The sequence below is a fragment of the Henckelia pumila genome, chromosome 4, assembly GCF_033568475.1.
Source record: "Henckelia pumila isolate YLH828 chromosome 4, ASM3356847v2, whole genome shotgun sequence".
NCBI classification, from domain to species: domain Eukaryota; kingdom Viridiplantae; phylum Streptophyta; class Magnoliopsida; order Lamiales; family Gesneriaceae; genus Henckelia; species Henckelia pumila.
The window spans coordinates 31,793,785-31,865,873 of NC_133123.1; the positions used below are offsets into that span (position 1 = coordinate 31,793,785).

Consider the following 72,089-nt stretch of genomic DNA (forward strand, 5'->3'; position numbering starts at 1 on the left):
ACATTTATATAAGTACAACTCTTCGTATCTGTCCGATATATATTTTTGTGAGGTTCTGCGATATCACAGAATATAAGAAAATAAAATTACGCATTGACTGATAGCAATAGTTTTTAGCTTAGCAATAGACTTTTGATCAAACCAATTATATTGAATTTTATTGCTTTTAAAAATGTTTACCAATTTTTTTTTTAACTTTGTGATCATAAATATGTTATCCACTTTCAATTTAATTCGAAAAATCATGAACAAAATCTACACAGGAGGCATAGCATATGCCAATCATCCACTTGAAACAAATGTAGCATTATTGGCCATGTATTCTTTTGTGGAGCAGACGATGGTTGATGCTAGATTATATTTGAAGGTACAAGCATATTTAGTGGCTCTAAGAAATTCAATCATTTATTTATTATTCTGTATTTCATATTCAAATATTTCAAATTAATTAGAGGAATGAATAAACTGAAAATTAAAATAATAATCGAACATTTCAGTTATAAAATAACACGGTTTTTATGGAATTTTATATAATGTCACAACCTTATAATAGTATTTTGACTATTTTGTAGAGTATAATATAAATAAAATCAACCATGGATATCATATTTGGACTGTAGCAATAAATTTATTGAGATATTAAATATTAAAATTTTGAATTAAAGATTATACACACAAAACTACAAAAGTATTGAAGAAACTGACATGTATTACATGCAGGGGATCCAGGAATATTATCAAGGGAGAGCAGACGAAGAACCAAAGATCACAAATATATATATATATATATATATATATATATATATATATATATATATATATTTACATACACACAACAAAATTTAAATATAGTACTCCAATAATGTAAATAATATTGTTAGATTTCAAATTTAACTTACAATATACACCAACAACTTGACATTTTTTGAAAATTATTAACAACTTCAATCGAAAAACTACAAAATATATATTTTTTAGTATAAGTAATTTATAATATTCGTATTAATTTTCACAGCAAAATTTTTTTTTCTTCTTTGCGGTTGATATGACTGTTAAAATCAAATTCAAACTCACAAGCTTATAAGCTAACAATTCCTGCTTCAATAAATTTTTTTCAGGTTTAAAAAAACTTAAACTCATTTGTGTTTAGGTTTAAAAACTTAGCGTTTAGGTTTCAATTTTTTTAAAAATTATGAGCCACAAATTTTCAGATCACTTTGCACATATTAAATAACGAAAAATATCTAAGATTTTTGCCCCTATCTTGTATTTTCGTATTTGGTTTATAATCTATACTCATAAATTATAAATTTATTTTACATGTAAGAGTATTAAAAAAGAAAATCAAGAGAGGGCAGCTGCCCTCTCTTGCCCCTTAATAGAGCCTCCCCTGATTACATGGATTTCAAACTAAAAAAAAGGTTATTTGTACAACGAAAGTTGCATACACGGTTATCTATTTTTGAATACAAAACCACCACAAATACACTTTTAAAAAGAGTTTTTTTTTAAAGATAGTGCATTAGAGATAGTTATGTAATTTCAAAATATATTATATAATCATGTGTATAACATTTAATTTATATATATATAAATTGCATACATCTTTCCAACTATTAAAAAAAATTCCCGTGTGATTTAGTTTACAACATCACTTTCCGTGTTTAATTTTACGTAACTACTATTTGGACAACATCCGTTAAGTGGTTGTGCTTTGAAAGTATTTTAAAATTCCTAAATAGACTAATAACTATTTTGCATGATTATTTTTGTAGTCTTCAACTATGTACTTTTGTTTTGTTTTTTTTTTTTTAATTTTGGTCTTTTATGTTATCAAATTTCAATATTGATTTTATATATTTCGATTTTTGAAAACTTTAGCAATTTTTTTTATTAAAAATGTTGACATAACAATATTATACACATGCGACCCCATATGTGTGACACCTTAAATAAAGGGGATAAAATTGCACCCAAAACTTGGTAATAAATTTATGATAAATTTTTGTGCCAATCATGGGAAATTGATTTTGGTGGAAATTAAGGTATCCCTATTGTTCCACGATGATGAGAAGCGTGGTGTTAAATAAGTAATGGGAATATGGGATGGTTGAATTTTTTTTTATTTTTTTATTTTTTATTTTTTATTTTTTTAGTACAATGGGATGGTTGAATTGAACAGACAAAATCATGTGAATTCTAAGTTGCGTCACTTTTTAGCGTATCCCATATATAATTTCATGTGCGGAGCGACTCGCGTCTTATCCAATCAGGTCCAAACATGTTGAAAAATAAATAATGATTTTTTTTTCAGGTAGAAAAATTAATGATGATTGAGAATATACATTTGGGTGGATTTTTATTTTTTTTTCTAGCATGTTAGACTAACTTGAATGTGATTTCACATTAATTGTATGTATTCTTATATTTTTTTATTACATAATGAATGTTCTTATCATTCGATTATATAGCAATTTTGAAGTACCTTCTCATTTTAGAAGTGTGATATATAGCCACATTTAAAAAAAATTAATCCGTTTGACTGTTAAGAAATAAAAGAAATAATTAATATGTTATGAGGTAAACTTGAAAAGACGATTTCTCAAAACGGACATACAAATCCTACTAATGTTTTTTGGTGTTCGAGCTTGTCTGCAATTTTCTATATATAGATTTATTTGACGTGTATAATTTGTATACTACTGCGTATATTTATGATTTATTCGATGCACATCCAAAATAAAGAATATATATATTGAGGGTTTTTTTCATCATAAAAACACAAATATATGACATGCATGAATCGAGAAACGGATATAATTTAAGGGGAATGAAATAAAAATAATCACGCCTAATATCATTGAAAGTGTAGCAAAAGATATATATATGTATATAATTTATAATGTTATGGGAACAAGATCATTGGATGCACATTGGGTTTGAGTTGGGCAGTGGAGTCAGCAGACAAATTTAAAAGCTGGTTAATATTTTGAGCTGCTGCACACTCCAAATATGGCTCTTATTATTGGTTAATTGGGGGACTGTTCATATAGACTTGTAAATAGAAAGCACCACTTTTAATTTAAAATACTTCCTTTGCTGTAAATATTTTTGTTTTCTAATTTTATTTAATTCACATTCAATAATGAAAGTGACGACATTTAAAAGCCAACTCTTCAAAACAAGTAGTACTTTAATTTGTGGCAATCACTTGTATTGCACTCTCGGTGCTCTCTCGCCTTATGTTGGTAGTTAACTTTGAGAATCGGTGTGGTTTAAAATATTGAAGTTGTATTATTATTACTAATTATAATATTTGAATAAATTGGTAAGTGTCAGATGATATGTCAAAAAGTTAATTAGAAGAAGATGATGATGATTTGAATTGTAAATATTATCTAATACATGTGGGGGTTTTTTTTTGGAAGCCAAACAATATATGTGAATTAAAGAAAGATCTTCGTGAAAAAGAAATCTTAATTGTAAATTGATTGCAATGCAATTTGCTTAAAGTATATAGTGGACGACCGTGACAAGAGTAATTAAATATGAGAAGCTGTCTGATCAACCAAATTAAACAGTACTTAGAGAATGTTTGTAATCACTAAAAAAAGTGAGTGTTAGCTTTTGGCTTAAAAAAATTATTTTTGTGTATTTCTTAAACCTAGATTATGTGTTAGCTTATGCTTAACTTAATTGAAATACAAAAGCTAGTCATGTGATGATTATGATTCTCCAAAAGTGATTCTAATATGAAGGTCATTGTTAAAATCATTCTAATAACTTATTTATCAAACACTACCAAACTTTGATTTTTAGATTTTCACATTTGTTTCCAAACACTATCAAATTTTAATTTTTCTTAACTTTTTTATAATTTATAAAATTAATCACTTCTACAAAAGCACAATCTATTGCAAACACTCCCTTAGTAATTTTGTGCGAAATAATTCTTTTAACAAAATATTATAGGCGAAATCCAAGATAAAGTACGCCGCCTAAATCTAATCACAAAAATTGAGTCATCGAGAGTTTATGGTATATGGTGCATTGAGCTAAGTGCTTTTACCTTTAATCTATTTACTTTTGGTCTTTTTAACTTAATTATGTAAGCCACAAACCCTAAAAAAAATCCTTCCTTTTTGCGTTAATTCTGCAAATCAAGTGCATTATTGACAACTAGAACCATAAATTAACGTGAAATCGGCATCATTTTAACTCGGTATGCACGTTTGCTTTCTTGTAATTTGGAACCATTTTAGCTTTATTTAGGTAGTTCTTGACCTAGGTATTGTGAATGATTCTTGCCAAACTTTGCCTAATTTGTGTTTGTTAAGGAAAGATAAACACACGGGTTGGATTCCCAAAAAAAAATTTGAGATGGATTGAAAAGAATATTAACTAAAAACAAGTTGGTCGGAGACTCAGAAAGGGTAATATTGAAAATAAAATGGCTCGTTAACTTCTACGTTAACTCATTCTCTCATTCTCGTGCACAATTGTACAATGATCTCATATAGAAACTAATTTATTTAGTACAAATTGCATCGAATATCGAAATTACATCATATTGCAACACGAGTGAAATTTGTCCGTTAACTCATTCTCTCATTCTCGTGCACAATTGTACAATGATCTCATATAGAAACTAATTTATTTAGTACAAATTGCATCGAATATCGAAATTACATCATATTGCAACACGAGTGAAATTTGTCCGTACAACCGACGGGACTTGAGCATGGACTCGAGACATGCTTGTCTCGAGCTAAGAAATTAGCTAGTAAATCTACCTAAATAAATTAAGAAATCTACCTGCAATCAACGAAAATCGAACCTGAGATCTCGTGGTTTCAGAGCCTCAGTCTTGACCACTAGGCCAAGACCTCATTGGCATACCCCATCATCACTCTATTAAAGGAGTTCATGCTAAATCATGCATGATAATTAACATTTTTTAAAATATTTGTTTTAAGTAGATATTATTAGATGGAGTCTACACATAAAATATATACGCATACACGTAGCGCATTTATAGCCTCATAGGTGGTTTAGGTACGAGGAATTGTGGTTGAAATTAGAAACGGTGGGTTTCCTTTTTCACATTGTCAAAAGTTGTCCTTTTCCATCCATTTGATCGAGTTGAGCACTTTTTTTTTCCCATTTAAACTAAAACATTATAAGTGGAATTAATTAATATAACATTATTTTCCTTTTTATATATCTACAATATGGTGAGCTTACTTTGTTCTTAATAATGTCTCACTTTTTAAATATACTTTACATTGGGTTCCAATTAAACCTCAGTTTTATGGGATTTGGAAAAGAGTTTCAAACATTTTCTTTATTACCTACCAAATTAATGGGTTGTGATTTGCCATTTCTCTATATATCTACATTTGGGAATTTATAATTTGAACGAATGGTCGGGTGCATATATTGAATGAATTTGTACAAACTTTTCAGAATTCGTTTGGATAGGAGATCTATCTCATATAATTGACCCGTTTATCCATCTTTAAAATTTTTTGTGTTAAAAAAATAGTGTATGGTTTTTAGATTTTTTTAATCAAGTTGATATTGTTTTTTTTTTTTTTGGGTTTTATGTCTTTGCTTTTAAGGTAATGAGTTTTGTGGCAAGTATAAATGTATAGGAAGCAGTTCCTAATCGATTCGTTCGAATTTCTATTGTGTTTTAAAATTTAATTTTTTTTTTTTTTTGCGTTTTACTTTTGATTTAAAAAAATTAGTTAAATTGCGATTAGACGATGTTATTTTGTGGAAAACCAAATTGATTAAGCTACCACTTTGTGTCTCTATCTTTTATGGTCCTGAACGTACATTGTGCATATTTCGTGTTTGTATAATTGATTTTTAATTTTTTTTTCAAGTATAGGGAAGCATAAAGTTATACATAAGAATAAATATTATTTATGATATTTTTTTGCATCATATGATTAATTTATAGAAAAACTAATAATGATTAGGTAAAACAAAATTTATGAAATGGAGCTCTTGCGAAAGAGTGGACCTAACCATTTTTATGCGCAATAATTTGGAAATCTAATTTCAACTCTTCCCCACAAGATATGTACAAAGAAAATCACATCCTCCCACTCTCCAACGATCAGATATATAAACATGAGTTGGTTGTTGAAGCCCATAAGGGGTATAGGCAAGTTGGTAAGGCATGAAGTGACGTGAGAAGATATTTTTCAGTGTTGCGGGTTCGATTCTCGTGTGGAGCATATTTTCTGCTGAAATATTGTGGGGTATGCTCTGAGGGTTGGACCATGTTGCTCTCTCCTTCAGGTCTCTGCCGCTTGTGCACATCCCTCGATTTAACCTTCGCATGAGCCAATGGGCATCTGACTTATCCCTCGATTTAACCTCCGCATGAGCCAATGAGTCTCTGATTCATGTGGAATGAGATCCCCTCAGGGTCAACCTGTTTTTTTTTATGAGTTGGTTGTTGACTTCGAATAATTATTTTTTTTTATTTTTCTCCAGAAATCATTATATCTACGGAATTTTCCAAAACACTATTTACATGCTAAAAACATGCCGTGGCATATTCTTTGGGGAATTCCAAATATGTGAAATAATTAGAACAATATATAATCTTTCAAATAATAAAATTTTAAATTATTCTCTAACTTTATTATACATAAAGTTTTACATATTTGTAGGTCTCCTAAATAAATAAAAATTCTTTAATAACCCTAGGAGGTTGCCAATATGCTTTAAGGGGAAAAAAATTAGTGCTTGTATAATATGTATGTACATATCATAGTGGTAACGTTATTTAACAATATTTGCAGCATGTTAGTGGCCTTAAACTTTTAGACCACCTAGAAAATTTATAAAAAAATAGAAAAAAAAACGAAGAAAAGAAAGTGATATATTTAAGTCCAATGGACTTAAATAAATTATACGAAACAAGTATATTATGATCAAGGCCGTAGCCAAAAGTTTTTCAACAAGTGGGCAATTTTTTTCTCAACAAAGTATTGACAATTCATATATCTAAAAAAGATTGTTTTATGATTGCTTTAAAATGGAAAATGGTGAGAAAAATTATCATATCAAGATGCTAAGGCACCGTTCTGTTCACAGTATTACTAATATATGTATAACGCATCTCATCTCATCTCACGTTCTTCTCATCATATTATTTATCTATATATTAACTATTTATTTTACATCAATCAAATTATTAATTATTTATCTCACATCAATCAAATCATTGAATTCAAATTACTATATTACCCCTTATAAATAATATAATTTTTATTTTATTTATTGTTAAAAGGACAAAATAGTCATTTAATATTTTTATATAAAATTTATTCAATCAAATCAAATAAACCATAATCTATCAATCAAATCCGATACAATTTTAACTATCATTTTTTATTTATTTTTTATTACATTATACTACTTATCTATATATTACTTATATCATACCTCAAATCAGCAATGTGTAAATTTTAAACTAAACAAAGACCCTCATATTGCAAGCGCTTAACACAAAATTCATGTAGACCTATTATTGAGCATTTTTCAATCATTCAACACATAACAAATGTTCACACTAAAATTAAATTCCCTTCAAACCAGCGAAAACCATGCACGTACAAGACAGGAAACCATGCACATACAAGAGTACAAGACAAAGAAAGCTATAAAATCAAATATCACTTTCAAGTCCAATTTGAAATTTCAAAAAACTATATTATTAAAAGTATGCACGAAAATTAAATGCAGGGGAGAAGGTGAAAAATAACTAAAAAATTAGCAACATGTTTGTTGTTAAATTAGAATTTGATAGTTCTTGATTCAAAAAAAAAAAAGAAAAAGAAAAGAATTTGATAGTTCTAATTATTTGAATATATTTTTATTTGGGTTAGACTAACTAAATATTTTGGCCAAAAAATCCTGCCGGACATTTTCCCATACTTCTCAAATAATAGCAAATGTCGATAGCTAATAGACCGATCTAGCACCTTACATCAAGGTTACAACATTCAAATTTAAGACAAGATATCAGATTTAAGAATTAATTGTACGAAAATTTTTCTCAAACTCGAAAAATAAAATAAAATAGTAAATGACCTAGAATCCATGTCCAAACTGTTCAGTTTGAAGTGGCCTGCTCTAAGATTTCATTAAGTCTACTTGTTGAAAATGAGCCCATCTTACTTTTCTGGGAAGACACCAAGACATTCTTTACTTTATTATTATTTTTTTTAAAAAAAACTTAGTTGAGTGGAAAAACTATATATATATATGGATGTTTAAGATAATGTGATACTTGTAAACTATTTCAAGTACTTTTATATGTTTCTGATAAAAATTTTCAGTCTCTAAACTGTAATGCCCCGGAATTCACTTTTATCGAGATCAAAACATTAGAGAAGGTCTTTTCCAAATTTTTATAAAAAAACTATATAACTTCTTCCAATTATACAAAATTCGTCGCTTGATCCAAACCCGTTTGGGTAGAAAAATTCCAATTACCTCGATTAACGTGTATTTTGAAAGAGTGATGCCCTGTTAGCCAACTTGTGGCTAAAAGCCTTTATGATTCTATTTGCAAACAATTTTTGTTTAATATAATTTACATTTTATATTGACATTTACTTTATCTTTTATCATATTGTTATGTTGTGACGTGTTATACGATGTTTAGATAAAGACCTTGAATATACTAAAGTGCATGCAAGATGTGATAGTGGATATGGATGACTATCATGAAACACATCTTGTAATCACTGTATATTTTAAACCAGTTCCTAGTCAATTGAGCCGTCCGGAATAAGGATAAGGATCGCTCAAGATTGAGACTAGCATTTGCGATGCCGAGTACCACGTTTCATTGGTATGGAACATAGAGATGTTCGAAGCATGCAAATGGATATTAATTGGATGAATAATCGAACTACCGTATTCGGACTTTCCAAGTGGTTTTCACTAATTGAGTGGAAATGTCCGTGGTTTTGGTTGTACACATTAGTCCTTACTACTTGAAACATCATGGAGACTTTATATGCTAGTAATGTACTTTGACTCATTTACCGACTCTATGAGGGTCATCAGGTATCGAGATTAGGTACAGTTACAACACATATAGTAGTCAATGCTTTATTGTCAAGGATTCACCACACGCTTGCGAGTGTGGATATCTTATGCGATCTGAGAAGATATTAGTGTGACAAATCTCTGGCCAGAGTACATGATGTGCTTTAGGTTACTTGGTTTCCTAGTTGCACATGCGATGTCACTATTTGATCTTCAAGAAGTATTGCATAGTTATCGAATCTTGAACGACTCTCGATATACCAATGATTTTTGATTCGATCGGGATATATGGATGAAGGGACCGTATTGTACGCTAACCAAAACCCACTGGTTCTTGCATGCACTATCAGTGATACCTAGGGAATCATGGGGCGATGTTGCTAGGCGCTCTTACCATGATTCGATGGGCAAGTCGGAAATTGTTGTTCCGAGTCACAAAGGAGTTGTGGGCCCACGGCTAGCTGTATCCCTGAACCATTGAGGGTTACACAAGTAATAGATTTCTAATCCCCATTGAGATAATTAAATTTAATGAGTTAAATTTAGCGAATGAGAAGCAGGACTTCTTATTAATGAGTAGAGGGAGTGAAATTTCCTAAAATGACATAGAGATGACATTTTTGAAAACCACTGAATTCGGATTCAGAAAATTTATCTTGACTTTAAAATGTACAGAAAATGTTTTTGTACATATTGGTAAAATTGGTTTGTCAAATTAAGTCACGATGAATTTTATATTAATTTCTAAACATGCGGACTTTGCTTGTCAGGCTTGAACTTATGACTAATGGGCTCTAAGCTGTTAGCAGCCCATGTTATAAATAAGTTATTGCAGTACAAAAATTAGGATGAACAACTCATAATTTTCGAAACCTAGAGAGCTCTCTCCCTAGGGTTTTCGGCCGCCCCCTTCCTTCTCTGTGTTCGAAAATTCCAGTCTGCAATTTTCAAAATTGCAGTCTGGTTTAACAGATCAAATCTGTTAATTCTCATCGTAGAAATTTCTGATAGACTTTCTAGTGCAGTCTATCAGAGGGTTTAGATTTCTGTTCGTGGACCTGATTCAGGATTTGATCGAGTCATCAGTTCCTGGGATATACAAGAAGAGCAGAGTAATCTGTTGGAGTCCATAACCTCAAGTTGAGACTTGAGAGGTAAAATTTAATTGTTATTTTATTTTACTTATTTGTTTTAATCGTAAGGATTTGATACCCACGATCTGAAATCGTTCAAGATCAGAAAATAAAAATTTTAAACTTTCGCTGCCTTGGGTCTCATATCTACGGATCCGAGAACGTGTTTCAACAGTGGTATCAGAGCCAGGTTGCTCTCGGATCTAACGATTAAAATTTATCGATTGTACAAATCCTCGATTTTTCAGAAAACAAAACGAAGAATTTTTTTATTTTTTTTTGGGGCTACACGCTGCCCTGCGCGCAGCTAGGCCGTCGAGGCTGGGCCCCCGATAGTCGGGAGCTGCCCGGGATCGTCCCGAGCAGCCCAGAAAAATTTAAATTTTATTTTTTTTGAAATTTTGAATTTCGGTCCGCTACTAATTGTTGGGCCCAGTTTTTGGCCCGATCGAAAATTGTTTCGATTGGTCCACGAGGCAATGGGTCAAAATTGTTTGAACCCAAAATTTTAAGAAAATTAATTGTTGGATAAATTTTGAATTTTTGGAAATTTATAAATTTAATCCATTAAATTAAATTTATTAAAATTAATAATTTTGGTACAATTGATTATAAAATATGATTTTATGGATATACTAGATAAAATATGATTTTATATATAAAATGGGATTTTATGTATAAAATATGATTTTATCTATTTATATTTATTGCCATTTTGAATTGCATGTTATCCAATCATTTAATTGAATTAAATAATTGGATAAAAGGATGATCGATTGCCATGACCAATTTTTTTAGGTGTATGCTAGGTGGTTTACATTTGGTTTTTATTATTGTTGTTGGGTTTTATTAATGGGCTTGTATTATGACCCAATTTGATTTGTCATTTGTAATAAAAGTGGGCCTGGTTTATGGCCCGTTCCTACCCTTAAATATGTATCCCCTACTTGTCATTGAAATTTGTTGTAAATTTATTAGACTTAGTGGGAGATAAAGATTTGAAGACAATGGTGGGCCCAGCAGACATAAAGACTGAAGAAATGTAAATTGGAAGCTCAATGTAATAGGATTGCATTGCATACTTGCATATCACCTAGGATTGGACTTAGACTCGTGATTGGCAACCACGAGTCGATTAGATCTAGGCATCGATCATCCTTTATTTAATATTTGATATTATTGTTGTATGCATGTTTAGACTAAATTGCATGAATACTGCAAACATACAAATTTTTTTAATGATGAGACAAATTTTAAAATTAAAATCCCTCATTTTAAATATGATTTAAAATTAATATCAAGTTTAATAAAAGGAAAATTAAATATAGTTTATATTTTCTTACCTTCCATCAACTATCAATGCATGATAGATACTACCCGCGAACGTGGTCCATCTCATATTATTGGGAAGGCCCGTTCGCTGAAAAACTGTGCATTGAGTAGACAATTGTTGTAAGTTGGGTGGAACTCCCATGGGATCACCTCATATTATTGGGGTTCACATGGCGACTGTCCATCACAACTTAATATTGATGGGTCAAATTGACATATCACTTTAAACGGCGTCATATTATTGAGCCCTTTATTGGATATGAGGTAAAAACATGAAGGTTGCTCTAGCAGCAATTGAACTCTACCTTTTTAAAATTATAATTGGCTGATTTTATTCGGAACTATAATTTGTAAATTGGGATCCATGTTCCTACTAAAAAAATGGTTTTCTCGTTTTTATTAGAGAGTGGTGAAATCATAAAAATAGTGGGAGAGTAATTCATAAAATTATACTCGCCTTATTTTATATCTAAGTAAATTAATTAGACAATCACTGATTATTGTATGTTTTTTTTCAGTATATCGTTATAATGAATTCGTGTAATCCACTGTTGACTATTCTCGAACAAGACAAACTGACTGGTGCAAACTATACGGAATGGTTCCGCAAGTTGAAGATTGTCCTATGCTCGAAAAAAATTTTCTACGTGTTAGAAAAGTCTCCTCCGAAGGAAGCCCCGGCTGATGTGAGTCCGGAAGAATTGGCCAAACTTGATAAATGGTGGGACCATGATATAAAGGCCAAATGCTACATGTAGACTTCGATGTCTGATGAACTTCAGAGGCGAATTGAGTATGCAGTGAATGCTACTGACATTCACAAGACCCTCAAGGAACTTTTTGGAACTCAGTCGAGATCTGAGCGGTACGCCACTGTCAAAGAGCTAATGACATGCCGCATGCGAGATGGGACTTCGGTCCGTGAGCATGGGGTACACATGATTTGACTCATTGAAAAATTGGTGACCCTAGAGTTGACATTGGAGAACGAACTGTGTAACACCCGGAAAATTTTAATACGTAAATTCGCATGCATAATTAAGGAAAATAATTATTTAAAATTTATATTTGGGTTAAATGACATTTATGTGTTATTATGTGATTTATATGCATAATTTAATTTATTTAAGCATTTAACCCGCAATATTAGGATTTTTAGATTTTTGAGAATTTTATAGAGTTGATCGCGTTGACGGGACCGTGGACGGACGAGATACCAAAATTCTTAGCCAAAAATATTTTATGATTTTTATGGGCCTTAAAATAATATTTTAAGGTATTTTGTCATGAAAAATTTAGTATTTAATTATATATTTATTTAAGGGTTGATTTTTAGTCAAAATTAGTCTCTTTATTGACTTTTATTAAATTTTAAAATTAGCCTATATTAATATTTCGAGATTTGAGATATTTTATCAGATTGTTATTATTATTTGAGAGTTTAAAATATTATGTTTAAGGTATAATATCTTTATATTAAGTAATATCTATTATTAACCCATTATCTACTCAAATTTAAACCTAAAATTAATTATTTTAGCCGATCAAAAACCTATCAGCCGCCTCCTATCATCTTCTTCAACCTTTCTCACGCCACTTTCCAGATTTCTTATCCTCCATAGCCGATCCATCACTTCTCTTGGAAGATTTTGGCCGTTCGTCGTCCCGGAGCCCCGAAAACGCATCAATCTTCATCCAATAATTAAAAGGCATGTCTAAATCTTTCGTTTGGCCACCATATAAGCTATTATGCATGCATTATGTTTTATTTCAGAATTTATTAGCTATGGTTTGAATTTATGCATTTTATGAATATGTTGATGCATGTGTTTGTGTTTCTTGCCATGACTCACGTTTTTCCCTTGCATGGTTCGGTCCAAGGCTGATGGCTCGGTCAGGGGGTGTCCTAGGGTGCCTTAGGGTTGAGCAAGAGCAGGTGGTTCAGGCCGGTTTGGGCTGGGTGCGAGCTGGGGCTTGTTTTGGTCAAGGCTAGCGGCAGGTTAGGGTTTGGTGGAAGAGGCCTTCAGCTTCTTGGTTTTTGACCATGGCTCAGGCTGAGCCATGGTGGGTTAGGACCGCCTAGATGTGGGCTACGTCTGGGCGGCCCTGGCCGGAGCAGCCATGGAATGGCTGCTGATCGCCACCGAGAGGAGCAGAAAAGGGGGTTCGGGTTATGGGTTCTATGGTGGATCCGGGTCGGGTCAGGGGCCTGGGTCAGGTTTTTAGGGTCTAGGGTCGGGTCAGGTCGGTCCGGGTCTGGGTGAAGTGGGCCGGGCTCGAATATTTTAATTTTTAAATATATTATGTTTTAATAGGTTTTTGGGCCAATTAATTTGAAATAAAATTATTTGGGCTTCCAAATAACTTTATTTGGGCTTTCAAAATTATTTTTAAGTTAACCCAATGATTTTTATGGGCTCGTGCGCCCATAGAAATTTTTGGGTCAGTCTGTGATTTTATGGGTCAGCCCAATGAATTTTTAGGAATTAATTAGTTAATGGGCCTAAATATTTTTATTTAAGCCCAATAATAATTAAGTATTTTATTTTAGTAAAAATTGTAATTTTTAAAATTAGTTATTTAGTTATGGGCTTTAAGTTATTTAATGGGCTTTAAGTCAGTTAAGGGGCTTAGTAGGGAGACCAGCAGTCTGGACCGAAACCATGAAAAATAATTAAGTTCGGAATATATATTTTATTATTTTATGCATGAAGTTTATATTTTAAGTATAAGTATATTTATTATGAAAAATCAATTAAATATATATTACGGACAAATTTTCAGTGCATGTATTAATGAAATTTTATATGATATGATTATGATTATGTATGAGTTGAGCAATAAAATATTTTTTTGATGGAAATTGAAGTAGTGTGACATAAGGGTGGTTATCCACCATATGATATATGATTTATGCGGTAGTTTACTACCATAGGAGGTGATTTATCACCGCCACATACGTTGGTTTATGAGACTGATCAGTCGGCACAGATAAGCGTCACACTTACGGATATGACCATAGACTGTTTCAAAAATACCATGCTCAATTATGTTATGTATGATGAAGAAAGATGATGTTTATGATTAAGATTTATGTTTCAGTATTTATGTTATGAAAAATATTTCCATGCATGCTCATGTATCATGTATATGTATTAGTATGATTATGTGATCATTATTTTAAACCTTGTTATCCAAGTTTAGACATGTTGAGCCCCTAGGCTCACTACGCTTATATGGTGCAGGATTGGGGAATTCCGAAGAATGCTTCAGAGATTCGCAGTTTCTTGGGTTTAGCAGGCTACTACCGGAAGTTCATCAAGGGTTTTTATTCTATTTCAGTTTCCTTGACTTCCTTGACCAAGAAAAATGTGAAGTTTATATGGAGTTCAGACTGCCAGAGGAGCTTCGATCAGCTTAAGGAAGCACTCACTTCTGCTCCAGTGTTGGCGATGCCAGTACCCCATGAGGAATTAGTGGTGTTCACGGATGCGTCTAAACTGGGCTTAGGCGTCGTGCTTATGCAGAGGGACATAGTCATTGCTTATGTGTCGAGACAGTTGAAGATTCATGAGTAGAACTATCCGACGCATGACTTGGAGCTAGCAGCAGTGGTTTTTGCTTTGAAGATCTGGAGGCATTATTTGTACGGTGAAAAGTGCAAGATTTTCACAGACCACAACAGTCTCAAGTACTTCTTCACTCAGAAGGAGTTGAACATGAGACAGCGCCGATGGTTGGAATTAGTGAAGGACTACGACTGTGACATTAGCTACCACCCGGGTAAGGCTAATGTGGTGGCTGATGCGTTGAGTCGGAAGACTTCAGTGGTATCCTGTTTGACAGTACAGTTGCCACTTCAGGAGGAGATTCAGAGATTCGGTTTGGAGTACTATTCGAGCGGTCACGCACCGAGTTTGGCAGTGTTAGTAGTACAGCCGAATCTTCGAGATCGTATCAGGGATGGACAGTCTGTCGATGAGGAGTTGCAGCGATTGAGGCAGAAGGATGAGGCCAAGGGCAATCTTATTTTTTTTGTCAGTGATTGTATTGTTCAGTATCGTGGTCGTATGTGCGTACCGAATATTGATCAGCTGAGGACTAAGATCCTGACAGAGGCTCACACATCTCCGTACTCCATTCATCCAGAAAGTACGAAGATTTATAAAGATTTGCAGACGTTGCATTGGTGGCCCGACATGAAGAGTGATATCGCAAGATTCGTATCTGAGTGCTTGACTTGTCAGCAGGTCAAGGCAGAGCATCAACGTCCAGCAGGGTTGCTTAATCCTCTACCCATTTCAGTATGGAAGTGGGAGAACATCACGATGGACTTTGTAGTTGGCCTTCCGAGGAGTACTAGAAGATGTACAGCTATATGGGTGATCGTGGATAGACTCACCAAGTCAGCTCATTTCTTGCCGGTGAGGACTACTTACTCCTTGACACAGTATGCAGAGGTTTACATCAAGGAGATTGTTAGACTGCATGGCATACCAGTGTCTATAGTATCAGACCGGGATTCGAGGTTTACATCTGCTTTTTGGAAGAGTTTGCATACAGCATTGGGGAGTAGACTATTGTTCAGTACAGCGTTCCATCCCCAGACAGATGGTCAATTTGAGAGAATGATCCAGGTTCTCGAGGATCTACTAAGAGCTTGTGTCATCGACTTTTAGGGCTCTTGGGAGACTAGATAGCCGTTGGTGGAGTTTACTTATAATAATAGTTTCCAGACGTCAATAGGTATGGCTCCTTATGCAGCTCTCTACGGGAGGAGATGCAGATCTCCCGTGCATTGGGATGAGGTCGGTGAGAGGATTCTACTTGGTCCCGAGATTGTACAGCAGACTGCAGACATTGTGATTCAGATTCGGGATCGTATGAGGACTGCTCAGAGTCGTCAGAAGAGTTATGCTGATACTCGACGACGAGAGTTGGCACGTTGGCCTACCGTTTGGCTTTGCCACCAGGGCTTGCGGCAGTGCACAACGTTTTCCATGTATCCATGCTATGGAGATACGTCTCGAATCCGGCGCATGTACTGGATTACGAGCCTTTGTGGTTAGCACCGGATCTAGTATTTGAGGAGAGGCCTGTTCGGATCTTAGCCAGAGAGGAGCGGAGATTGAGGACGCGGGTCATACCGATGGTCAAAGTCCAGTGGCAGAATCATTCAGAGGAGGAAGCCACTTGGGAGACCGAGACAGACATGAGGACTCGCTACCCGGAGTTATTCGAGTAAGTACTTTAATTTCGAGGACGAAATTCAATTTAAGGGGGGGAGAATTGTAACACCCGAAAAATTTTAATACGTAAATTCGCATGCATAATTAAGGAAAATAATTATTTAAAGTTTATATTTGGTTTAAATGACATTTATGTGTTATTATGTGATTTATATGCATGATTTAATTTATTTAAGCATTTAACCCGCAATATTAGGATTTTTAGATTTTTGAGAATTTTATAGAGTTGATCACGTTGACGGGACCGTGGACGGACGAGATACCAAAATTCTTAGCCAAAAATATTTTATGAGTTTTATGAGCCTTAAAATAATATTTTAAGGTATTTTGTCATGAAAAATTTAGTATTTAATTATATATTTATTTAAGGGTTGATTTTTAGTCAAAATTAGTCCCTTTATTGACTTTTATTAAATTTTAAAATTAGCCTATATTAATATTTCGAGATTTGAGATATTTTATCAGATTGTTATTATTATTTGAGAGTTTAAAATATTATGTTTAAGGTATAATATCTTTATATTAAGTAATATCTATTATTAACCCATTATCTACTCAAATTTAAACCTAAAATTAATTCTTTTAGCCGATCAAAAACCTATCAGCCACCTCCTATCATCTTCTTTAACCTTTCTCACGCCACTTTCCAGATTTCTTATCCTCCATAGCCGATCCATCACTTCTCTTGGAAGATTTTGGCCGTTCGTCGTTCCGGAGCCCCGAAAATGCATCAATCTTCATCCAATAATTAAAAGGCATGTCTAAATCTTTCGTTTGGCCACCATATAAGATATTATGCATGCATTATGTTTTATTTCAGAATTTATTTGCTATGGTTCGAATTTATGCATTTTATAATATGTTGATGCATGTGTTTGTGTTTCTTGCCATGACTCACGTTTTCCCCTTGCATGGTTCGGTCCAAGGCTGATGGCTCGGTCAGGGGGTGTCCTAGGGTGCCTTAGGGTCAAGCAGGAGCAGGTGGTTCAGGCCGGTTTGGGCTGGGTGCGAGCTGGGGCTTGTTTTGGTCAAGGCTAGCGGCAGGTTAGGGTTTGGTGGAAGAGGCCTTCGGCTTCTTGGTTTTTGACCATGGCTCAGGCTGAGCCATAGTGGGTTAGGATCGTCCAGACGTGGGCTACGTGTAACACCCGAAAATTTTAATACGTAAATTCGCATGCATAATTAGGGAAAATAATTATTTATAAATTTATATTTGGGTTAAATGACATATTTGTGTTATTATGTGAATTATATGCATGATTTAAATTTATTTTATAATTTAACCCGCAGTTATGGTATTTTTGGATTTTTGAGAATATTTATTATTTTGATCGCGTAGACGGGATCGTGGACGGACGAGATACCAAAAATTCTTAGCCAAAAATATTTTATGAGTTTATGAGCCTTAAAATCTTATTTTAAGGTATTTTGTCAAGAAAATTTTAGTATTTAATTATATATTTATTTAAGAGTTGATTTTTAGCCAAACTAAGTCATTTTAATGACTTTTATTAATTTTTAAAAATACTATAAATTAGTATTTCGGGATTTTTGATTAGTTATCAGATTAGTAGGTATTTTTAAGAGTTTAAAATCTTATATTTATGTTATATTATCTACCTAATTATTTTATACTAGTTATTATCCCAAATTATTCCTAGTTACAAAAATTTAAAACAAAAACCTACCCTACCCTAACCCCACTCAGCCGACAACTCCCATCTCCTCCCACCCCCATTCTCACGTTCAGCAGAAAGCAATCTCCATAGCCGATCCTTCATAGATTCTTGGAGTCTTTGGTTCGTTCGTCGTCCCGGAGCGCCGTACACGCGATTATTGTCTCGTTTCTCAATCTATCTTCGTTTAAGGCATGTTTATTATTTCGTTTGAACACCATATAAGCTATTAACCATTCAGTTTGGGTTTTATTCAGATTTTTATCAGATATTTTCAAATTATGCAATTTCATGGATGTTTGATGCATGTTTGAGTGTCTACTTGGCATGGCTCACGTTTTTCTTCAGCATGGTATGGTCCAGGGTTGAGGGCTCGAGTCAGAGGGGTCCCAGGGTGCTTAGGGTCGAGTTTGTTCAGAGTTTTAGGGTGTCATAGGCTGGAAACGAAGCTATTCACTTCTGATACACACAGACGCGCAGGTTAGGGCTTTGGGAAGAGAGGGGTCGTTCTCCTTACTCAGGCCATGGATTTGTGCGTGGTTTGTTGGGTTTAAAAGATTTAGATGTTGGCTAAAATTGAGAAGTGGTTTCACGGTCTTTGGTTGTTGGAGGAAGCCGCACGAACGAAAGTTTGGCGACTGCTCAGTCTGCGCGCGAGGAGGAGGAAGGCGTCTGGTGCAGAGCTTCGTTCTCACTCCTCGGGCCATGGTTTGGTCTGATTCTTATTGTGTTAGAACCCCCTGGATGTGGGCTATCCATGGGAGGTGGTGCTCTGGCCAGGGGCGGCCGGAGCAGGGCGGCAGCAGCCATGGAATGGCTGCTGCTCGCCCAGCCGAGAAGATAAGGAGAGGGGTGATCGGGTTTGGGGGGTTGCTGGGTCGGGTTATGGGTCAGGGTTGAGTGCTGGGTCGGGTCAGGTAGTCATGGGTCGGGTTAAGTCGGTCCGGGTCCGGGTTAGGTGGGCCGGGCTTGAGTATTTTAAATTTTTAAATGTTTAATGTTTTAATTGGTTTTTGGGCAAATTAATTAGAAATAAAATTATTTGAACCTCCAAATAATTTTATTTGGGCCTTAAATAATTTATTTAAGTTAGCACAATGATTTTTATGGGCTTGGGAGTCCATGAGAATTTTTGGGCCAGTCAGTGGATTTTGGGCCAGTCTAGAGTTTTATTGGGCTTAAGTTAAGTAATTGGGCTTAAATATTTTATTTTAGGTCAAGTTAAGTTTAATTAAGTTATTTGGGCTAAAATATGATTATTGGATTTTATTTAAGTTTAATGGGCTTAGAGTGAGTGATCAGCAGTCTGGACCAACCCATGAAAATAAGCTAAGTCCGGAATATATATTTAATTATTTTTATGCATGAAGTCTATTTTAAGTAAAAGTATATTTATTATTAAAATTAATTAAATATATATTACGGACATATTTTAAGTGCATGCATATATGAAATATTTTATGATGTGTTTATGATTAAGAATTGAGCATGAAAAATATTTTTATGGAAATTGAAGTGATGTGACAACATAGAAGTGGTTTTACCACTGACACAGAGGTAGTTCTACTACCGGCATAGAAGTGGTTTTACCACTGGCACAGAGGTAGTTTACTACCAGCATAGAGGTAGATTTATCCACCGCCACGTACGATGGTTCTTTAGACTTATCAGTCGGCACAGTTATTAGTCACATTCATGGATATGACCATACTCAGTTTTTATGTTTATGACATGCTCAATTATGTTATGTATGATGAAGAAAGTTATGTTATGTTTATGATTTATGATTCAGCATTTATGTTATGAAAAATGTTTCCATGCATGCTCATGTACATGTATATGTATTAGTATCTACGTGATGCATTATTTTTAACCTTGTTATAAAGGATTAGACATGTTGAGCCCCTAGGCTCACTACGCTTATATGGTGCAGGTGAGCATGATGACATTTATGTAGCTCCTACCGGTGGTGAGGACGTATGAGCTCACGGAGCAGTGGATCCCGTGACCGTCGCAGTTATTTAGTCTATTATGATGGAATTTTGAAACATGTTTTATTTTATTATTATTCCACATATGAGATTTTTCAGCAGCATTGTTTATCATTTTAAATTGATGCATGAAACATTTTTAAGGATTTATTTATTTATTTAATATTTTTCAGGTTATTTAAGAAATATATGTTATTTTTATATACATATATCTATGGGCGTATATTTATAGTATTATTTAAAAAAAAAAGTTTTTCCGCATTTTATTAGTAGTAGGCGTTTCACTACGTCTGGGCGGTGGTGCTCCGGCCAGGGGCGGCCGGAGCAGGGCGGATGGCTGCTGCCCGCCGCAGAGAGGAGCAGAAAAGGGGGGGTTCGGGTTATGGGTTCTAGGGTGGATCCGGGTTGGGTCAGGGGCCTGGGTCGGGTTTTTAGGGTCTAGGGTCGGTCCGGGTCCAGGTTAAGTGGGCCGGGCTCGAGTATTTTAATTTTTAAATATATTATGTTTTAATTGGTTTTTGGGCCAATTAATTAGAAATAAAATTATTTAGGCTTTCAAAATTATTTTTAAGTTAACCCAATGATTTTATGGGCTCGTGGGCTCATAGAAATTTTTGGGTCAGTCTGTGATTTTATGGGTCAGCCTAATGAATTTTTAGGAATTAATTAGTTAATGGGCCTAAATATTTTTATTTAAGCCCAATAATAATTAAATATTTTATTTTAGTAAAAATTGTAATTTTTAAAATTAGTTATTTAGTTATGGGCTTTAAGTTATTTAATGGCCTTTAAGTCAGTTAAGGGGCTTAGTAGGGAGACCATCAGTCTGGACCGAAACCATGAAAAATAATTAATTCCAAAATATATATTTAATTATTTTATGCATGAAGTTTATATTTTAAGTATAAGTATATTTATTATGAAAAATCAATTAAATATATATCACGGACAAATTTTCAGTGCATGCATTCATGAAATTTATATGATATGATTATGATTATGTATGAGTTGAGTAATAAAATATTTTTTTGATGGAAATTGAAGTAGTGTGACATAAGGGTGGTTATTCACCATATGATATATGATTTATGCGGTAGTTTACTACCATAGGAGGTGATTTATCACCGCCACGTACGTTGGTTTATGAGACTGATCAGTCGGCACAGATAAGCGTCACACTTACGGATATGACCATAGACTGTTTCAAAAATACCATGCTCAATTATGTTATGTATGATGAAGAAAGATGATTTTTATGATTAAAATTTATGTTTCAGTATTTATGTTATGAAAAATATTTCCATGCATGCTCATGTATCATGTATATGTATTAGTATGATTATGTGATCATTATTTTAAACCTTGTTATCCAAGTTTAGACATGTTGATCCCCTAGGCTCACTACGCTTATATGGTGCAGGTGAGACAGATGACTTTTTTGTAGCTCCTACCGGTGGTGTGGACGTATGAACTCACGGAACAGTGGCCCCGTGACCGTTGGATGATTTAGGATTATTTCATATACATTTTTATTATGTTATTGATTTTTTTAAGCAAATTATACTTTTACTTTAGTATTTCCGCACTTGGTGTTTTTGGAGCATGCAAAACTTATTTTTATTTCATGCTGATATTATTTATCTTTTATTTTGAATTACATATATGTATAGGCGTATATGTATTTTTATTATTTAAAAAAAAAAAATTCCGCATTTAAGTTTAAAGAGTCCTAGTTGTTTCAAACTGTGTGCGGACTTACTGCTTCTTTCTCTTCCTTCATCGTTTGACGATTTTGTGATGAACTTTAATATGAACAAGATAGAGGCCACCTTTGAAGAGATGGTCAATATGCTTGTCACTTATGAGGCCACATTCAAGAAGGATTAACCGTTTTTCTTGGTGGGCTCCTCTTCTTCTACGAAGAAGGGGCCAAGTGCAAAAGATAAGAAACGTTCTGCTCCACCCAAGAAAACTGGGCCCAAGAAGAAGCACAAGACCAAAGCTTCTAACATGGACAAGTCTGAAGATGTTTGCCATCACTGCAAGAAACCCGGTCACTGAAAGCGTAACTGCAAAGAATATCTCGAGCAGTTGCGAACTGCAAAGGGTATGTTTTATATTGAAATAAATGTTTCACTTAATACTACTTCTTGGGTATTGGATACTGTTACGCCTTAAATGCATACAAATCTCGTGTAATGAGATTAATGTTTTTAATGCATTAACAATTCTCATAATTAAATTGTTTTGATGATTACAAAACTTGGTTAATTGTTACTAACAGTTTAAAGTGAGAAATTTGCAGGTAATAATATTTTTGAGTATAGACAATATTGGAAGCAAGAACCGATAACAAAAAAATTGGGAATAAAAATTCAAAAGTTCAAATCTGTCCAGGTTCGGACGACCCGAAGACAACTTCGGATGCTCCGAAGTATTTTAGAATTTAATAAAGATTGGAGGACAAGTTCGAAGACTTCGAAGACTACTTCGGATGATCCGAAGTGAGTTCGGACGACCCGAAGATTTTCCAGAAATTAAATAAAGATCGGAGGCACTCTCGGAGGACACGAAAAGACTACTTCGGACGATCCGAAGTGAGTTCGGACGACCCGAAGATTTTCCAAAAATTAAATAAAGATCGGAGGCACTCTCGGAGGCCACGAAACGACTACTTCGGACGACCCGAAGACAGGTTCGGACGACCCGAACTCCTTTACGGCCATGAAGATTTTGTCGGAAGAAAATTTGCCATAATGAATTTAATGCCGCCGTTCGAACGACCAAAAGATGACTTCGGACCACCCGAACAGTTCACCAGCCGTAAGAATTTGAATTTCAATCAGACAGGGTTCGGACGACCCGAAGGCCCGTTCGGACGACCCGAACCCGTTCGGATTGGCACCTATAAATATATGCCATTTGAAGCCTTCTCAACTCACCAATTCACTCTCAATTCTCTTTGCAAGCAAGTTCATCTCCTACAAGAGTTAAAAGAAATATTTGTGAGATATATATTCAAAATCGAGGGTTGTTTGTATACGTTCATTCGTGAGTTGGTTGCTCGGTTATTGTAAACACTTGTGTGTGAAGCCAAGTGTATTTACGAGTGTTGTGGCTATCCTTGGAGCCCTTAAGGCCAATTGTTGAGTTGTATCAGCGCGGTGATCGTGTCAAGTTGTAAGGCTATCATTGGAGCCATCAAAGCCAAATCGTTCGAAGTGCTAGTGGATCCTTGGTTAATCGATCTTAACCAAGAAGGGGAGACGTAGACGATTTATCGTCGAACTTCCATAAACTTCTCTTATCCCTTTTACTGCTTTATTTACATTACGCATTTATTTACTGCACTTATTATTAATTGCTTTAAGTCTTCCGCTTGCGTATTTGCATAATCGCTTTAAATTGCTAAAGTTGCCAATAGAACCTAAATCCCCCCCCCCCCCAATTAGGTTCTAACAGATACCGGATGTGGATCTCACATTTGCAATGATTTGCAGGTGATGTCAAGAAGTCGTAGGCTGAGGATGGGTGAGGCCCAGTTGAGGCTCGGAAATGGTTCCAGAGTTGAGGCCAAAGCTGTGGGAGATGTTTATAATTTTGCAGAACAATTTTAAGTTATTTCTGAGAGATGTTTTATTTGTGCCAGATTTGGTAAAAAACATTATTTCTGTTTCTATGCTTGATAGAGATGGTTTTTCTTGCAATTTTGTGAATGAGATTTGCAATATTTACAAGAATGAATGTTTGATTGGATATGGACAACTTGAAAATGATCTATATAACTTGAAATTAAAAGACGCTCCAGTTAATTATGTTGATAAACCGATAACAACAATAAAAAGAAAAAACGATAGTCAAAACCCGGCAAACCTTTGGCATGCTAGGCTAGGTCATATTTCCTCACGGAGGATGAACAAGCTAGTGGGAGAGGGCATGTTTGATATGTCAGATATTAACTCTCTACCTACTTGTGAGTCTTGCCTGAAAGAAAAAATGACTAAAACACATTTTAAGGGAAAGCCTGAGCGTAGTCAAAATCTATTGGATTTGATCCATACAGATGTTTGTGGACCATTTAGTATTGGTACCACCTACTTTATTACCTTTACTGATGATTATTCAAGGTATGGGTATTATATTTAATGAAATATAAGTCTGAATCATTTGAAAGGTTCAAAGAATTCAAGACTGAAGTAGAAAACCAGCTAGGTAAAAGTATTAAAGCACTTCGATCTGATCAAGGCGGTAAATACTTGAGCACCGAATTTTTAGAATATCTGAAAGAAAATGGAATTCTTTCTAAGTGGACTTCTCCTGCTACACCTCAGCTTAATGGTGTAGCAGAGCGTCGTAATCGAACTCTGTTGGACATGGTTCGATCTATGATGAGCTTCACTGAGCTCCCACCTTCGTTGTGGGGCTATGCACTTGAAACGGCGGTATTGTTGTTGAACAATGTCCACACTAAAGCAGTGAATAAAACTCCATAAGAATTATGGACTGGCAAACTCCTAAGTATTCGTACTTAGGGATTTGGGGATGTCATGCTTACATAAAGCAAACAGTGGGAGATAAGTTGGATAGTCGATCCACCTTGTGTTATTTTGTAGGGTATCCGAAGAATTCGATCGGATATTACTTCTATCATCCTACTGAAACAAAAGTATTTGTTTCTAGGAATGCCACCTTCCTGGAGAAGGAGTTTTTACTTGAAAGAAAAGGCAAGATGATGGAACTCGAAGAAGTCCGAAAAGAACCCGAGATACAAAATAACGATCCCACATCTCAGGAACCAATAAATAACACGCCACTTCTTAGGAAATCCTAATGGGCTTCTAGACCTCCTGTTCGACTTAATCTCCTACTTGAAGGGGATCAAAGTGAACCCATCATTGGATGTGATCCAAGAAACTTCAAGGAAGAAATTTCTGATGCCGATTCGAATTTATGGCTTGAATCCATGCAGTCTGAAATAGACTCCATGCATGCAAACCAAGTTTGGTCTTTAGTAGATCCTCCCGATGGAATTGTTCCTATAGGGTATAAATGGATCTACAAGAGAAAACTTGGGCCTGATGGTAAGGTGCTGACCTACAAGGCACGATTGGTCGCAAAAGGTTATACACAAAGACAAGGTGTTGACTATGATGAAACCTTTTCACCAGTCGCAATGTTCAAGTCCATAAGAATCTTAATTGTCATAGCAGCATGGTATGACTATGAGATATGGCAAATGGATGTGAAGACTGCGTTCCTTAATGGAAACATTAAGGAAGAGATCTATATGATGCAGTCCGAGGGATTCACATCCATGGGAAGCGAGCATATGATATGCAAGCTTCAGAGATCAATTTATGGTCTCAAACAGACGTCAAGAAGTTGGAACCAAAAATTTGATAAAACAATAAAAGACTTTGGTTTCATCAAGAACCCGAAGGAACCGTGCGTGTACAAGAAAGTAGTTAAGGATGTTGTGACATTCTTAGTGCTTTATGTTGACGACATCCTACTCATTGGGAATGATGTAGGGATGTTGCAGTCAACAAAGATATGGTTATCAGGTAGATTTTTGATGAAGGACTTGGGTGAGGCATCCTATATTCTAGGAATACAGATCTATAGAGATAGGTCTAAGAGAATGATAGAACTCACTCAAACGATCTACATCGACACCATATTGAAGAGATTCTCTATGGATGAGTCCAAGAGAGGACATCTACCTATGTGTCATGAAGTTTCTCTATCCAAGTCAATGTCTCCCAAGACTGACGAAGAGATAGAGAAAATGACACGCATACCATATGCGTCAGCTATAGGTAGTATCATGTATGAGATGATATCTACCAGACCGGATGTATCATTTGCTCTGAGTGTCACGAGCAGATATCAGGCCAACCCCGGTCAAATGCTTTGAAAAGCTGTGAAGGATATTCTTAAGTACTTGAGAAGGACTAAGAATATATTCATGGTTTATGGGGGAAGAGAATTGAAATTGGAAGGTTATACCGACTCTAGCTTCCAAAGCGATGTGGATGACTCGAAATCAACCTCTGGATTTGTATTCATGCTCAATGGCGGTGCTGTCTCTTGGAAGAGTTCTAAGTAGGACACCACAGCGGATTCCACCACTGAGGCAGAGTACATTGCAGCATCAGCTGCTGCTAAAGAGGCCGTTTGAATGATAAATTTCGTCCAAGAGTTGGGGGTCATTCCTGAAGCTGTTGGTCCAGTCCCGGTGTACTGTGACAACACTGGTGCCGTTGCTCAGGCAAAGGAACCAAGGTCTCATCAAAGATCCAAACACATACTGAGAAAATACAACATCATCCGGGAGATCGTGAAAAGAGGAGACATTGCTGTCGAGAGAGTGCCTCTGCAGACAATATCGCTGATCCACTTACTAAGCCCTTGATATGACCATTATTTGACAAACATCGCGAAGCAATGAGACTACGTAGTATGACTAGTTGGCTTTAGGGCAAGTGGGAGATTGAAAGAGTGGGTGCCCTGTTAGCCAACTTGTGGCTAAGGGCCTTTATGACTCTATTTGTAAACAATCTTTGTTTAATATAATTTACACTTTATATTGGCATTTACTTTATCTTTTATCATATTGTTATGTTGTGACATGTTATACGATGTTTAGATAAAGACCTTGAATATACTAAAGTGCATGCAAGATGTGATAGTGGATATGGATGACTATCATGAAACACATCTTGTAATCACTGTATATTCTAAACCAGTTACTAGTCAATTGAGCCGTCCGCAATAAGGATAAGGATCGCTCAAGATTGAGACAAACATTTGTGATGTAGAGTACCACGTTTCATTGGTATGGAACATAGAGATGTTTGAAGCATGCAAATGGATATTCATTGGATGAATGACTGAACTACCCTATTCGGACTTTCCAAGTGGTTTTCACTAATTGAGTGAAAAAGTACGTGGTTTTGGTTGTACATCATTAGTCCTTACTACTTGAAACATCATGGAGACTCTATATGCTAGTAATGTACTTTGACTCGTTTACCGACTCTATGAGGATCATCAGGTGTCGAGATTGGGTACAGTTACAACACATATAGGAGTCAATTCTTTGTTGTCAAGGATTCACCACACGCTTGCGAATGTGGATATCCTATGCGATCTAAGGAGATATTAGTGTGACAAATCTCTGGCCAGAGTACATGATGTGCTTTAGGTTACTTGCTTTCCTAGTTGCACATGCGATATCACTATTTGATCTTCAAGAAGTATTGCATAGTTATCGAATCTCGAACGACTCTCGATATACCAATGGTTGTTGATTCGATTGGGATATATGGATGAAAGGACCATACTGTACGCTAACCAAAACCCACTGGTTCTTGCAGGCAATATCAGTGATACCTAGGAAATCATGGGGCGATGTTGCTAGGCGCTCTTACCATGATTCGATGGGCAAGTTGGAAATTGTTGTTCCGAGTCACAAAGGAGTTGTGGGCCCACGGCTAGCTGTATCCCTGAACCATTGAGGGTTACACAAGTAATAGATTTCTAATCCCCATTGAGATAATTAAATTTAATGAGTTAAATTTAGCGAATGAGAAGTAGGACTTCTTATTAATGAGTAGAGGGAGTGAAATTTCCTAAAATGACATAGGAATGATATTTTTGGAAACCACTGAATTCGGATTCAGAAAATTTATCTTGATTTTAAAATGTACAGAAAAGGTTTCTGTACATATTGGTAAAATTGGTTTGTCAAATTAAGTCACGATGAATTTTATATTAATTTCTGAACATGCGGGCTTTGCTTGTCAGGCTTGAACTTATGACTAATGGGCCCTAAGCTGTTAGCAGCCCATGTTATAAATAAGTTATTGCAGTACAGAAATTAGGATGAACAGCTCATAACTTTCGAAACCTAGAGAGCTCTCTCCCTAGGGTTATCGGTCGCCCCCTTCCTCCTCTGTGTTCGAAAATTCCAGTCTGCAATTTTCCAAATTGCAGTCTGGTTTAACAGATCAAATCTGATTCCTGGGATATACAAGAAGAGCAGAGTAATCTGTTGGAGTCCATAACCTCAAGTTGAGACTTGAGAGGTAAAATTTAATTGTTATTTTATTTTACTTATTTTTTTTAATTTTAAGGATTTGATACCCACGATCTGAAATCGTTCCAGATCAGAAAATAAAAATTTTAAACTTTCGCTGCCTTGGGTATCATATCTACGGATCTGAGAACGTGTTCCAACAGTGGTATCAGAGCCAGGTTGCTCTCGGATCTAACGATTAAAATTTATCGATTGTACAAATCCTCGATTTTTCAAAAAACAAAATGAAGAAATTTTTTTTTTTTTTTTGGTGCTACCCACTGCCTTGCGCGCAGCTGGGTCGCGAGCAGCGGCCCAGCAGCCCAGCGCGCTGCTGGGCCGCCGAGGCTGGGCCCCCGATAGTCGGGGGCTGCCCAGCATCGTCCCGGGCAGCCCAGAAAAATTAAAATTTTATTTTTTTTGAAATTTTGAATTTCGGCCCGCTAATAGTTGTTGGGCCCAGTTTTTGGCCCGATCGAAAATTGTTTCGATTAGTCCACGAGGCAATGAGTCAAAATTGTTTGAACCCAAAATTTTAAGAAAATTAATTGTTGGATAAATTTTGAATTTTTGGAAATTTATAAATTTAATCCAATAAATTAAATTTTATTAAAATTAATAATTTTGGTACAATTGATTATAAAATATGATTTTATATATAAAATTAGATTTTATGTATAAAATATGATTTTATGGATATACTAGATAAAATATGATTTTATATATATAATGGGATTTTATGTATAAAATATGATTTTATCTATTTATATTTATTGTCATTTTGAATTGCATGTTATCCAATCATTTAATTGAATTAAATAATTGGATAAAAGGATGATCGATTGCATTACCAATTTTTTTAGGTGTATGCTAGTTAGTTTACATTTGGTTTTTATTATTGTTGTTGAGTTTTATTAATGGGCTTGTATTATGACCCAATTTGATTTGTCATTTGTAATAAAAGTGAGCCTGATTTATGGCCCGTTCCCACCCTTAAATATGTATCCCCTACTTGTCATTGAAATTTATTAGACTTAATGGGAGATAAATATTTGAAGACAATGATGGGCCCAGCAGACATAAAGACCGAAGAAATATAAATTGAAAGCTCAATATAATAGGATTGCATTGCATACTTGCATATCACCTAGGATTGGACTTAGACTCGTGATTGGCAACCATGGGTCGATTAGATCTAGGCATCGATCCTCCTTTATTTAATATTTGATATTATTATTGTATGCATGTTTAGACTAAATTGCATGAATCCTGCAAGCATACAAATTTTTTTAATGATGAGACAAATTTTAAAATTAAAATCCCTCATTTTAAATATGATTTAAAATTAATATCAAGTTTAATAAAAGGGAAATTAAATATAGTTTATATTTATTTTCCTACCTTCCATCAACTATCAATGCATGATAGATGCTACCCGCGAACGTGGTCCATCTCATATTATTGGGAAGGCCCGTTTACCGGAAAACTGTGCATTGAGTAGACAATTGTTGTAAGTTGGGTGGAATTCTCATGGAATCACCTCATATTATTGGGGTTCACATGGCGACCGTCCATCACAACTTAATATTGATGGGTCAACTTGACATATCACTTTAAACGGCGTCATATTATTGGGCCTTTTATTGGATATGAGGTAAAAACATGGAGGTTGCTTTAGCAGCAATTGAACTCTACCTTTTTAAAATTATAATTGGCTGATTTTATTCGGAACTATAATTTGTAAATTGGGCTCCATGTTCCTACTAAAGAAAATGGTTTTCTCTTTTTTACTAGAGGGTGGTGAAATCGTAAAAATAGTGGGAGAGTAATTCATAAAATTATACTCGCCTTATTTTATGTCTTAGTAAATTAATTAGACAATCACTGATTATTGTCTGTTTCTTTTCAGTATATCGTTATAATGAATTTGCATAATCCACTGTTTTCTATTCTCGAACAACACAAACTGACTGGCGCAAACTATACGGAATGGTTCCGCAAGTTGAAGATTGTCCTATGCTCGAAAAAGATTTTCTACGTGTTAGAAAAGTCTCCTCCAAAGAAAGCCCCAGCTGATGTGAGTTCGGAAGAATTGGCCAAACTTGATAAATGGTGGGACCATGATATCAAGGACAAATGCTACATGCAGACTTCGATGTCTGATAAACTTCAGAGGCGAATAGAGGATGCAGTGAATGTTGCTGACATTCACAAGACCCTCAAGGAACTTTTTGGAGCTTAGTCGAGATCTGAGCGGTACGCCACTGTCAAAGAGCTAATGTCATGCCGCATGCAAGATGGGAATTCGGTCCGTGAGCATGGGGTACACATGATTTGGCTCATTGAAAAATTGGTGACCCTAGAGTTGACATTGGAGCACGAACTGTGTGCGGACTTACTGCTTCTTTCTCTTCCTTCATCGTTTGACGGTTTTGTGGTGAACTTTAATATGAACAAGATAGAGGTCACCCTTGAAGAGATGGTCAATATGCTTGTCACTTATGAGGCTACATTCAAGAAGGATAAACCGGTTCTCTTGGTGGGCTCCTCTTCTTCTACGAAGAAGGGGCCAAGTGCAAAGGGTAAGAAATATTCTGCTCCACCTAAGAAAACTGGGCCCAAGAAGAAGCACAAGACCAAAGCTTCTAACATGGACAAGTCTGAAGATGTTTTCCATCACTGCAAGAAACCCGGTCACTGGAAGCGTAACTGCAAAGAATATCTCGAGCAGTTGCGAACTGCAAAGGGTATGTTTTATATTGAAATAAATGTTTCACTTAATACTACTTCTTGGGTATTGGATACCGGATGTGGATCTCACATTTGCAATGATTTGCAGGTGATGTCAAGAAGTCGTAGGCTGAGGATGGGTGAGACCCAGTTGAGGCTCGAAAATGGTTCCAGAGTTGAGGACAAAGCTGTGGGAGATGTTTATTTAATTTTGCAGAACAATTTTAAGTTATTTCTGAGAGATGTTTTATTTGTGCCAAATTTGGTAAAAAAAACATTATTTCTGTTTCTATGCTTGATAGAGATGGTTTTTCTTGCAATTTTGTGAATGAGATTTGCAATATTTACAAGAATGAATGTTTGATTGGATATGAACAACTTGAAAACGATCTATATAACTTGAAATTAAAAGACGCTCCAGTTAATTATGTTGCTAAACCGGTAACAACAATAAAAAGAAAAAACGATAGTCAAAACCCGGAAAACCTTTGGCATGCTAGGCTAGGCCATATTTTCTCACGGAGGATGAACAAGCTAGTGGGAGAGGGCATGTTTGATATGTCAGATATTAACTCTCTACCTACTTGTGAGTCTTGCCTGAAAGGAAAAATAACTAAAACACCTTTTAAGGGAAAGCCTGAGCGTAGTCAAAATCTATTGGATTTGATCCATACAGATGTTTGTGGACCATTTAGTATTGGTACTAAATATGGCCACACCTACTTTATTACCTTTACTGATGATTATTCAAGGTATGAGTATTTATATTTAATGAAATATAAGTCTGAATCATTTGAAAAGTTCAAAGAATTCAAGACTGAAGTAGAAAACTAGCTAGGTAAAAGTATTAAAGCACTTCGATCTGATCGAGGCGGTGAATACTTGAGCACCGAATTTTTAGACTATCTGAAAGAAAATGGAATTCTTTCTAAGTGGACTTCTCCTGCTACACCTCAGCTTAATGGTGTAGCAGAGCGTCGTAATCGAACTCTGTTGGACATGGTTCGATCTATGATGAGCTTTACTGAGCTCCTACCTTCGTTGTGGGGCTATGCACTTGAAACGGCGGTATTGTTGTTGAACAATGTCCACACTAAAGCAGTGAATAAAACTCCATAAGAATTATGGACTGGCAAAACTCCTAAGTATTCGTACTTAGGGATTTGGGGATGTCATGCTTACATAAAGCAAACAGTGGGAGATAAGTTGGATAGTCGATCCACCTTGTGTTATTTTGTAGGGTATCCGAAGAATTCGATCGGATATTACTTCTATCATCCTACTGAAACAAAAGTATTTGTTTCTAGGAATGCCACCTTCCTGAGAAGGAGTTTTTACTTGAAAGAAAAGGCAATATGATGGAACTCGAAGAAGTCCGAAAAGAACCCGAGATACAAAATAACGATCCCAAATCTCAGGAACCAATAAATAACACGCCACTTCTTAGGAAATCCTAATGGGCTTCTAGACCTCATGTTCGACTTAATCTCCTACTTGAAGGGGATCAAAGTGAACCCATCATTGGATGTGATCCAAGAAACTTCAAGGAAGAAATTTCGGATGCCGATTCGAATTTATGGCTTGAATCCATGCAGTCTGAAATAGACTCCATGCATGCAAACCAAGTTTGGTCTTTAGTAGATCCTCCCGATGAAATTGTTCCTATAGGGTATAAATGGATCTACAAGAGAAAACTTGGGCCTGATGGTAAGGTGCTGACCTACAAGGCACGATTGGTCGCAAAAGGTTATACACAAAGACAAGGTGTTGACTATGATGAAACCTTTTCACCAGTCGCAATGTTCAAGTCCATAACAATCTTAATTGTCATAGCAGCATGGTATGACTATGAGATATGACAAATGGATGTGAAGACTGTGTTCCTTAATGGAAACATTAAGGAAGAGATCTATATGATGTAGTCCGAGGGATTCACATCCATGGAAAGCAAGCATAAGGTATGCAAGCCTCAGAGATCAATTTATGGTCTCAAACAGGCGTCAAGAAGTTGGAACCAGAAATTTGATGAAACAATAAAAGACTTTGGTTTCATCAAGAACCCGAAGGAACCGTGCGTGTACAAGAAAGTAGTTAAGGATGCTGTGACATTCTTAGTGCTTTATGTTGACGACATCCTACTCATTGGGAATGATGTAGGGATGTTGCAGTCAACAAAGATATAGTTATCAGGTAGATTTTTTATGAAGGACTTGGGTGAGGCATACTATATTCAAGGAATACAGATCTATAGAGATAGGTCTAAGAGAATGATAGAACTCACTCAAGCGACCTACATCGACATCATATTGAAGAGATTCTCTATGGATGAGTCCAAAAGAAGACATCTACCTATGTGTTATGGAGTTTCTCTATCCAAGTCAATGTCTCCCAAGACTGACGAAGAGATTGAGAAAATGACACACAAACCATATGCGTCAGCTATAGGTAGTATCATGTATGGGATGATATCTACCAGACCGGATGTAGCATTTGCTCTGAGTGTCACGAGCAGATATCAGGCCAACTCCGGTCAAATGCATTGGAAAGCTGTGAAGGATATTCTTAAGTACTTGAGAAGGACTAAGAATATATTCTTGGTTTATTGGGGAAGAGAATTGAAATTGGAAGGGTATACCGACTCTAGCTTCCAAAGCGACGTGGATGACTCGAAATCAACCTCTGGGTTTGTATTCATGCTCAATGGCGGTGCTGTCTCTTGGAAGAGTTCTAAGCAGGACACCACAGCGGATTCCACCACTGAGGCAGAGTACATTGCAGCATCAGCTGCTGCAAAAGAGGCCGTTTGGATGAGGAATTTCGTCCAAGAGTTGGGGGTCATTCCTGAAGATGTTGGTCCAGTCCCGATGTACTGTGACAACACTGGTGCCGTTGCTCAGGCAAAGGAACCAAGGTCTCATCAAATATCCAAACACATACTGAGAAAATACCACATCATCCGGGAGATCGTGGAAAGAGGAGACATTGCTATCGAGAGAGTGGCCTCTGCAGACAATATCGCTGATCCACTTACTAAGCCCTTGCCAGGACCATTATTTGACAAACATCGCGAAGCAATGGGACTACGTAGTATGACTAGTTGGCTTTAGGGCAAGTGGGAGATTGAAAGAGTGGGTGCCCTGTTAGCCAACTTGTGACTAAGGGCCTTTATGACTCTATTTGTAAACAATATTTGTTTAATATAATTTACACTTTATATTGGCATTTACTTTATCTTTTATCATATTATTTTGTTGTGACGTGTTATACGATGTTTAGATAAAGACCTTGAATATACTAAAGTGCATGCAAGATGTGATAGTGGATATGGATGACTATCATGAAACACATCTTGTAATCACTGTATATTCTAAACCAGTTCCTAGTCAATTGAGCCGTCCGGAATAAGGATAAGGATCGCTCAAGATTGAGACTAGCATTTGCGATGCCGAGTACCACGTTTCATTGGTATGGAACATAGAGATGTTTGAAGCATGCAAATGGATATTCATTGGATGAATGATCGAACTATCCTATTCGGACTTTCCAAGTGGTTTTCACTAATTGAGTGGAAAAAAGTCCGTGGTTTTGGTTGTACATCATTAGTCCTTACTACTTGAAACATCATGAAGACTCTATATGCTAGTAATGTACTTTGACTCGTTTACCGACTCTATGAGGGTCATCAGGTGTCGAGATTGGGTACAGTTACAACACATATAGGAGTCAATGCTTTGTTGTCAAGGATTCACCACACGCTTGCGAGTATGGATATCCTATGCGATCTGAGGAGATATTAGTGTGACAAATCTCTGGCCAGAGTACATGATGTGCTTTAGGTTACTTGGTTTCCTAGTTGCACATGCGATGTCACTATTTGATCTTCAAGAAGTATTGCATAGTTATCGAATCTCGAACGACTCTCGATATACCAATGGTTGTTGATTCGATCGGGATATATGAATGAAGGGACCGTACTGTACGCTAACAAAACCCACTGGTTCTTGCAGACACTATCAGTGATACCTAGGGAATCCTGGGGCGATGTTGCTAGGCGCTCTTACCATGATTCGATGGGCAAGTCGGAAATTGTTGTTACGAGTCACAAAGGAGTTGTGGGCCCACGGCTAGCTGTATCCCTGAACCATTGAGGGTTACACAAGTAATAGATTTCTAATCCCCGTTGAGATAATTAAATTTAATGAGTTAAATTTAGCGAATGAGAAGTAGGACTTCTTATTAATGAGTAGAGGGAGCGAGATTTCCTAAAATGACATAAGGATGACATTTTTGGAAACCACTGAATTCGGATTCAGAAAATTTATCTTGACTTTAAAATGTACATAAAAGGTTTCTGTACATATTGGTAAAATTGGTTTGTCAAATTAAGTCACGATGAATTTTATATTAATTTCTGAACATGCGGGTTTTGCTTGTCAGACTTGAACTTACGATTAATGGGCCCTAAGCTGTTAGCAGTCAATGTAATAAATAAGTTATTGCAGTATAGAAATTAGGATGAACAGCTCATAATTTTCGAAACCTAGAGAGCTCTCTCCCTAGGGTTTTCGGCCGCCCCCTTCCTCCTCTGTGTTCGAAAATTCCAGTCTGCAATTTTCGAAATTGCAGTCTGGTTTAACAGATCAAATCTGTTAATTCTCATCGTAAAAACTTCTGATAGACTTTTTAGTGCAGCCTATCAGAGGGTTTAGATTTCTGTTCGTGGACCTGATTCAGGTGTTGATCGAGTCATCAGTTCCTGGGATATACAAGAAGAACAGAGTAATCTGTTGGAGTCCATAACCTCAAGTTGAGACTTGAGAGGTAAAATTTAATTGTTATTTTATTTTACTTATTTGTTTTAATCGTATGGATTTGATACCCACGATCTGGAATCGTTTCAGATCAGAAAATAAAAATTTTAAACTTCCGCTGCCTTGGGTATCATATCTACGGATCCGAAAACGTGTTCCAACATATTTAACTTGCAAATAAGTTTTGGATGATGTTTCAAGTTACATAAAAAAAAGTACTTAGCCAACCCGTTCCAAATAAAATACGATGGTTTCGGATCAGTTATGTATCTGACCGACTCATTGTCATCTCAAATAATATCTCCGTTGATTAAAAATATGATGAGTTGGCCAATATTCTCTATTTGCTGCTGCTTTAAAGGCAGTTCCCTGCTCAAGGCAACACACAAAACAGTTTCCTTGTACACATGGTAGTAAATAATTTCTTCCAAGAATTTTGCGCTACAACGGCTGAAGAAAATAGACTCTCTGCGTAAGAAGAGACCTAACAAACGAAAATTAACATCACTCTGAACACAATGAAGCCTACGGTTCCATTCAGGGGCAGACGAATATCAAACTTCACTACATCCAAAACATATATGCCCTCTTACAGACACATCCGTCGGCTTCTAAAGCTCCAAAATTTTTAGTAGAGCATCTAAATCCTCATCTTCTAATTCTCCAATTAATGGATTTGGTTCTAATATCTAAAGACGAATATAAACGTTTCAAGAGGATTGCATCTTCGTTGTTGAAGGCGTGGATCTTGTTTCTTCGATGCTGGTAGAACAGGGGCTCTCAGATGTATCCGAGCTGCTGTTTTCGCCTTTTCTATCTTTGTTCGACCAGAGTCTCGCGAAAACCTTCTTTGCTTTTTTATCGGCTACTTTTTCTGTGTTCGCCTTGGCATCAGTTTCACCACCTCCCTTGCTTTTTATGCTCAAAGATTCGAGCTCCCCTTTTAAGGTCTTCAGTTCCTCAGATGTCTGGTTGCCATCCCAGTCGTCGGAGGTGTTGGTTGTTGTGGAACTCGAGCTGCCATAGGATGTACCAGGGAGTAAAGCTCTAGAAGAGCCACCACCAGCGCCAGATGCCTTGGCTTGCTCAAAGAAAAGTACCTGCATGACAACTCGTAAAGGTAGCCTTTCGTTTTGCACCGCATGAGCACAGGCATCGGCTGATAGCTTGCTGCAATCCATTAAGGAGCAAATCCTCTTTTTCTCGCTCTTGGTCAAGCCCGAGCGCTCCTGTGAAAGGAGATGATATTTAGTATTGGACATCAAAGTTAAATTGGTAGCAGGAATTTATGAGATGGTTGAATGTAATGAAGAGGATAAAACGGTGATCAAGGATAAAATAACAACCTCCCAAGCTAGCATTGACTGGTGAAAACCGGTCGGCTATGATAGACGAATTATAATTTGCCATCAAGTAGGACAAATAATCAAATCAGACGAAAAAAGGAAAAAAGATTAAAAAGGATTACATAATAAACCTTGAGGTACATGTCAATAGCGCGATATATTCCTTCATGGGATGATCTTGGAAAGCTAGACACCATTTCTGCTAGCTCCACGAATTTGGATAGAGGCAAAGATGGATCTTTAGCCGCTTCAGCCAGGTATCCATCAACCAACTTGGCCACCTTAATCTTGGAAGCATCCGAAGTAAATCCTACACACACCACCCGGAATTCATGATCTTCGGCTGAATGATTCTGCGCACTATGTTCTTGCATCACAAACTGTTCAACCATCTCGAGTACTAAATCTATGCTGTACAAAGTCGTTTCACCAGTTGTAGATTGCCACAGAATATCACCGACGGTTGCCTCATCGAGTTTCTGTCCAATTCTTTGCATGAGCTCCCTTCTTACCATCTCTCCGCATTCCAAAATAATAGATGCTTCCAATAACTTAAGCAAAAAGCTACAGGGGACACAACTTTTTTCGGCTGGCAGCAATGATATAATGGTTTCAATCAAGTATTTGTACTTTTCGAGATCACCCCCTTGAGCGGTGCCTTTGCTAAAACTTGGAAGTCTTCTTAAAGCATATGATTTTAATGATTCTCCAATAATGTCTGCAGTAATTCTTCCATTTGCTCTTATTGTAGTTATAACTCGCTTATACAAATCGATTTGAAGTTCACAGAGGTCTTCTACCCACCAATCATTCGGAACCGTTGGTTGTTTTTTCACACCATTCCACTGTGTCTCATTTCCATTCTCAGATAAAATCTTTTTACGGTTATAAGTGTACGACCAGTCGACTTTTGAAGGGTGGATAGAAGCTTTGATTGCAATTGCATCTAAGCAGTGGCTAATGATCTTCAGTTCCTCGGACCAAGGAAGAAAAGATTTCACCGTCTGAAGCACAATTATCGAGTCTTTCCAGCTACGAAAAATGGTAGAAGTAAGAAACACGTCGATCTTGTAAATGATATTTCCTTTCTCAATGGTTTCATACATTTCAAGATACTCAGCAGCACATCGTGCTGCGACCACATTATATGCATTGAGCGTCACTGCCATGCCATAACAGAACTTCGCACAGATTTCAAATGCACCAGGTCCACCAGGAATATCATGGATGTTAATTTCATTGTCATGTTCATCACTTCCACCATAAACGAGCCTCTGAAGGCGTAAACTTTTCGAGAGAAGGGGAAACTAGAAATAGGTAGTGGAGTCAGTAGCAAATAACTAAAGTTTTCAAGATGTGAAAATTTGTATTTTTAGGATACTTTTAAGTTTGGGATAAATGGACTTTTACCTTGTGGAGATAGAATTTAGTATCCCCCACGCTGATGACCAGGTCAGTTGCCAACTCTGTCGCTACATATCTGGAATACACGGAGTTTCAAATGTCATCTTTATTATAAACTTTATAAACCCATTGTTACAAGTTGAAATTCGCTAAGGAAACAGACATGGTTATACGAGCTTTTCAAGTGACAGTACTGTAGCATTATCATATTCTAGACTCCTTAGAGATGTAATTTGATGGCTCTAACATATACTTAATCCAAAAAATTTCACCAAAAGAAAAATAATAATAACAAAGGATTTGACAGCAGAAATAGCTAACCTGACATTATCCCCATCCGTCTTAAACTGGTCGGGCTTCGATCCAAGCTTCATAAATTTCATTTTGGCAGGTAATTACTCTCTCAACAAGATCTCAACTCCTAACTAGGTTTCTTTTCGATAAATCACAGAAATTGATGATTCAAAAAACGTATAAACAGAAGATGGGATGGAAAAGGCTTCGGGCACAACACCTAAGCGACACCACCTTTCTACTATCCAAGAGAACAAAAATAGAATTGAAGGAAATGGATAGTGAAACCGAAAACGTAGTAATGGAAGTATAAAACAGCTTAATGAGAGAATTTGATCCCTTGAAACGGCAACAAAACAACGAGAGGGAGCTAAATATACTTTTGAAACCACAGAGACACTCCCCTAATGCTGTTACTATATGTATCCCTCAAACTACAAACTTTATTTTAAGGATAGCATAAAATCTGAGGTTCCCTTTCCAGAAATCATGCACAAGAATCCACCTTCCTCGACAAATTTTGTTCAACCAATGAAGTTGGAGAAACCTGTCAAATCCGACATAATCTTGGAATGAGTGAAAGAGCACCATCAAAATCACAGACAAGAAGCATCATTAGTTTTGTATGGTACTTGAACCATATGTAAAAATATGAACAAGCCACGCTAGAATCAGCATAATTGTTCTCTGAAATGGGAGTGTTGAGAACCAAGCATCAACGCCTATACCCCAGAAGATAAAAAGGTACAATAGCAAAGAATAAACAAAACTAGTGGCGAACAGTAAAAGACCAAATCAAGAACCAATTCTTGCTCACATATTCACCCTTTCTTTGGCTAAATCACAAATTCAGTGCAGCACCCCAAATGCAGAAACAGTTCAAAATCCGAAAGGTAACATATTTACTCAAAAAAAGAACATAAAAATCACAAGTTTACTATCAAATAGCATTTCCAAACAAATCCCAGAATCAATAAACATTCTAACACAAAAAAGGTAGCATTTGCCATCACAAGAGAACAAGAGGGGAAAAAGGAAGAAGAAAAAACCAACATTTGTACGTTCTTTAAAACTCACCAAATATCAAAAGAAGCTAAACTCCCATGGGAATCAAACCAATCTTTCAAATCAACGGAAGCCCTTCACGATTCAAAGATCAATAACTCAATGGGGAGAACCAAGTGCCCAATGATTTTTGAAGAACAAAAACAAGAAAACAAACCCCACGACCACTAAATCAGAAAGGAATCAGAGACCAAAAAACAGAAAAAACCGAGCCACCAAAAAGATGAGTTGTCCCTAATCTTTGGCAGCCACCACCGCAACACTAGGTTATCGCAAAAACCAAGCTCAGAATGTTCCCACCCTCTCATCTATCTCTTCAGAATCAGCACCGCCGTCCCCACCACCACCATACCCCTTTCCACTCCCTACTCTGTTTCTTCTGTATCTCTATACCGTATATCAGAACACAAAATACTTCTTAAGAAAATGTAAATACTATCATTTGCCAAAAGGCGCTGCACACTACTAAATTATAACAAAAATTAGCTGTCTCTTTGGTATAAAAATTTTCTTTTTTTTCCGTATTTCAGCTGCAACTGTAAAGTGGGTGCCTTCTTTTTCGCTTGTAGACAAAGGGGACCCCTCAAATCTCAATCTTTTTTACAATCAACGGAATTAAGAATGAAATAAAAACAAAGGTATACAGAGATAGGCACGCCAAGCTGACACAATTGCTCCCTTTTATCATGCTTTTCTTGAAAAGCAAGTGTTTTTTACATTTACTCTCTAAGTAGAGTTCAAGATTCATGATTAGAAGTGTAAAACTTAAGATTTATAAGATTTTATCAATGTTGCTTGATTAAGCTTTTTAGAACATTGATAAAATCTTATAAATCTTAAGTTTTACTCTTCTAATCATTGATTAAGCTTCGCTTCGGCCAAAAACGGTAAAAAAACAGTCAAACATAGGTTGACCATGTAAAGTGTCATTAAATACGCTTAAATATGATTTTTCTAAAAAACAAAATTGATTAATATGACGAAAATAAATCATAAATTAGCGTTTTTACTACTGAGTGATTGTTAGCAATGTTAGAAATGTATAATATTATATGATTAAATGTAGCGATGATGTGAATGTAGTACATATTGAGAAATTTTACGGCTAATGTTTTAAATTAGACCAATTAATTTAATTTATGTCGATGACACGATATATGAAATGAATGATGAAATAAATTGAATTAGAATCTCACAAAGAATCAATGCATTATACTTGATTTGTTTGAGATGACTAACATTATAGTTTAAATTAAAAACGATTTTTTACGCTTAAGCAAACGCTTAAGCTCGCAGTAATCGCGCTTAAGCTTAAAAAGCTTGAAGTTTGACTCTCACGTTTCGACACGTTTCACGTTTTTTAGAATCTTGGATTTTATACATAAAAATGGAAACACAGTTTTATTCTGCTTTATCAAAAACAAATTTTTATTTAAAAAACATGTTAAAAAAACAAATCCTAAAGATACAAAAACATTTACTCTTACAAACATTTTGGCAGAAAAATGGACCAATCCAACTTTCTCAACTACTTTGATATTAATGGCATTCAACTCTATCTGTATTTTACGCTAAATTTTTACATCAAATTCATCAACAAAAGAATACTAGGTTACGATGTGAAGGTCAGGATAAGTAAGAAAGGGCTGATTTTGTAGTCAGTCTACGTCAATCCTCAATAAATATAATTTTGGACTATTTTATATTTTTCATGGATGATATTTAGATTTTTTTTCCTTTTTTTTTACTAAACACATAATTTATTTAATCTAATATTTCTTAAAATATATAATTAAAAACTGAATTATGTAGGAGTGGATCTCTTGTGACACGATCATGTGAAACCGTCTCATAAGAGTTTTTGTGATTATGTCACTAGGTATTTCGGGTTATATAACTTGTAAAATCATTTCGTAAGAGTTTTGTGGTTATGTTACAAGGTGTTTCAGATTGTATAACTTGACATACTAGGTTTTTATATTTGATTTTTTTGTATGAATTTGATTAGGGGGATTATAAATTCATTCCACGTGAACCCAAACAATTTCATAATTAATCAATCACGACATACAAGTTTCTTGAAATACATTCATATATTGAATCAGAGACTTGTGACAGGGGTTCAAATAATTCATTAATGAAAACTAGACATCCATTAAATATAGTATAAAGTTTAATTCGGTCAAGAGAGAAAATCGTGATCGATTTGGCTCCAAACGTCGACCATAAATATTAATCGACTATGTTCACATATGAATTTATCTCGAGAGACGAAAGAAAAAGGGTCGATATCTCGTAGTTTTTCTTTTCTAAAAGTTTAATTTGGTCAATCAATTAATTATTTGACTGGTCCAATCAAATAATTACTTTTTTATATATTAAAAAAAATGGTGAACATCTCCCATGTCACACCTAGTGGACAAATTGTGACCACATTCCTTTTCCCAAATCTGAGACTCATTTTTATTCGTTCTACACATCACATGCTTTGCCCCAAATCCCCTCCTCCCGATGTCATCAAAATTCCATAAATATTACTTTTTTATTAATTTGTGTGCGACCATATTCTCCTCGTTTTGACACAACACATGATCTGTGTAATTTATTTTAAAACTTTCCCCATTTTTTTAATAAAAAATTATTTATTAATAAATAAAATCAAAAAGTATATTTATTTGAATTTTTTTAAAATCAAAAAGTATATTAATAAATGGTTTTTAAATTTGTAAGTTAATCTAAGTTTACATACATCTTGTGTTTTATACAGTTACTATTTGTGTGAAATAACTCCATAATTTCAAAGCATTTGACTGGTTTTAGATCCATTTTAATATTTTTGAATGAATTTATATTTGATGGGTTTTTTTATATTTAGTTAAACATAATGATAATTGAGATGATTCTGAAATATGTCAAAGAATAAATGTCATTTCTAATCAACTTTTTCAAATAATCTGAAGAATAAAATTATTCTTATGAATCAACTCATTTCGTCCAAACGTGACATTAACGAAATATTGGCGTAGAATTATGCCGTGAAAATGAACCATAGTTTGAAAAGAATATTAATTTTTTCAATTGTTTGTAATTGTATCATAACGATTCCTTCTTATAAATTGATGCTCGAAAAATTTATGATAATTAAAATTTTCTGATAACTACAAATTTCGACACATCTTGTGAAAAGATTCTGTCACGAGAATTTGTCGGGATTCCTTTTCTTTTCTTTTATTTTATTTTTTTCCTTTCTTTCTTTTTATATGGCAGGTACTGGGGTTGGAATTCAATTTCATTTTCAAAGGAATTTATTTTAAATCGATTTTATAATATAGTTGATCGTTTGTAAACTTTTATAATTGGGATTCAATCTTTTTGTAGTGGGACTTCACTAACTAAATTTGGAGCAAGCATGATAAAATAATTACATGTTTTTTAAATTAAGTTAACTTGATTATATCTAAATTGTTTGTATTATTATTTAAAAAAATTAATTGAAAATGAGTTCTCATATCAACTAATTGGTAGATTGTCAATTTCACGAGAGAGACGTCAATTAATTTCAATGTCTAGGGTTTGGATAATTTTTATTCTTTAAAATTCATAATAATATTATATTTGAAAAAATAATATTCGGGAATTTTTGTGTTGTATATAAAGTTTGAATAGATTATAGTGAGTAAATAATGAGGGACTTTGTAAGTGAGTAAAGGGGGGAAACTGAAATTAATCTCTAGAATTCAAGACTAGAAATATAATATTAGTTAACATTTCTTATGATACAATGACATAAATGTATCTTGATAAAGAAGATAAGTGAGCCACTCAGTTGAATCACACGTTATAGATATATAAAGTTTTTTGTGAGACGAGTCAATACGGTTTATATATGTAATGAAAATAATATTTTTAATATAAAAAGTAATATTTTTTATGGTTGAGTCGAGTAAGATAAACGTCTAACAAAATTAACCCATGTAATCATTTCATATTAGATTTTTTTTATATGATAATCCTACTTGATTGTAAGGGGAAAAAAATGGATATAGTAAAGCATAGATAACAATAAAATAAAGCCATAGAAAAAGAAGTTTGCATCCTCAAAAGCAATAAAACCTTTCTGATCTTCTAGAGTCGGGAAAATGCTAGAGATTGATCCATTGCTTTCAAGAAGAATCATCATCTCCAAAGTTTGGAATAATATCTCCAAAAAAAAATCACATAAACTCCATATGAATGAAAGCACACACTCGGCACATGATAAGATTGTAAAATCTTGAAAAATGTCTTCTTTCGTGGCAAAACAACAGCCATCGGATTCTCCAAACAAGATGTGGGCTACTCGTTAAAATACGAGAAAACTCACCCGATCGACCGATTCAATAGTTTTCGATTTCGAAGCCGTGTGAAGAAAAAATCATTAAAAAAAAAGAAAGAAAAAAGATGATGGTCTCATACAGGCCATCCGTGAGATAGTTTTTTTATTGGATTCGAATTTTTATGTAAAAATTATTATTTTACGTTGTAAATATAGATAGGATCAATCTTGTGAGGCACTCATACAAACTATCATATGTAAGCATAAAATAAGCCACTATAATGTATCACAATTGACCTAAAGAGTTAATAAAATGTTCGAATTGGTGGGGTTGATAAAATCTATACAATTTTGTTATGTTTGTTGCCCAACTCTGTGCCCTGATCAAGGGCGGAGGCACGTGTTTGGCCACCCGGGCTACAAATATTTTTAACAAAAATTTATATACTAATTTGGGCAACACTTATTTCAACCCGGGTAGCCCACTAAAGAAAATTAAAAAGCCCAACTTTTATAGGCCAAGAGCGGGCTGTGCACTGGACAGACTTCTGGACTCGTAAGAAAAGGAACTCGCCGAGGAAACTTTCATCAGTCTTTCAGAGCTTTTCGATTTTCCATTCGTCTCTTTTAGTTTGTCGCTAAGATCTCTCGTAAGTATGCAGTCCTTAATACATTCCCTATGCTCTCTTTTTTCCGATTTTTGCTTTAATATTGATCGATTTTATGTTTATTTGCAGATTTAGGATCGTTTGTGTCTGGGTTCCTGCTTTCCGACTTTTATTCTCTGGTATGTTAAATTGCTGATTTTAGTTTTTTTTAAGGGTTCTGATTTTTGAATCTTGAGTGATGGGTTGATTTAATAAATTAGATTCACGATTATGTACATAAGTACATGTGTATACAATATTGATGAATTGTGATTTTTTTGTTTGATTCACGATGGTTCTGATTTTTTAATTTTTTTTTGTTTGATACACGAAGGTGTGTATGTGTGTATACAATGATGATTTCAGTTCTTATTATGTTCATGTTTTTTGGATCAAAATCAAATCAGTTTTTTTTCCCACATAAAAAACAGTAATAATGAATTTTCAAATGGAAACAATATTTTATATTTGTTTAAGCCGATAATTGACAATCATTCATTATGCGAGAGGTCTTGAACAAAAAAGTCGCAACACTACAATTTGATTGACAAGTTGATTCGTCCAATTTTAATTTTGCCTGTTTCTACGGCAACTGCAGAACTTGTATTATTTTCAGCTATGAAGCATGTTAAAGACAATTCTTCGTAATAGAATGGGAGAGGACTTTTTGACAGATTCTATGATCATCTACATTGGAAGAGAATTTGCTTTAAGCATAGACTCAGATTCTATAATCAAATAATCGTAAATCACAGCTTCAATAGCACCGTTGTATGTCGATTTAGATCATTTTTATATCTTTTATTTATGAAATGTTAATTTATTCATCAACATATAATGATTGATTTTAGAGATATTCATTTTATTTAAACTTCATTTCTTGCGGGACGATAGAGATTTTTGCCAAAGGTTTTCAAATAGTATGAGTTTCAGACAAAAAATATTGAAGATCTTGTTTATGAGGAGTTTTTTGATATTACGATGAACATGTGTCTTTTACTCAAGAGTTTAATTGTTGTGTATATGTATTATTTTGTTTTTTGTTAAAAAAAATTCTAGCCCGGGTGGATTTAGAATTCTTGCTCCGTCATTGGTGCTCACCATTGAGGTGACATTCAGCTATTGGAAATGGGCATGATTGGTGAAAGCATATCAAAACTCTATATATCTTTTTTATTTTATTAAAGTTGAGGGGTTGGTATATTGGTATGATCAATCCCTTTATTTTCACCCTTTAATATATATATAATTACCAAAATACTATTTATTTTTTTTCCAATGATAACTACTAATTTAGGAAAACACCACTTTTATAAAATTAATTTATTCATCACAAAAAAAACACTTTTTAAAATTAATCTCTCCTTTTATTTTTGATTTTTCGTAAAAATAAAACGGACTGTATAATCATACAATGCGTGCATGCGAACACTAGTATATATAAAGAAAACCAACAAGTTTATTGGGCGAAACGTAGATGACGATTCATTAATTATTTTTTTTTTTTTACGGTAACGATTCATTAATTATTTATTATTACTACGACCACATTTGTGCTCGACAATGGTTGGGCCTCCATAAAATAAAGTCTCGGGTTATTTTGTTCTAAAACTAAATGGGCTTTTTTAATGGTTCTGAATCGAAATTAGTAGACCCAATCCATTACCATCCAAACCAAAACCCAATCTCACCCTGTTGTATATATCTTGTATCTTTCAGGAATTTTGTTCACCCTTTGCGTAGAAATTGAGGGGTTCGAATTCTGGAGTGGAAGTATTTCATCTTTTTGATCGACTTCCGGTGTTGGTGAATGCTGAAATTTTAATAAGTTGTGATTTTTTGCCTGAGTATATTGTTATTTTTCCTTCGGCACTTGACCAGCATGGATCCTAAGTACTCGGGAGATATGTTTAAGTAAGTCTTGAGTTTTAGTTGATCTTTGATTTCTGCATATGCATAATGGAATTTATTTTCTGGGAAACCCAATTCTAGTTTTATCTAAATGATTGTATGCAGGCACTTGGAGAAGCAGAATGAGCTTCTAATGGACGCATACAGGTCGATGTCCCATGAATTGCATAGGCTCCAGGTTTTTGTTTTGATCTGTTTGGTATTGGATTTTCCTTTAATCTTGTCTAAATTTTAACATAAATCGGGTCTCGTAAGGTTTTTTGTTTTGTTTATCCGGATAATTGTTTTTGATGTCTGCTATATTTTCTCGATTTCATCCGTATCCATAGTTTATACTTTATACACAAGGTAGAGTAGATTTGGAATGTTACAATTGATTTCAAGAAAATTACTACGAGTGTTTGGATGTCATCTATTGCTAGAGGCTTCACTTTGCTGCTTCATCTAATAGTATGAAATGGGGTGTATCGCATTTTAACTTAAATGTGGAGGCTCTGAATTGTTGTGGAAATTGTAGGTAGAGGAAGAAATGCTGATGCGCAAGTATTACGAGTACATGGCTGCTCAAGGGTTAATTGAGAAGGTGCGTCTCACTCTCATCCTCATTCCTAGGTGTTAGCATCTTTTTATTGAAGCTATGTTGTGGAGTTTTTTCTTCTGATTTTGAAGTTGACAAACAATGATTTTACTGGTTCATTCATGGTGGGAACTTTCAGAAGCTCTGGTTTAGTGAATGAGGCTTAAATTGTTCTTCTTTTATGCATTCAGTGATTTGTGATTTAAATGCCAACGTTAACTTAGAGCGTATTTTGTGTCGTTTCAATTTCATTTGGTGCGTTCTTGTCATGTACCAATCATCAAAATGATTCAGTAGGCGAAGTGGTGCTTTGTTTTATTCCCCCAACTGATCAAAGAGATTTATTGTCCAGTTGAATTAGCATTACTTTGAGAAGTTAAGAATGGAATTTGATTGACCTACTGCTATTATTTTTTACAGAAGAACGATAATACTAACGTAGCAAGCAACAAGAAGACTGGCGAAGGAGTTGTTGATAACGGGACTGATGAAGAAGAGTCATGAAATATCGTTCTGTATGGTAAGACTGTCATAGTTCTCTCAGATAGTTGCTTGTTCCTCGGTAATTTATTTAATCCGTTGAGTATAAATCTTGGTCTTGTGCTAAGATATTAACTTTCTTTTAATTGGTCTTGCTTTTACTTCTGAAATTTTAGTTCACAACTGTTCTCCTTGGTGGCAATCCCAAAGGTATCGAAGGAAAAAAAGAATTTAGTGGGCACGCGGACCAGCACAAAGAGAATTCACGATCCCGTAGACTGTTATAAAAGAAGGGGGACGATTTAGTAAATGACCCTCGTTTAAATTTTGGCAGGACAAATTTTATATTTCAACAACACTCTTTTCACATTGTACAAGGCCATTTAAAGTTATGGACAGTTGATTTAGATGTGTATTTTTTTTTTGGATTTATTTAACTAAATAACCTCTGTTTGACCATGATTTGGAAATTTAACCTTCTTAATTTTTTTTCTTTATTTTGTTTTTGCATTTCTTTTGTATTTGAAGGTCATTTTGCAAATTTTATTTGAAAGAAGGTAATAAATCAAAAAATTTGATTGACCAAGGTCATTTTTCAAACTCTCTTTGCCTGAGTTAAAAGCTTTGGTTCCTCTTTACAAAAGAGCAAAAACAAACCTAACTCAAAATGACAATAACCTCTTCAATTGATGAAACTAAGTAAGAATGAATCCACAGTGGCCGTAACCTGCGATAACAAACTTAATGTTGTTACAACGAGAATCTGGAAATCATAGGCATGTAAGCCTTAAGGTCATACCTTAAGGCTTAAGGCTCAAGTTTCCAAAATATAAAATATTTCAGGTATTCCGTAAAATTCATAAATTAAGAAGCAAAAGATATATATTCTTACTGGGGTCAGTATTAATGAGCATAGCAATGCCTCCAAAGCTACAAGTGCCACCATGCTTCTTGGTCTTCTGCCAGTAATTGTTGAAAGCATAAGAAGCATGAGCCACAACAGTATCAGGGAAAAAGCATGCCCCCTGTGGCTTAATGGCTTCACAATCAGCACCACCTTCTCCACATGCATAGTCTAGAGCCTCTTGCAGCGTGCCGGCTGGCACATTAGGCTTTGCCACACACCACAGTCCGTGATGGACTCCTGCCACTGGTGCACCTACAGGGCCGGATGGGTTGCATGGAGGTAAATGGGGAAGCCCAAATGGAGGGCTAGTTGGGTTAGCCATTGGTGCCAAATGGGGTAATAATGGATGGGGTGTTGGGTTAGTAGGCTGTGAAGGGCCAAATGGAAGAGAATTTGGTGGAGGTGAAAATGTTCCAACTAATGGAGGAAGAGGACTTCTTAAAGGGGATATAGGAGTAGGCCTCGGTGGAAATGGAACTATCCCGCTGTATAAATCCATGAATGATAGCTTTCTGGTGGATGGTCTCTCTTTTCTTGGGCTACTGAGAATTATTCGAGTGTTTCTGAATTGAAGAACCCCTAGACTTTGAACGGATTTTGAGTGGGATTTTAGTGTATTCAAGGTTTCATGTGACAAATCAACCAAATGTGGAGGGAGATTCACAACATAAGGTGAACCTATTTCTTGCAAGAGTTCAAGTAGAGGTTTGATGTAATCTTGGGCCAAATCAACTCTGTATTTTTCAAAGTTCGAGTCCAAACAATTGGAGGAGAAAGAAGCAGACACCTTGATCTCATTCTGCAAACCCCACCTAGTGAGTGAATAGTGGATGTTCTTGATTGATGGTAAGATAAAAATCAACTTGTCTTCTTGATCTTTGTTGCATAAAATGGTGTTACCAATTACAACAGTGCTCACATTAATGGCTGGGTAATGTGCAAGAACATGAGCCCTAACCCAAGATTCGGCCATTAAAACACTTTTTGACACATTCTTGAGGTGCTCATTATCCATTTGAACAGCCATGGGAACCCCATTTGCAGATGAAACTTCAAGATTTTGTGGAGTTGAATCATGGACAGCCAAGAACTCCACTGATTCTTGACTAGTTGCTGCACATCAGAAAAGAGGAAATATTTTAAAAAACGAAAATGCAAGAGCAATGTATATAAAGATGAAGTCTTTTGGTTAACATTATTACCAGTTAGATACAAGGTGAGGGAGAAAAGAGAAAGCAACCAAGCCATAGCCATTCTTCAACACTAGAAGTGAATGAAAATAGATTGAGGGGGCAAATATAGACAAAGGCTGAAATCCTCTCTGTGGATCACTGAGTCTCATATTCTGTCATTTTTACAGAGCTAGAAAAGACCAATTGTGCTTATTTTTAATTTTTTTTCAGTGCTGTTATTCAGAAAGCTGGAAAAAGGAAAAGGGAATGTTAATGAAGTGCAAAGCAAGGCATTAAAGACGTGATTATTAAAACAGCATTGTTCGTATGTCTGGGCTTGTACTAAGTTCCCCAGCATAGCGAATCCGAACTTTTTCTTTTTCTGATTTTGTTAAAAGTATTTTCTGTTCATTGATTTGACATTCATTACAAATAAAACACATGTAAGAAAAGGATCTGGCTAATCTTATGCTTGTTATGTCTTGTAAAGAGTCATGTGATAAAAGATAAATCATACTATATTTGTCTTAAACATATGTACTTGTTTGTTTTTTCTTGACATATCAAAAGAATAATCCGAAGAAGAAAGTTCAAAACAAACTTAATTCTTAGTTAATAAAAATATATTAGTGTTCATATTTCGTCTCAACTATGTTTTTTCAAATGTTTCAAATATATAATCTCTTTTCATATTTACTATTTAGTATTTTTTTTTTTTACAAATATATATCTATGACTAAATCTTGAAAGACGGGCGATCAGTTTTTAAACGAATAAAATAAGGATAAAATATGAAATTTATTGATAAATTTTATTTTCTTAACGATTGTTTGTTTTAAATTTAATATGTTTTTTTTTAAGAAGCTAATTTTTATATGTTTGAAAAATAAAAATAAAAATAAAAAGAGTAATACTCCTGTGAGACGGTTTTATTTGTGAGACGGATCAATCTTACCCATATTTATAATAATAAGTAATACTTTTGGCATAAATTATAATATTTTTTAATTAATAACCCATATAAAAAATTCATCTCATAAAAATGATCCTTGAAATCGTCTCATATAAGTTTTTGACAAATAAAAATTGGTGATATATGTTGTACTCGATGACAGTTTTTGCGAACTTTTTTCTGGACAGAATCTTGGAAAAAATAAATAAAAGCAGGAGAAGTGTCAGAGCATGAAAGGACACTGTACATTTTGTGGGACCAATCACCAATTAATGATCTTTTGACTCCAGCTGTTTTATCTCGTACGAACCTCTTTCCAATTTCACGCGATTTTCTGTTGAGGTTTTTCAATACGATGTCGTCTTAATGTTCACAATAAGAAATCCACTTTTCTTTCCCATACATGCTAATTGCTATAGGACCAGGTCATGGATTTGGTTTTTAAGCATGAATTTCAAATGATATTCGAATCATAAATATATTTGAAATCATCCTCATAACTATTCAAAATGTTTAATACATAATGTGTTTGAAAATTTACTTAAATTTAATATATTCGAATAAGTTCTCCATTTTAAACTGCACTTCTTTTATTTTTCTCACAAGTCATAATGCATAATTATTAAGGTAGCGTTGAGAGAGCTTTTAAAAAGCTTTTTTCTGCACATAATTTTGAAATTTTGTGAAAGAAAAACTGAAAGATGCTTTCTTGAAGTTCTTTCAAACACTATCTAAATATTTATAATGTTTGGATACATCAAGTTAAATCGCACCATACATACAAAATAGAACGAACCAGACCGAAAATTAGTTTAACATTTCGGCCTTCCAATGGTTCCTCTTTTAGGGCCACAATTCCATCAATTTATTATCAGGTATATAAGTACTCGACATCATTGAAAATGAGCTAAATCTTTATGATCTTTGGATAATCGCATTCTGATTCTATCTATAAAAAAAAAATGGATCCTTTGTTTACAAATTAGTATGACATATGTATGGACAAAGGTGATCTTTTCGAACTAGAAGAGCAATAAACGAAGCTTTGAACTATGTGGATTCCAACACAAAGAATGGAGCTCCATTTATGCTCTTGGATCTCACTATCTTTTTCACCAAAATTCTCCATCTCATCTCCTCTTTCTTGTTCTGCTTCCTTCTCCTCTGCCTAAAGTTCCTGTAAAACAACACAAGTTCAACAGTTAGCATCCGAATCGCGTACATAGAGTTAGTTCTTTAACACAATACATCACCTGCACAAGGGAACTCCGCAAGCATCCGAATCAACACAAAGCCTAGAATGCAATTCCAAGATTTGCCACATTCTCTTGCAATGGACGCATCCGCCTGGGCCTCTCAGCTTACATCCCGCGAAATGGCGAACCAGCGCTTCCAACCCTTTGCAAGCCATGTACTCACAAGGTTCGCAATCGTCTCGCAAGGTTTTGTTGAATGGACCGATAGTCCGACAACCATCTCTGAATATGTGAACCAGAGCCTCCATCGCGTCGTATAATTGCTCGTAAATTTTCTTCTCATTGGCCTTCCTCGTCCTCTCCTTTTGCCTCTGGAGAATCATAAACAAAATCTTTTATAAAACTTGAGACAAACATCGGATAAAACGAAGATAAATATTTAATCAATGTTTTATCTTCGACCCCAAACGGTACTTACAAAGTCCTCATCAATGGTGGAGGCGAGTACTTCCTTCTCCAACACAGGATGGCTCTCTTTCATGGCATACCACCCTTCGGTAGCCGAGACGAATTTGAAATTCTTCAAAACGAAACGATGGCAGATTAAGCTGAGGCGAGGGGCATTGCACAGAAGCGAAAGCTGGAAAATGTCGACTACGTTTTCGATGGATAATAATCTTTGCTCCAGCCAAGATTCGCATACTTGCTTGAGCCGAGGCACCACGTATGCGTGTGATAAAACCAGCAATGGCATTGCAAATTCCTTCATTTTTCCTTCTTCGTAGCTGCAAATGCAGATCGTATCGAATTACAGAAGAAACGCATCTTAAATGCATCTTGGTATTGACTATTGAATGATGATGATTATTACCAGGAAGAGTAGAGGAATCTAATGAAAATTCGAGCTGCCTCAGGTTGAACTCCTCGGATCGATATCGAACGTAGGCGTTTGTCTCTCGTTCGGCCTTTCTGTTGCTTTAACATGCTTCTGAAGACCGGAGAGGCATTACCCTGGATAAGATTAAATTACATTACATTTCCCAAAACAATCAATCAAATTTTTTTTTTTTTACCCATTTTCCAATAATCAAACGACGGATGATTGCAAGTTTGCATATTTGTTTGTCTCCACCGGGAAAAAAAAAAAAAAAAAAAAAAAAAGAAACTTACAAGAATACTGGCGTGTGCGTAGATGATCCCACCATCATCGGTCAAAATCGAAACGTCTGCTCTGTAAGCTTGGTCGAAGAGACGATCCATGGGATCATCGATGGAGCTATAGGAACAACAATGGCCTCTGTTTCTTGATCCTGACGTGGAGAGGCCTCTCTGATAAAACCTCGTATTCAAATGAACAGGCAACGGAGGTGGTACAGGCAAAATCATCGTCTTCTTCTTCTCCAAATTGGACGGGGATTCCTCATTTCCAGGTCCCATTTTTCGTCACCAAGTCTCGGGATTTGTCTCTGTATGATATATAAACAAACCATTTCAGCCACGTTTTTTTTCAAGAGATTTAACCCAGTATTCCAACACAAAAGTTTTAAGATCACCTTTCTGAATTCTGTGACAATAATATTAATTTAGTTTTGAAGCAACAACACCACTGCTTATTTCTTTTCAAGAATCCCAGAATGTCAATTCTAAACAAGAAGCTAAATCAACAATCTTTTGACATTGGGATGATTGGCAATGCAATGTTTCTAATAATAGAGATAGAGAGATTAAATTCGAAAAGATGGAGAGTTCGAGAGATCAAAGAGAGCCAATATTTATAAAATGGTTTGTGGGACATTCGATGATTTGAATAATAAGGAGATGAGGTGGAAGAGTGTCAGCCCCGAGTCTCTTAACACCGTTAAATTTTTTTTTTTTGTATGGAAAACGTGGGGTGTACCGACAGCTGTTCCAAGTCAACGCGTCCAGAAATTTTGATGAGTGTAATCTGATCTTTTCGTAACCTTATCCCATTCATATGTTGTCCTCCGCGGGTTCCGTATGACTCCTTGTATCCTTTCTTAAAATACAAAAATTTCACGTCCTACGTTTTCACCGTAAATTTTTATGAGATACTTTTTTTAATTGAGTTACTAAAAAAAAATTATTTTATTATAAATATGAATAACAATAAAAAAATCCATGAAAATATCTCACAAGATATTTTTTACACGATAGATGATCGAAAACATGTTGAACCGTCCCTTTTATCAAAAATTGTGATGGATTATAGCAAATTAGCAACTATGTAAATTAAATGTTTTAAATAGGTTCAAGTGGCATATTTTTATTAAGATAATTATTGATTCTAATCTTGGCATGATCGTTTAGTCAACAACTTGATTATAATTTATATATAACTTTTGAGACGAGTCTAATTATAATTAATTCTTTTCACAATAATCAAATGTTTTGTTTGATCTTGATTAGTTATTAAGTCCACATTATTGTTATGTTGCACGATTTAGGTGACGAATGTTATTGGAAACACAAATATTATACTTCATCCGTCCCATTGTGATAAGCAAGTGTGTGTTTCCATACAAATTTAAAAAAAAAAATATTTGAGAAAGTAAACTTTAGGAATGTATTTCCAAGTTTTGCCCTTATTTAATGAAGTTTTAATTATATAAATAATAGTAAATGATATTAATTTAATAGGATTATATTGGTAAAAGAATATGAGAAATAACTTTAAATAAAAAAACTAGAATATGTATTTGAGACGGATGAAAAGAAAAATTAATGTAGCCTAAAGAAATGAGACGGAGGGAGTATATATTGTGAAGGTTACACATAATTACACATTATTTTTGAAATCATAAAATTAATTTAATGGAGAAATCTTTCCATCAATGAATTTGAGATACTTTTGTAATTTCGAATGTGATGAGTAACATTTATTGTACGTGCAACATAACTCTAGAAAAAAAGTGCCTCTACCTAAAAAAAATAAAATAAAATAACCTTTTTATTAATCTAAATAAAATCTTTTAAAAAATCATTTTTAAAATTCTCGATTCCCATACAATCTCTAAATTTTAGACACCAAATTGTTGTCCCAAAAAAAAATTTAGTTTATACACACAAAAGCGTATATATCTAGCGTAGCCTTAGGAATGCCGAAGGGCCGTATGAACATTTCCAATACAAATTTTTTTTTAAAGGACAAAAAAAGAATGAGTGATAATGATAATAACAATAACAATAATCTAAAAGTTCATTATTGAGCAAGGAATTTCTCAAAGCCACATATTATTAATTTATAATCTTAATACTTCTTTATGTCCTTGGAATGTTCTAAGTTTCTTGTCAAATGAAAACTCTTGTTATATCTCACCTAATTTTTGTGTCTGCCTTCGCTAGTTTGAGAATCGAATGCTTATGCTGTTCTAACTTCTAATGATGTTTATTGGATCTGATCAATTCTGTATCAATTTAGGTAGTGTTTGGAAGAGTTTTTAAAAAACACTTTTCAATTTTTCCATGTTAAACCCGATTGTATTTCTTGAAAACGGATTCTGAACCATGTTAATCAGGTTGATTTGAATCCGTTCCAATAATTTATTTATTTAATTTATTATTTTTCTTAACAAATAACTTATTTTTGTACATAGTTGTTGAGAAAATACATAAAATATTGATTCAAATTATGTTTTGATCCGGTTCAATTTTTACCCTACACTCCGGTAATCGATTTAATCCGATCCAGTCCGAAATTTCGAGGCTGTGTTTACTTAGTGAGATGAAATTACATGTGATAAATCATACTATGATTGTTGACATGAGTTTGAAGGATGTTAAATAATGATGGATAAACAATAATATGCTTTTTTGAGTTATTAATGTTGTGATTGAAACAATGATTGATGAACGAATTACAGTTTTATCCTCCATCTGTGTTAAATAATCTTATGTGTAATTTTGTATTCATATATAATTTGGATTTGATTATTTTTTAATATTGTAAATTATTATTGATTCATAATTGAGTCATTTTTACGTATCAAAATTATTTGGTATAAAATATGTATTTTTTAAAATAGTTAAAATTGATAAACTGAATTGTAAAAGAGAGAGATATAAATTGGGAAGGAAACAAAGGAATTAAATAAGGGTAGATTAGGATTTTTGTACACTTTTTTCCACAAATATTGTTCAGGATATGTTATACCTTATGTAATTAAGGATGAGATATCTCATGAAATAAGAGTTGAATGACGGGCCTTGAGATTTGAGGAGAATTGATTTTTTTTCAAATTAAACATTGGATGTGATTGGATTAAAAAGCTCATCATATGGTTATCAAGCCAAGTAAACACACCCCGAGAATATCCTAACTACGTCGTCAAATTAATTTTTTTGGTATAAAACCCTTTCCATCCAATTAAATTCTTAATTATCCTTTACTATGTGATTTAATCCAAATAAAATAAAATAAAATCAGTATTTTAATTTTTTTTTGGTGTTTTACAAATGAAAAAAAAACTTAAATTATGTGTATGAACCAGATTTTTTGTAAAAATTTTATGAATTTAGTTTTTTTTTAAACTGTTCTCCAAGTATAATTTTTTTAAAAAATAATTATTTTTTGATTTTTAAAAATATAAAACGCAAGTCAAAACGGTAATAAATCATAAAAAAATAAAAAAAACAAAAGAGAAAAAAATATAATTATAATGTTCTTGTATAATAGTTACCCTAATATCTTTGTAATTATTTTTAACTGTACAAACATTTTTAATAGAACAACAATTTTAACTGTACAAACATTTTTTATTGAAATATTGTTCGGACGCATATTTATTATCAAAATCTCAAAAATAACTTTTAAAACCTTTTATATATTTTTAAAAAAATTAAAAATATTTTTTTACAAGGAACTGTCGAAACGGAGTCTCACGAGTAGGACCATTACAAAATGGGGTTTTTTTAAAAAATAATATGAAAATATAAAAAATTTATAAAAATAAAACATTTGTTAAAAGTTTACAAAACTATAACAATCCGGAACTTTGAGTACCGGATTCAATCGGAGTTCTGCCATATTGGCAGAGATGGCTGTGCCATGATGGCAGAGACTCTGAATCCATTTTTTTAAAATTTTTTATTTAAATTTTTTTTTCCTAAAAATAAATTTTAAAAATCAATTAAATCTTTTTGGTCTATTGGTCAGCCGATTTTTCGATAAATACAAAGAAAAAATGATATGTTGTACATGCTTTTTTTTATATAATTATATGTTAAAATCTTGTTTTATATAATGTTAAATCATAATTAATTCGTCGGATTATATTAATTTCACATACGAATGGAAGGTATTGGCAATAATAATGTTTTGTTTATTATAAAAACGAAAAAATTATTTGATTGTGTTATATGTATTTCGATTTATATAAATATTTCACATGTAATAACATCTTTTTCTCAAATTAATTTTTATTTTATAATTATAATTATATATTTCAAATCTTATTTTAGGTTATTACTTAATTCGTTGACTTTTTATTTAATATCGTATTTTTTTTAGGGGTGTCAACTCGGATATGTCAGATGGGTTCTGTCAGGTTAGCAAAAATTGGTTTTAAAATTTTCTAAACCTGAACACAACCAGAATCAACCGAAAATTGTCAACTCGAACTTGACTAAAGCCTATTAATTTTTTCGGATTATAATTTTGGGTTTATGTCGAATTGAGCTGATCGAAAATTAACCCGAAAAAATTAATCGTCTTTTGTCGACCCGAGATTACCCAAAAATTTGTCTTATTATTATTATTATTATATAAAGTTAAGAAAAATTTGCTACAGTTTTATACCTTGTATGTTTGAAAAATTTTATTATATATTAATATAATAAATTTTTGTTATTTAATGTTTATTTTCTACAATTTTATTTTTAAAAATTATTTTTTTATGTATTGTATAGTACATTTTAAATTTTTTACAACTACACTTTTAGATTTAAATTATATATAAAATTAGATTTTTTATTATCTTAAAAATTAATTTTTTCAATTATTATTGCTAATACCTTCCAATCGTATGTGAAATTAATATAATCCAACGAATTAATTATGATTTAACATTATATAAAACAAGAATTTAACATATAATTATATACAAAAAAATCATGTAAAACATATCATTTTTTCTTTGTTTTTATAGAAAAATCGGCTCGCCTTGGACCAAAAAATTAAATTGAGTTTTAAAATTTATTTTTAGGAAACAAATTTTTAAATAAAAAATTAAAAAAAATTAGATTCAGAGTCTCTGCCAAAATGGCAGAGCTATGATGAAAGTCCCGGATTGTTATAGTTTAGTAAACATTTAACAAATGTTTTATTTTTATAAATTTTTTATATTTTTATATTATTTTTTTAAAAAAACCTTACAAAATGTGACTTGCTTTTTTTTTTTTTTTTTTTTCAGTTTTGATAATGTAATCTGTTAATTTACAGTCTTAATTCACTAATTTACATTTCTTTTAGTTTGTTTTCACTGGAATGCTAATGTGGTATCGGACATGCCAATAATATTCATCATAAAAATAAAAAATTTTGACGTCGTGACAACACTGCAATGAGTAAAGAATTAGGCAAATTTACGAACTAAAACTAGGGCTGACATACCGAACCCAATATACCGAATTTTCGGGATACCGTACCGAAATTTTTTCGATATTCAGACATTTTTTCGGTATATGAAATTTTTTTCGATATCTATATGAGATCATTATGAATTTTTTCTATATCAAAATTTCAGAATTTCAGTATCTCTACCGGCAGGGACGTAGCCAAAAAATTTATCGGCACTAGGCTGACTTAAATATTTAAAATTTAAAATATAATGAAAAATCCCTTAATCAATCTGGAGGTTCGGCCAGCCAGCAAAACCGAAGAGTGAAGTTTAATCGGCAACAAGAAGATGCCGATTTTTAGTATAGGAAAAGACAAATGACAAATCCATTTTGAAAGTACTTGAACTAATATATTTTACAAGTGGGCTGAATAACATTTAAAAAAAAACAAATGGGCTTAACAAATTCAAACACTAAGAGGCAAAATATTTATGTAAGGAGTAAGCCCAATAATAAAAACAAAAGCTCATATACTACTAACTAAAAAAAAAGTTGACTGGGCTGGAGCCCACCCCATCCTTTGGGGTGGCTCCGTCCCTGGGTATCGATATGAAATTTTTTTCATATCGATATTTTTGATATGATATATCAAAAACCCACTTCTAATTAAAACTATATTGACTGATAACACAACAAAAAAAGGAAAAAAAAAAAAAAAAAACCGGCCCATACAAGTGACATGATCAACGATCTCCTTTTCAACTCCACAAAATACTACTTATCAATGGTTGACTCAAAATAGCAAGGCCCAAATGTGAAACGATAAAGGAAAGATGCACAAACAGAATCGCATTTAATTTCATCTTCATGTTCAAGGTCCCAAATAGGGATGGCAATGGGGCGGGTCTTAAACCCGCCTCGCATCAAACTCGCCCCGACGGTGCGGGTTTAGACCCGCCAAATCGGGTCCACAAGCGGGTTCAGGGCGGGTCTTGGGTTTGGCCAAACCAGCCCCGGACCCGCCCCGCCAAAGTATTATATATATATATATATATATATATATATATAAATTAAAAATATTCATGTATATATATAAATATAAAATATATATTTAATATTAATAATATATAATTATATTATTATACTAAATAATTAATATTTTATCCATAATTTGAATGTTTAATATTATTGGATTGAAATGAATTTATTTTATTATGATATGTTTAGTATAAAAATAAATCATTATAATGTTTTTAGCTAATAAATATTAATTAATTACAAGTTAATAAATTTAAACTTGTGAGAATAATTTTTTTTGTCTTAAATATTATAAATCTATTTTTAAAATTAAATTTAATGATATTTGTTAATTTTTAAACTTTTTATTTTTTTATTTTAATAAATTTAAAATTATTTAATTTATGGCGGGTCCAACGGGTCTAATCCGGATTGAACCCGCCGGGTTCGCAGGGCAGAGCGGGTCCCGGGTTTAGCCAAACCCGCCCCGTTGCCATCCCTAGTCCAAAAGTTTTCAAACAACCAATTAAGATTTTCAAGTTTGTGGACTAATCTCCATCAACTATCGACCACAATTCTACTACAATCAGAATTTTAATTTCCTTTACCAATATAAAGTTCAATCATTCTAGTTAATTGATTCGATCAGTCTGTGTGTGTCTATATATATATATATATATATATATATATATATATAAAATATAATATATATTATATAAATTATACAAATATTTATTAATTTTTGAAATCAATTTTTTTTTTCAATCATTATGTACCTATAAGAAGTTCTTTATGAAATAATTTTCTCAAAATTAAATATATTTTTGGATCGAATTCAACCAGATTAAATTACATAGTAACATAACTGTTTTCAAACAACATAATTCGATTCAAAAATGATGTTGGTGTGTGGCTCAATGCAGAACCGATTTAACTGTTGCAAATTGAATCAGATTATACCAGACCATATTTGGACCGATTTCAGATTGATTCGATCCAACAACCATCCATAATTCCATAACATTCCTTCAGTAAATAAACCGATCTAAATAATTAAATACTAGTAACCTATCAGTCATTATATTAAGAGTCAATTATGAATAAATTCCCAAACTCAAACCTTTCTTTCTTCCAACTCCATCACTTAAAGATTCTTTCTCTGCACTCCCTAAGGACCACAAAACTTGATTAATTTAATATTTAATTCTTGTACTCAATATGGGTTGTTTTGTGCTTAGATCTGAAGGTTTTATACTTATATCTAAAGATCTCTGTGCTTATATCTCATGTTTTAATGCTTATTTTGGTACAAAGAATTATGTGCAAAAAATGGTATCAGAGCTTTAGGTTAAATATTCAGACTTAATATTATTCGTTAACTTAAACTTTTCTTTGTTGAGGAGAAGATTTTTTACAAAAGATGACTTCAAACGAAGGTTTGAATCAAGAGGATTTTATTTATATGAAATCCTATAAACAAGTTAATCTGTTCATAATAGATTACTTACGACAGAAAGATGATTTCTAACTCTCAATTTTTAGAAATTACCCCAGATTCTTCTAAACTCTCCGGAGATCTTAGAGAAATTCAAAAGACGGTACAATATTACAACAATCAGCTGTATGAAATACCTCGGCAGATTGAAGAAATCCTTAAGAAACAAGAAGAAATTCTTGTAACACTAAAGGATCTTCAAACTAAAATTACAAATCTAGAACAAACTTCAGGTTCCAGAAAAGGAAATACAGGAGGAAGGTTACCACTCTCGTTTGGTACCGAAACGTTGTTACATCAGAAAGGTAAAACCAAAATGGTTCAAAAACCTTTAATTGATGATGAAAGGATGATTAATCTTATAAAAGCAGTATCAGAGAAAAACACTATCTGATGACTACTTTAGAGAGATTAAATCTCGAGGATCTACAAGATCTCGCGGATTTTTTTGCGAATTTCAAAGTAGTAGATCTAAAAATGAACTCCCCTGAGGGTGAACAACCCATAGGGAATCCCCCAAGATATGCGGTTAAAACAAAAGAACCACATAGTGAGTTTCAGGTTGGAGAAAATTCACATCCAGCAGGAACCAGATCAAGGAGTAAAATCCCACTCCATCAAACTCCTTACGGAAAAACTGTTTTAGATCCAATACATCCTTACGGGGTTATGTTAAACCTTGATGTTTTGGACTTCAAAAATAGAAAAGATCTTATAGATGATTGGACGTCAGCTATGAGAATTGCAGCAGAGACATTAGATCTCAATAAAGAAGGATTCATTAAACTTCTAGAAATGAGTCTAATGGGATCTGTCAAGATTGCTTGGAAGATGACTATGCCAGATACGAAGGAATCAATCTTAGCAGGAGAATCCCTCAACGAAATTGGAGAAAGAATGGCCACCCTATTTAAAGCACAATTCATAGGGGTAGACTATTTCAACAATCAAGATACAGAGAAAAAGAGAAGATATACTCAAGCTCTGTATAGCCTTGAGTTACATGATATCTGTTTAGTTGATGAATACATTATGTTATTCACTAAATACAGATGGAATTCAGGAGTCGAGAAAAATGTAGCTATTCAGCTATTTTTCGCAAAAATGCCAAGTCCCTGGAGAGAAATGCTGATTAAAGAATACGTTCCAGGTCATCTTGACACTTTGGCAAGACGCGCGTCCTTTTTGAAAGAAAAATTGGCAGAATGGTGCCATATGACAGCATTACAGAAGAACTACAAGAAAATAAGGGGTATAAATAAACGTACACCTTTATGTTGTAAAGATAATGATCTTTCAACGATCATTGGAAACAGATCACAGGGATTTAAAAGGAAGAAATTCAGAAGTAATCCCTACAATAAAAGAATGAGAAGTTCTTGGAAATCAAGAACATTTTGGTCCAAACAAAATGCCAGATCTTATAAGTCAAGAAGAAGAAGTGGACCTACAAGAACATCCCCAGTAACAAGCTCATCACAAAGCAAGGGAAGAACACCATCAAGAAGAACTTTCAGAAGAACTCATACAAGAGCAAGTGAAAGTTTCAAGGATTGCAACTGCTGGACATGTGGAGCAAGAGGACATATATCTACAAATTGTCCAGAAAACGAGAAAAAAAGAGTTAAACTCTTTGAAGCAACACCAGATATGGATGATGCGGTCTTCTTTCAAGATCTAGTCCAAGTATATCAATTTGAGGATATCCCCTCAGATGAAAGCATATACGAAGAAGAGATATTGTTTAGTCAAGAAGATTCTGATGATGGATCAGAATCAGAATCAGAATAAAGAAGAAGTGTTTCGGCATGAAACACATGAAAGTTTGGCTGGATTCTTTAGCCAAACCACGATATCTCATAATATGGTCCAAAGGATTATGAGAGAAAATCCAACGTTACAAAAGTACCAGGGATTTTCGGCAGGACAAGTAGAAAGAGTCTTAGGCAACCTAGGGCTTAGACAAAGAAGACATAATTTGATTTACAAAGTATCCAGAAGGGAAATGACAATCCCCATGGAGTTAACAAGTAATCAAATAGAGATGCAGTTAATTCCTTTTGAAGAAATAAGAGAGGAATTGCAAAAGTTGAAAGGTGAGGTAGCAAGGACGATGTCTTGGATTCATATTGGAGCAATCCAAATAATGATCAAGGCAACTTTTAAAGAAGGAATAGATTCACCCATAGATATCGTAGTATGCGATAAAAGAATGGGAAATATTCAAGATGCTGTCCTGGGTACTATCTCAGGAAATCTTTGTGCAGGAAAAATTGTAGGAGTTATCTATCCAAGAATAGCCTACAATTTAGCTGATAGGGACTTTAGTCAAGCCTTGACGTTGCATCAAAACTTCAAGAAAAAGAGACTAATGAAGGAAGGTAATAGACCATATTCTATTACATATCAAATTTCATATGCTCTTTCTAATACTCATCATTCTGAATTATTTATTAGAAATGAGTTCATTGAAATTCCAGAGATCTTTGGGAAAGTTGCTCATGCAATATACCCAGAAAGAATTGAGTTTCCTTTAATTCAGGAAACAGACATTCAAATCCAAGACAGACCGGTTCTATATAGAGACCTTAAAATAGAACCTCGAAGGTTATCTTTTCAAGGAAACCGAATGACAAGTAGAAGATGGGACAAATCTCCTATTCAAGAAATTCCACCAGAAGAAAAAGAGTTTTCTATAATAGGAAAACTTAGATCTCCAGAAGGATGGAAAGAAGTGAAAATAGTATTCGATATTACAAGTCATCGGAACCAGTTCCCTTGTAACTCGATTTACTATTTGGAACAACATGAAAAAGGAACTTACCAAGGATTAATAAATATTGGAGAATTGGAAGTTCAAATATGTGGAATTCCAGGAAAAGAAGTGGATCAACTCATTCTTGGCCTAGAGTTTCTGGAGGACCATAAACCATGGAAACGCCTTGAAAAAAGAATAGAGTTCATGGCAAAAGAAAAGACTTGGAGGATTCAATAAGAATTATACGAAATGGAAAACCAAGAGAATTGGATAAGGGACAATCCCTTAATCAGATTCGAGAACTCTGTTTACAAATAGAGGAAGAAGCAGCTGTTGAAATTAGTAAGTCATGAACATGATTTACTAGATCGCATTGAAGAGATAGAAAGGAGTAACCATACTCTACCTTCTGAAGCCTTAGGAAGACTAAAGGTGAATAGTCTTAATCGGATTACTGAGTTACAACACAGTCTGTTAAAAATGGCACGACCATTTAGTAATCCCTTTAAAAAATGACAACAAGTCCTTTCTCCATATACATTCTGATAGGGATGTTGTATGAACAATATAAGGCTGAATACTTTGCAGCTTATATTGATTCGGGAGCAGGAATTTGTACAGCAAAAAGAGGAGTCTTCCCTGAAAAATGTGAAGAAGATTTGCCAAAAATTGCTGGACGAGATTTCTCTCGAAGAATTTTAATTCTTTGCAAAGGAATAAAACAAGCAGAGATCCTTATAGGAGGAGCAGGTCAGACACCTTGGTACAAGGTAAAGACACCACCAATCTATTTCCATGATACAGGAGCTGATATCCTGTTAGGAAATAACTTCTTACAAATGTTTAAGAAGTACACACAAGACAATGAGTCAAGAAGACTTATGTTCACTACAATTTGTGATCATAAAATTATCGTTCAAAGACTCAAAGTTGCTTTTTATCGACAATTGCCGATAATATTTCGTAGCCAGCGTGGTGATAAGGGACAACTTTTTCACCCAAAAATGAAAGATCCAAGAAGGTTTGGAGAAACCATGTTGAAAATAACAACAGAACAAATACTCCAAACAGAGGATATGGAGCTTCTCAAGGTAACTCTAAATCATAGAGATATAGAGTTAGAAAATAAGTATCCCTTGAAGATGTCAAAAAGAGGCTCAAAGAAAGTTATAATGAGCATCCTTTGGCATGGTGGGATAGAAATCAACTCAAAGCCAGTCTTACTCTAAAGGAAGGCAAAAAGTATGAATTCGTCAGATATAAGCCTATCCCGATGAATATAACAGATCAAAGGGATATGAGAATGATTATCAAGGAACATTTGGACCTTGGTCTAATCAAAGAAGGAGTTTCACCATATAGTAGCCCAGGTTTTCTGGTCAGAAATCATGGTGAAATAAAAAGAGAGAAACCCAGGTTAGTTATTAACTACCAAGGTATTAATAAAATCCTGAAGTTTGACGGGTACTTCATACCTAGTAGAGAACATCTAATTAGCTGTGTACGAAATGCTAGAGTATTCTTAAAATTTGATTGTAAGTCTGGATTCTACCAGATAAGAATGGAAGAAGGCAGTAAGAAATTCACAGCCTTCTCTACTCCACAAGGACACTATATTTGGGAAGTTATGCCTATGAGATTGGCTAATGCACCCCAGATATTTCAAAGAAAGATGGATAACCTTTTTAAAGATTATTTCAACTTTATGTTTGTTTATATTGATGATATTATTATAGCATCAAAAAATATAGACGAACACGTTAAACACTTAAAGATTTTCTCTAAAATTTGTAAACAAGAAGGGCTGGTGTTATCTGAAAAGAAAGCAGTCATAGCAACAAGGAAAATTGAATTCCTCGGTATTGAGATTGATGAAACTGGAATAATTCTACAACCCCATATTGTGGAAAAGGTAAAGAATTTTCCAGATAAACTCAAAGATGTAAAACAACTCCAGAGTTTTCTTGGAGTAGTTAATTTTGCAGGGATGTTCATTAACAATCTAGCAATGTACAGAAAGGTGTTCAGTCCTTTGTTAAAAAAGGATGCTAGATTTATATGGACCGATGGCCATACTAAAGGTGTAAATCAATTAAAAGAGATATGTAAGAATCTCCCAAAAATGGCTATACCCATAGATGAAGATGATCTGGTATTATTTATGGATGCCAGCGACGATTGGTGGGCGGCAGTCCTTACCAAAATCACTCCAGATGGGGAAATACCATGCAGATACTGTAGCGGTCTTTTTTTAGAATCTGAGGCCATTAGATGGCATATCAACGAGAAGGAATTTTATGCGGTTAAAAGGGCTTTTGAAAAATAGCCATTATTTTTACTTGCTAAAAAATTCACTCTGAAGGTTGATAACACCCAGGTAAAAGCTTTCCTAAAGAATAAGATTGAATCTAAACCTGAGAAAGCTAGGTTATTAAGATGGCAAGCATTATGTCAAAATTATATTTTTGATATTGTTATTATTAAATCTCATGAAAATATTCTTGCAGATTTTTTAACAAGAGATGGAAGGCAGTGACATGGATTCCATCCTGAAAATGCAGAGGCATCTCAGGGAACACCTTGGGTTGCTTCAAAACGAGTTCAACCAGTTAGCCATTAATGCTGAAATGGCCGGCAGGTTACAACAAGCTGATCGGATCAAAGTATCTAATCGAATTATAGAATGTATGCAAGATCAAACACAACTATGGGCTGCTATTCAAGGGCCAATTGTGAAGGCTATAGAGAAACCATTGGTTTCTCATAAACAAGATATACTAAAACCATTGGTTTTACAAGAACAAGAAATACAACCACCGGTTGTGAAACAAGATGTTGAGGAATCTAAAACTCAAGAAACAAGAGCTAATCTAACATCAGCCTTTGATGATCTGGATGAAGCAACAATTGATGAGGATAACTCATCAAGTCAACCCTCCGCCTCTGGGGTAAAAGAGGAAGAGATCAATCTTAGACCCAACACTGACAAGGGCAAATCTAAGATTGATACTAATCCATCTATTATTTCTCCATTCCAGGTTTATCAACAGAAGTGGGAGAAATTGAATACAAGGAATGAAATCAACCCGAACACTTGCAGGGTTGATGTTGCAGGAATATATCCAAGGGTTTGGCTAAAAAACAATGTCAATCCTAAAGATGTAAAACTCTGATATGAATTTGGGGCTTTGGCCTCAGTTTATACAACGTCACCAAGCTTTCTGGAGATATCACAGTTACCAAAATGGATTCAGGAAGCAGTCCAAGAAACATGGGCAAATAATGATCATTTGTCCAGAGGAGATGTGCTTGAGTTATATTTTTTCAGTGCAGCTCCAGAACCAACAGTGAAAGGATCACACGAACCCTTTCATTTTATCAAGCTGAGGAGACCTGATATAAACAGTCATAAATTTATCAAGGATCCTAAAACTGAAGAAATACCCTTGGTGTCCACTTTCGGGGAAAATGAGATCTCAACCAGAAGGGCATGGGGTATTTGGGTCTGTCTTACTGAGATGGACAAAGTCAAGTTTCCATTCAAATTTTATCAGAATTCTGTGAATGGATCGTTTCTGTTGAACACAATGACAGGAAAAACTACAGCATTTGCGGAAGAACTCTTCGAAAAGAAGAGAAATCTTTTGTGGAACAACAAGCTGTCGGGGAGTAAAAAAACTCGCCGAAAATTTTGTAACATGGATCATATTGGACGATGGTCAGAGAATATCTGCCCAGAATGCCCAAATCAGAAGGAGCCAGAATTTGGAAAAACCTTTAGACCCCGAACGGATCGAAAGGATTTTTCCGAGACAAGCAAAGGTGGACAAGGACCACCAAAGATGCGTTTTCATAGGGGTCTACTTCAAAAGCAAAAGATGTCCCGACAACAATAAAGCAGGCATGTGAGGAGAATAAAGCCAAAAGAAAGTGGCAGGCATGTGATTCCTCCACTAGTAAAATATGCCATCAATAATGGCATAAAAAATTCAAGACAGCTGCCTCCTCCACTAGTAAAAGATGCCATAAATAATGACATAAAGAAATACAAGACAGCTGTAAGATTCCCTGAAGTTTCTCGGTGAAACGAGTGGAACTACAGCTATAAATACAGGCATTTGAGGAAGCTGAAGACATCGATCATTTCCTTCAGTTTTCTTACGAATAAAATTGTTGTAATATTTCTCTTTCTATTGTAATAAGTTTTCTTTTATGTATTTCAAGAACGAGGCTACTATGAGTAGCTAAACAAGTTGTCTTCTCCTCTTCAAAGGAGTTGATTTATGTAATAATATTATGTCTGAATAATTTTTCTAAAGTCTCTTGTTCTTTCATGTTCATGTTTTATAATTAAATTTATATACCATACGCCTTAAGGTAGAAAACGAATTAAGGCTGTGCTGGGTGTCGTTGAAAGAGCTTGTGCAGAAACCATCTGTTGCGACTGCGTGGTTGGAGTGTGAGGAGCACTTCGTAAAACTCGGCAGGTATGACCCGACGACATTATGGTAAAAGAGGTATTTAAATTTGATTTACTTTACGGAAGCATGTTGGACCCTAATCTAAAGTATATAGGCTGGAAACCTTGCGCAACCAATAGTTCTTCACGACATGAACTGGTTCGATAGGTAAAACAATGCCAAAGTACAAAAGATTAGTTAAATACTTGTTTAATCAAAATTGGGGATCACTAGGGAGTGCAAACTAAAAAATTTGAATGTAGGGAGTTAGGAGAAATTTATGTTTAGGTTTAGGGATTTTAAAATAATTACCCCTTATATTAATTCATGTCAGGTATGGTTTGATACAGAAATATGTAATTAAATAGTTTTCTTGCTAATAATAATGTTAGTATATAATAAAAATTGCGGTGGCTTAAACTTGTATAGAAAATATAACTTAGGTAAAACTTGGTTGCATTGTAAAAGGAGGAAAAAAAAAAGTCGATCGATGTGTTATAGTTCATATGTGGCTAAGTTCTTGACTTAACTAAGTAGTTCAAATAATTACCTAAATTATAACAATTCATGAAATGCAAGATTGTCGTGAATTTGCAGATGTCGCTCTTGCGAAATACAAAAATAAAGTAATACCGCGTGGATTTTTGTATCATGATCAGAAATCAAAATGTTAGGGATGACGGGGTTTACCACTCAAAGAGAAAACTGAAAACCTTTATGATGTTATTCAAGTCAGCATTACCTAAAATCAGATAAATGAGGAAATGACTTGAGATCACCAAATGAGACCATGAGAGTTTACCTCAATCTTGAGATGAATGACCTTATTACGGATTTGCAACAAAGAAAAATGTGCTTCTAACTTGATGGGCTTACCTTTAGCTCAAGAATTTTGGTGGAATAGGCCCAAGTTAATTTAAAGGATATTTACTATGCTATTATTCATCAGTTATCAAATTTGAAATAATATTTCGAATTCGAGATCCAGTTATAATAAATTATTTTTGAGCTTGAAAAAAAATCCAAGTTAATAAATAATATCTACATTAATACCTCACAAGTGGATCCATCACATGTTCGAGCTCCAATTTGGGTCCATAACAGAAGGGTAAGGTCTGGCCAATCTCCAAGTTGAAGCACCGGTCTAGCAAGGTGAGTAGCTGAGGCAAGCCGTGGTAGAGGAGCTAGAGGCTAGGATGCTAAGAAGTATGCTAAGGAGTTAAGACGTGGAGGACAAGTGAAGTAGTTGGGGTTGAAATTGTGCCAATTATAGCCAAGGGTGGAGATAAGCTATGAGGTGTGACATGCCGCATGTGTGGAAGTGAGATAAGAGGTATGGCAGGTAAAGAGGTAAGCTATGAAGTTTGGCGGTGAGGAATGCAGTTAGGAGATGGCTAATGAGTTAGAGATGAGCTGATAATGTTGAAAGGAATATTTTATTCCTTAAAATCATGCTATTTTGAAAAAAAGTTTATTAAATATCTTTTGTCTTTCTTGGACATGAAGTAATCTTTATTTATGTAATTTATTTCCTATTTGCGATATTGATAAGCTGGTTAGAATATTTAACATATCATATCTAATATTTATCTTTCTTTATTTATGTAGATTTGATATGATCAAATCAAAGGAATCCTACGCCTACAAGAAAATATATTGAAGAAGGATTCTTGGTCTATTTATTTGAGATAGGCGTTCACAAGAAAAGAGAGATAGAGAGAGACCGTGAGATTTTCCAAGAGCTTCATACACGTACATTGACAGAAGGATTGAAGATCTTTGAAAGCTCAAATCGGTCAAGGTTACTTGATGCTTGAAGAACACTTGAAGATCATTGATTGAAGAGTGTTTCGACTATACAAGTTTTTGGCATCAAGATTTTTAACTCCTTACTCTATTTTATTTATTCTATTTTGAATAGAATTTTTAGGAGTTATTTTTATGGTTTATTTTCTCAATTATTTTGAGAAATTGAATTTTACAATAATCACTAGTGTTAGGGTTTGTAAAACTCTTTGATTTGTTTTCTAGTGAAGTTTTGCCCTGAGGCGCTGCAAGAGTATTTTATACTCTTGCTTAAATCATATTGAGTCTATTTATTTGGTCGCTTGTTTATTTTATTTACGCTTTAATTTTATTCCGCTGCAAGTTACTCAAGGTGTTATTGTAGGTATGGTCAACATCTTGTGACAATACCTCAAACAGTTTATGTGCAACCCCTATTCCCTTACAAGTGGCATCAGAGCCATATTCTTGATACACTAAGAACTGATCTTGGTTTGTTTATTTTATTACAGGGAATAAGATGGACTCATCGTCTGTTGCGAACTCGTTCCTGAAACCTCTGGTCCTTGATGGCACGAATTACGCACTATGGAAGAATAGGATGCGATATACCATTAAGGCTATGGATGTTCGTGCTTGGCAAAGTATTCTGACTGGTTGGACTCCTCCAAAGACGCTAGATAAAGATGGAGACTATATCATCAAGCAAGAAGAAACTTGGACTGCCGAGGAAACACAAAGTTCAAGCTACAATGCTAAAGCACTCAATGCAATTTTTGCAACTGTTGATATGAGGATGTATGGAATCATAGCTGATTGCACTGTTGCTAAGGATGCATGAGATGCTCTTCAAGAACACTGTGAAGGGACTGATAGCGTGAGAAGAACAAGATTGAGATTGTTAAACGCAAGATTTGAAAATATCAGGATGGATGAGAATGAATCTATTGCTGATTATGATAAGAAACTTAGAGAGACAGCTACAGAGGCACATGCTCTTGGAGGACCTATTGCTAGTGAAACTATGGTGAGCAAGGTTCTTCGATCCTTGCCTAAAAGATTTAATGGAAAGATTTGGGCGCTTGAAGAAATTAAAGACACTTTAAAGATGAAGATGACTGAACTGATTAGCATCCTTCAAGTTTTTGAGATGAACAATTCAGAACAAGAGAAGGATAAAGGAAAATCAATAGCCCTTCAAGCCTCGAAACCCTCATACGAGGAGTATGTTCAATTTCATCAAGAAGTTCATCAATCTGACTTGAAAGATGATTCGATCTCTCTTATGACTAGGAAATTCAATGATTATCTGAAGAAGATGAAAGAGTCAAGAAAGACGGATCAAAAACTCAAGGCTCCAATGTTCTCTAACAAGCCTTTAAGGATTACTGGACCAGAACAATCACCAAGGAAACCTATTGATACTCCTAAGCCTCGACTGATGTTGGAAGGGAAGAAGAAGTTTGTGTCAAAGAAGTTGGACACTGTTCAATGTCATGCTTGTCAAGGTTTTGGACACTATGCAAATGAGTGTGCCAACATGCTTAGGAAAGGGATGAACACGTCCTTGAGTGATGGAGAGTCTGAAGAAGAAGAACAAGAAGATGAAAAAAGCCATACTGTCTTATCTGCCCTACTGAAGAGTAAGA

General features: G+C 34.5%; 4 protein-coding genes across 5 annotated transcripts; 1 reads left to right on the forward strand and 3 right to left on the reverse strand.

Moving 5' to 3' along the window:
• Positions 1–36,477: 36,477 nt before the first annotated feature.
• On the reverse strand, positions 36,478–40,897 carry LOC140863063 (phototropic-responsive NPH3 family protein NPY4-like). The gene is made up of 5 exons (XM_073266197.1): positions 40,205–40,897; positions 39,155–39,674; positions 38,840–38,909; positions 37,561–38,736; positions 36,478–37,312 (listed from the first exon to the last, which is right to left on the reverse strand). Exons 2-5 carry the CDS (start codon positions 39,214–39,216, stop codon positions 36,794–36,796), a joined length of 1,827 nt encoding a protein of 608 aa, XP_073122298.1. The 5' UTR covers positions 39,217–39,674; positions 40,205–40,897; the 3' UTR covers positions 36,478–36,793.
• A 4,146-nt stretch (positions 40,898–45,043) lies between these two features.
• On the forward strand, positions 45,044–48,573 carry LOC140863064 (uncharacterized). 2 transcript variants are annotated; one of them, XM_073266198.1, is made up of 7 exons: positions 45,044–45,157; positions 45,245–45,294; positions 46,874–47,068; positions 47,171–47,264; positions 47,583–47,648; positions 48,063–48,162; positions 48,299–48,573. In XM_073266198.1, exons 3-6 carry the CDS (start codon positions 47,037–47,039, stop codon positions 48,144–48,146), a joined length of 276 nt encoding a protein of 91 aa, XP_073122299.1. In that variant the 5' UTR covers positions 45,044–45,157; positions 45,245–45,294; positions 46,874–47,036; the 3' UTR covers positions 48,147–48,162; positions 48,299–48,573. The 2 variants fall into 2 exon arrangements, with proteins under 2 accessions (XP_073122299.1, XP_073122300.1); XM_073266199.1 differs by having other exon boundaries at positions 45,066–45,157; positions 47,171–47,243.
• A 153-nt stretch (positions 48,574–48,726) lies between these two features.
• Positions 48,727–50,634, reverse strand: LOC140867307 (glucan endo-1,3-beta-glucosidase 12). The gene is made up of 3 exons (XM_073272382.1): positions 50,232–50,634; positions 49,015–50,142; positions 48,727–48,849 (listed from the first exon to the last, which is right to left on the reverse strand). The coding sequence occupies exons 1-3, from the start codon at positions 50,281–50,283 to the stop codon at positions 48,818–48,820; spliced, it is 1,212 nt and encodes a 403-aa protein (XP_073128483.1). The 5' UTR covers positions 50,284–50,634; the 3' UTR covers positions 48,727–48,817.
• Positions 50,635–51,957: 1,323 nt separating this feature from the next.
• On the reverse strand, positions 51,958–54,113 carry LOC140863920 (BTB/POZ and TAZ domain-containing protein 4). Its single transcript, XM_073267712.1, has 6 exons — positions 53,903–54,113; positions 53,520–53,815; positions 53,221–53,360; positions 52,828–53,134; positions 52,407–52,720; positions 51,958–52,330 (listed from the first exon to the last, which is right to left on the reverse strand). Exons 2-6 carry the CDS (start codon positions 53,784–53,786, stop codon positions 52,204–52,206), a joined length of 1,155 nt encoding a protein of 384 aa, XP_073123813.1. The 5' UTR covers positions 53,787–53,815; positions 53,903–54,113; the 3' UTR covers positions 51,958–52,203.
• Between the last annotated feature and the right edge of the window lie 17,976 nt (positions 54,114–72,089).

What these genes read in the sequence shown, in the direction of transcription:
- LOC140863920 (XM_073267712.1), bottom strand. Translation starts at nt 53,786, where the DNA reads ATGGGACCTGGAAATGAGGAATCCCCGTCCAATTTGGAGAAGAAGAAG. An exon ending in ACGCACACGCCAGTATTCTT is followed by an intron (nt 53,361 to 53,519) that starts GTAAGTTTCTTT and finishes AATCTTATCCAG; the next exon opens with GGTAATGCCTCTCCGGTCTT. An exon ending in CCACCATTGATGAGGACTTT is followed by an intron (nt 52,721 to 52,827) that starts GTAAGTACCGTT and finishes ATGATTCTCCAG; the next exon opens with AGGCAAAAGGAGAGGACGAG.
- LOC140867307 (XM_073272382.1), bottom strand. Translation starts at nt 50,283, where the DNA reads ATGGCTATGGCTTGGTTGCTTTCTCTTTTCTCCCTCACCTTGTATCTA. An exon ending in CCTCACCTTGTATCTAACTG is followed by an intron (nt 50,143 to 50,231) that starts GTAATAATGTTA and finishes TCTGATGTGCAG; the next exon opens with CAACTAGTCAAGAATCAGTG. An exon ending in GCTCATTAATACTGACCCCA is followed by an intron (nt 48,850 to 49,014) that starts GTAAGAATATAT and finishes TTGTTATCGCAG; the next exon opens with GTTACGGCCACTGTGGATTC.
- LOC140863064 (XM_073266198.1), top strand. Translation starts at nt 47,037, where the DNA reads ATGGATCCTAAGTACTCGGGAGATATGTTTAA. An exon ending in TACTCGGGAGATATGTTTAA is followed by an intron (nt 47,069 to 47,170) that starts GTAAGTCTTGAG and finishes GATTGTATGCAG; the next exon opens with GCACTTGGAGAAGCAGAATG. An exon ending in TTTTTGTTTTGATCTGTTTG is followed by an intron (nt 47,265 to 47,582) that starts GTATTGGATTTT and finishes TGGAAATTGTAG; the next exon opens with GTAGAGGAAGAAATGCTGAT.
- LOC140863063 (XM_073266197.1), bottom strand. Translation starts at nt 39,216, where the DNA reads ATGAAATTTATGAAGCTTGGATCGAAGCCCGACCAGTTTAAGACGGAT. An exon ending in ACGGATGGGGATAATGTCAG is followed by an intron (nt 38,910 to 39,154) that starts GTTAGCTATTTC and finishes CGTGTATTCCAG; the next exon opens with ATATGTAGCGACAGAGTTGG. An exon ending in CTAAATTCTATCTCCACAAG is followed by an intron (nt 38,737 to 38,839) that starts GTAAAAGTCCAT and finishes ACCTATTTCTAG; the next exon opens with TTTCCCCTTCTCTCGAAAAG.